Raw genomic sequence first — 60,948 nt, 5'->3', positions numbered from 1 at the left:
TTACAACCCCTAAAACGATGATCCAAACGTTTAGGTATACTTGATGTAATGAGCCGACGTTATTGTACGCAAAAAAATATATTAAGTTCTATATAAAATATTGATATTTCGGGGTTTTGAAACATGACTAATCTTTGCCCAAAGTATGAAAAAAACGTGATTTTGATATTAAAAAAAGAAAAAAGAAAAAAAAGAAAAAAAGAGGTACCCTCTTTCACGCATAGAGGCCAAACTTAAAAAGTTACAGTTTAGTCCTTTCACGCACAGATTTTGTGAGTGAAGCCTAGTTTGGTTCTTTTTTTTTAAAGGGTTAGTTTGGTTCAAAAAGTTATTTTTTGGGTTAAAAAAATTTCGGGCTCGCTGCAGACCCATTCTTTTTTAGGGTCCCCTTTTGATCACCTGCCCTCTGCTCAAGGGCAAGGCCAATAAAGCCACTGTGTCAGGCCCGATTCCCTCCGAAATGAGATAGACAAGGGAGCCATCACAAAAATGTTCTGAAAATTACTAAGGAAGCTTCGAGTTCATATTAATTATAGGTTGAGAAGGGACGTTCTCTGAAATTGAATCTTTTATTTTTCTTCAATGTATTAGTGATAGAGCAATCGACTCTTAAAGTCTCAATCGATAGGTCTTCCCAAAACGTACTTCTGTTATGTATGATATATGATTTATATATTATTCATTAATTAAAGGTTCAAATTTTGTGCCTTTCTCTAATTTAGTTGAGGTTGTGCATGAAAGTCCGTAAATTATGGTAATCTTTTTTTCTTGCATTGATTAATACATTTACTTCCCTTTTCAATTCTCATTTCAGTCTTTATTATATATATATATATATATATATTTAATGACTGTTTTAATTTTAACTTGTCTTTATTTGAATTGGGTATTATTTTGTCTCATTTGACTAGAAACAAGTTCCTTTGTGTCTCACTAGCATATGAACCTTATGAAATAAGTTAAAAGGGATTCATAAATATGATTTAGTTAAGCCACAACTTCTACTGAGTCGTCCTATATAGTTGGAATGAGCACTGATTTAAATATCTTTAATTACATAATAGTAAGGCCATAAATTGGGCCATAAATTATTTTGTCACATTAAAGCAATTAAACTTAACTAAAATTTAGTAATTTTACTTTTAAAATGGATAAAATTCAATAACCATACGCAGCCGTTGATTTGAGAAGTTTTTTAGGAACTTCATGTGATATTGGAATCAAAACTATCAAGATTAATCTAAATACGCTCAGTAGTTGATTTGTATAGTTTCTTTTATTGTCATCTAATATCCAAAACTTATTCACCCGACAAATTTAAATTCGCATGGAGAGGCCGAGCTAGGATTTTTTAATTTATGGGTTGAGATCACACTTTTTTTAATGAATTCTGGGTTAATTATTTATAACTAGGTAAGTTACCTGCTCTTCGCGCGTCATAAATAACCTCATTAAGCTTAAGGTAAATTTTGTAAAACTAAAGATATTAAGAACATCTCCAAAATTTAGATGATTTGGCATTGTTACATATCTTAAGAACCGTAAATAATGATTAAAAAGTCTTGATGTTCGATCAATTTTGTCTTTTACACATATTTTGCGATGCGTAATATTTGTTTATTGATATAATCGTCTTCTCGATATTGATTTATCTTTCATGAAATAATTAATCATCACTTTTTCTATCTTTTTGTACACGAAAAGTGTAGAATTGTTAATTTTGTGGGTACACTACTCATGTTCAAGAATTTCATGATGTGAAATTTATCTAAACTCATCACCGATTAAGATTAATGGTAAGTTTAAACAATTCAGTACCATTAATAAATGATACATACAAAAAGAATTTTGACTAAAATTAAGTCAATGATTTTCTTGATTGGAAATTGCTAGGCACAATCTTCTTCCAGTAATCTTCACCCTTCAAAGTCATTATTTGATTCGTGACATTATTCGATTATCTGCGCTAATAACAAAATGCAAAAAGGAAAAGATAATTAAAGAAAAATACAAGGTAGAGTACTAAGGAAAAAAAGACAAATAGATTGCATTATAGTAAACAACCGTGATTTACTCTGCCAAAATAAATCTCTATCATTAATTTAGAAAAAACAAGCTTCAACTTTATTATTATTCTATTAGAAAAGAGATAGGAGAACTGCGAGGACATGAGTAAAAACTACCATCTTAAGGATTTAGCGTTTAGGAATGGAGTTTATCATTCTGCAAGAGCTAAATTTTCAATACATAAATTTAGAAAAAAATGATTATTCTGAGGAATGAATGACATTACTAAAGCTCACATCTCTAATACACTTTCTGAGACATGAATATAGTCAACAAAAAGAACATGTGATTTTGAAACTGAAAATTCTTCGAAACTGTTTGAATATTGGAATAATATCAAGGAAAAAGGGAACTTCTACGCTCAAATTTATCTCTAATTATGTGGGGACCAACCAATCTTGCCAAAACCTTTCTGTAATCAAATAACTCCTCAGCAATAAGACAAACCAAGTAAGCATTTGCTCATTTGATTCGATATCTTCATATTTTTTTGTAGTAATTCATATTATTTGCATACCATTAATAATGTATATTTTATTATATATTACCAATAAGTATATTTAAGTTTTATTTATTAAGAAATTCCAAGAACTATTAATAATAAAAAAATCAAAATTGCTTATTACAAAGGAAAACTTTAAGTATTACCGGTTATAAATTTATTTTAAGCATGTTTGTATAAAAGCATGTGATTATAACGTTAGATAAAATAATAGAAGTTAACGAAAAATTTTTAGTAAGTATCCACATAAAATTTAAAAACTATATAAAATGTCAGTTAATAATAAACTTAAATTAGGCACATCAACAAAAAAAATATCAATTAAATTCTAAAAGTAAAAAATAATAATTATTGTCTGATGGTTGATCATCATGCTCTTCATTAATTGCAGAGATGGTAGAACTTTTCAAAATTAAGTGATGTTTTCTGCATTTTTAAAATCAAATTTAAGTTATACAATTATATAGTGTAAATAAAATTTGCTCTATACATATCATAGGCTATTGTAACATGTTATTTTCTTAGATTATCACATTACATGTCAACTTAGAAACATCTACAAATTGTCACTGCATATATAGATTAATGTCTCGTTAATTACCTTTTAAATAGCTAATTGAATGCTTGTATTTCTTGGCACAACTTTTAAGGTGCATGGACCTAGGTTGTAAAAGCCTCCGGCCTCTCCGGTGTCTACAGCCTTCACGAAATACTTTTCTGTTTGCAAGAGTAAGTTACTCGTTGATAAACTGATTTCTAGATAACCTTTTCGATAAAGCCTACAATATGAAAATGAACGTCAAAATCTTAAACTAAGACTAAAGTAGAAAGGATCTTTGTGCATTTACCTTAGTTACCCAAAATCTGAAGTTGAACGCTGTAAATTATTTCAAAATATTCAAAGACAAAAGTACTCAACTCTGTGAAAAAAAAAATTAAGTATCACATGAATAGTTTCAGAATCAAGTAATATACAAAAACAAAGAATGAAAATTGTACAACTAAAACTATAACTTTAGAGAGAATTTTACCGTTTCTGTTTGCAAGAGAAAGTTACTCGTTGATAAACATAATTCTAGATAATGTTTTTGATAAAGCCTACAACATAAAAATGAATGTCTAGCCATTGAACTCAGACTAAAAGTAGAAAGGATCTTTGTACATTAACCTCGGGTACCCAAAATCTGAATTTGAACACTTTAAATTATTTCAAAATGCTCAAAGATAAAAGTACTTAAATCTATGGGAAAAAATTCAGTATCTCGTGAATAATTTCAGAATAAAGTAATATACAAAAACAAAGAATGACAATTGTACAACTAAAACTTTGAATTTGGAGAGAATTTACGATGCACTTCAGATACAGCAAGTTAACAACCTTGGCAGGGAAGATTTCACGTGGTAACTAAGCTCCAGACGAAGAGGAGTAAAAAATGTACCATTTGGGATAATAAACAAAAGTCATCGTGACGGTGAGTGGAGGTTTTAAACTTTAAACATCACAATTATTTAAAAAGTGGTGACCCTTCCATTTTATAAGTTAGAGGCAACGCTCATTCTTTATGAAAGGATGAAAATTTAATATATTTTTTTTAATTGAGGGAAAAAGGCAAAAAAATGACAAAAGATAAATCTCTTTCTAAGCTTTTGAGGCATGCCATATGTCCTGCGATTATATGAGTCCGCAACTTAAATGACCCAAAAAGTGACTGTAGGGACCAAAATAACGCAATTAAATAAAAAAGTTACCAAAGTAACCTTTGCGCACTAAATTAGTGCGCAATAGGGGTATATTTTTTTTGTACAATTTTAAAGTTCTCAAATTCACGTTTTTTTCATACTTTGACCAAAGATTAGTCATGTTTCAAAATGTCGGAATATCAATATTTTATATAGAACCTGATATCTTTTTCTGCGAACATAGGCTGGCATGCATCAACTACTTTGGTCCGAGCGCAAAGTTATGACCGTTTAAAATTTCACCAATTTACAACTACTTTTTCTCCCTATACTCATTATTTGATAATTTTATCTTATCAATTTATATAACTACTTAAGTTTATTGAATTTTTTTTTTATCGGACTTGCATAACGCATTAATATACTGCGTTATTCACACAATTTTTTTTTAGTGACATCAATAAATTACTGCGCTATAAAATAAAACACTTAAACCTAAAGATAATAAGTTTTCAAACAAACAAAACTTACTTCGAGGCACTTTACAACCCTCTAAAACGATGATCCAAACGTTTACGTATACTTGATATATTGAGCCTATATTATTGTTCGCAGAAAAAGTTATCAGGTTCTATATAAAATATTGATATTCTGGCATTTTGAAACATAATTAATCTTTGGTCAAAGTAGAAAAAATGTGAATTTGAGAACTTTAAAATTGTACAAAAAAAATATAACCCCTATTGCGCAGACCTAACTGTAAATTTGTAGTTTAGTCGTATTGCGCACTAATTTAGTGCGCAAAGGTTATTTTGGTAACTTTTTTTTTAATTGCGTTATTTTAATCCCTACAACCACTTTGGTAACTTTATATATATATATATATATATATATATATATATATATATATATATATATATATATAGATTATTAAATGGATTTCTTAACACAAATATATATTTGAACCAAAGTTAATGATTCCGCCAAACTAGCTACGATTATAGCTCCGCCCTATTCGCATGTGTATGCTCATTAATGAAAAATCATCATTTAATCAGAAATTTCTTCATTTTCACGGATCAAACCCAAAAGTTTTAATTAAAATCTAATGAACCTTATTCGTCCTATCAATTACGGTGATTTGTATAGTTTTGTATTGTGTATTGGTACGTAGGTATAGGACTACTACATATCACATCAGTCCTGAAGTGAATTCGTCTCTTTTCGCTATAAAAACGCCCGCTCCCACTTCTTTCAATACCCAACGGGCACTTCCAAAATTTTGTCCTTTCTTTCACCTTTCATTGTTCTTCTTTTTCTAGCAACTTTGATACTAAACACACTCTGTTTCATCTCTCTCTCACATAGTAATACACTATTAATATGTACTCTTTTTTGTCATTCAATATATAAGAACTCTTCCCCACCCCAAAGGAAAAAAGCCACACACACTCTCTCTCTTTCTATTCATTGCATTAACCTACTTATTCAGTCATCACCGGAACACTGCAACTGTACATTAATGGCGAAAGTTGAAATACCCTGTTCAGAAACAGAGAGCTCTAATACTAATTCCTCAACAACTTCTTCTTCTTATTCATTGTCCACTGATTCCATGCACAAATCTGTTTTCAACTCGTCCAAATCATTACCGCAAGAGAAGAAACGGCCAGCAAAGCGAACAAAGAAACAGAGAACAAATACTGAGAGTAAACACCAACTTTACAGAGGAGTGAGGATGAGAAGTTGGGGTAAATTCGTATCTGAAATTCGCGAACCGAAGAAGAAATCACGTATTTGGCTTGGAACATACCCTACAGCAGAAATGGCAGCTAGAGCACATGACGTGGCAGCACTTACTATAAAAGGAAATTCCGCTATACTTAATTTTCCTCATCTTGTTAACTTGCTGCCACGTCCACTGTCAACTTCACCGAGAGATGTTCAAGCTGCTGCTGCTAAAGCAGCTTCAATGCGTGTCCCATCTTGTTCAGTTTCATCTTCATTTTCTTCGTCTTCGTCTTCACCAACAGTATCTGCAACTACAATAACATCATCAGCAGGATCTCCTGAACAGCTTTGCGAGATTATTGAGCTGCCTGATTTAGACAGCAGTGATGATCCAAAAACTGATTTGAGACTGAGTGACTCGGTTGAAGGGTTATTGTACTCGCCATGGTGGGCATCAAAATGTGATAGTAGTACAGATTTTTGTGGTTATTTTCTGGAGCAGAGTGTAGCTGGGGAGAGTTTAATTTCTTGCAGCTTTGAGACACTGAAATGGGCTTGTTAAAGCTGATCAGTGATAATGGAGCTTTTTGGAACTCAGAACTGTGGGCTTTTGCTGTGTTTCTTTTTGTCTTTTTCTTCTGGATCTTTTGTTGAATATCTACGGAATACTAGTTAGTTACTGTTTGAGTAAATATAGTAAAAGTATCGGTTTAGCTGTCCATAAACAGATTTTACCCTTTCCTTATACATTTTGATTTTTTAATATATACTCTCTCTGTTTCAATTTATGTGAACATATTTCCTTATTAATCCGTATAAAAAAGAATGACCTCTTTCTATATTTGAAAATACTTTACCTTTATGCAATGATTTATGGCCATACAAAATATATGTGACTCATTTAGGACCACAAGTTTAAAAGTCTTCTTTTCTTTCTTAAACTCCATGTCAGTCAAATGGATTCACATAAATTGAAATCGAAACAGACGGAGTATAATTTACTTGTACCTACTTGATTAAGCTTAATTACAAGTGTTCTGGACAAAAAAATTCCTTTTTCCAAGAGTAGTGTAGGTTTTGTGCTGTGTGCAACATATGAAGCTGCAAATTTCTGGCTTTTTGCTTTGATTTCGACGATTTGACATAAATTACCTAAATTTAGCAGTGGCAAAGTTACAAAAAGATAATTAGCTCACCATTAACCTAGGGCTGTGTAAATCAATATATGATGATTATGAGCTATGACTAGCAACCCATGAATGTATTGACAACAGCAAGCGTGAGTAAACACCTACAACTCCATATATTATGCTCTAATAATATATCTAGTTGAAAATTTGAATTTAGTACACATGTTTACAAAGTGCAAACCCTTTTTTTCTCCAACCAAAGTGCAGTTTGTGAATAGTTAAGGACTATGATATATTTAGCCTTCACTGATTTAAAATGGTTAATTCATTCATCATTTTTTCTTTCTTGTTTTGCCTAATCAGGCCTCCATTTCTAATGTATGTTTTGTTTAACATCCTAACTCGAATTCAACCTTTATCTTTGACAGCTATAATAATAAAACTAGAAACTACATCGGATAGGACAGCAAATTTCACCAAAAGACAAGATACTGTGTTATTTCTTCCTGGTCTAAGTTTTCTTGGGTAAAATTATCCGGACTAGCTCTTTTGAAAGGACTATTTATTCGATAAATAGATGATATGCATGCAAGCTAATATCACATGAAAAAAGTGGATAGGGCCTCCAAACAATAAGATCATGAAAGAAACAAGCAATTAAATCCTAGGACTTGCCTCAATTAATAGTTTGTTTGGCCAAGCTTCAAAAAATGCTTTTAGCTAAAAGCAGTTTGTGTTTGGTCAATTAATTTAAAAAGTACTTTTGAGCAGCAATTAGTGTTTGGTCAAACTTTTAAAAGGTGCTTCTATATGCATTTTTCTCATAAGTACTTTTCAAAAAGTACTTTTGAGCAAAAACTATTTTTTTTTTTTTCGAAAAAGCTATTTATACTTCCCAAAACTTATTTTCTCAAAAGTTTCGGGGCAAACACCTCACTTTTTTAAAAATAAGCATTTATTAAAAAAATAACTACTTTTGGAGGAAGAATAAGCTTGGCCAAATAAGCTATAAGTCAGAAATTTTGGGATCTTCCGAGGACAATTATATTTGAGGTAAAAGAACATAGGTCAAATTTCATTTTCGCAGTTCAAACTGCACGTCATTTTCCTGTTTTTATCCTTTGGGCAACATAGTCCACAGGTTAGACTAAAATGGATGACAACTTTTATTTTAATTTAGCCACTTATGGAGAACTTTTTAATAAAACTTATGCTTATGGGTTTTGTATTAAACAAAGAGTGATGTGTTCAAAATTTCAATAACTTGATGAGATAATGAAAAGGTCTTAAGTGGGCAATAATTATGCACCCTTGGCCTTTGCTATTTTTATCCACGTATTTGCTTACAGCTTTTGTTTTCTTGTAAATATCTATTTGATTGAAGTTGACATTCTCTAATTTAGTTATTAGGATTATACATGCTTCCTCCTAATTCGTGCATTTCCCCCCTTTTGTCCTGTCATTACTTTAATAAATTACATGCCAATAATGCTACCATTCATTAATATTCCAGTTTGTTCCACTTTGTAATTATGGTTTGAACGCGCTTCAAATTATTCAAATTATCCGATTAGTAGAGATAAGTACCTCTAAGTGAAAAAATATCATCACGGTCGTTTTCATGTTAGGGAAAAGAATCAAGTGTGTGTACAACTCGAAATGGAGTAACTTTGCCCTATGTTAATCTTTTGCTTTATTATCCAGCTGTGAGAAAAAAATCTTGTTTTTACTCATGGCCCCTGATGGATCTCCAATTTGAAGGCCATTTCAAACTATAGTTAAAATTTAAACTTTTTTTTTTTTTCCTGAAGAATTTGGACAAAATGAGTCCACTCAATTCGTACTGGAGCTAAATTAATGACAAGGGCAATTACAAGGCAATTTGTTAACGCCAAAGTGAATAGATCAAAAGTATAATAGAGGACAAATTTGAGCAAATTTGAATAATACATGAAAATTTTGGACTTTTTTGTTTTATACTGTTAGTTTTTAACTTGAAAAGGGAAATATTTAATGTCATTAAAAAAAAAAAAAAAAGGTAATAAAAATAATATTGACGTGCTAGTTTATCAAAAAGAAAAGGTCAAGGAGAAAAGGCCTACAGTATTGTAGCCGTTAATGATGTAGATTAGGAGAAGGAATTTAGGCAAAGGGACAAAGAGATGGTATAAGCATAGAAGAGCATATAATATCAGATTATTCTCTTAAGTTCAATCAATTTTCATTCAACTACTCATTCTCCAAACGAATTGCAGTCTGGCAAATTAAAAGATTAATTAAACATTTGAGGGAGAGGGACGACGAAGAATTATCAAAGTCCTTTTGAAAATGACAATCTATCTAATTCCTCACAAGAATTTATTTATTTTCCTTCGAATATTAAAAAAAAGAGAACTTGATGAAGATGCAGTAAGCGTGGTATTCATATCCCTGACCAATGAAATATCAAACACCGCTGTCAAACTTAAGCCATAATTAATCAATTTCCGTCCCGTATTTATTTACATTTGTACTTTTTAGTATCTGTCTATTTCTTTGTGCAAGGCCTGGTAAATTAATTAGTACATAATTGCACATATGTTTGATCCTCAATCTTGTTAAATTGGGTACTTGTATCTTCCTTTCAACACCACCCTCACCATAATCATTTATCAATCACTAGTTTTTAACTTTTGTCCACTTGGTTCGTGTCCTAAGACTCGTACATTATTTAACTACTCCCAGTTAATAATTATGCTTTAGTATTCTATTAAGTTTTTTTATCACACTTAATTAAATTGATCTTTAGGAGGGTATTATCTTGGTTAGAACCAGTTTTAATCTTCAAAAGAATACAATCCTCAGTCACTGCTAAAATTTGAACAGACCGAGCTAGACGAGTTACATACTTATGGACCAACGGCATCTAAACGTTGACATTGACTAATTAGGATTACTTGCGTGTTTTTGGTAGGGAGGAAAATATTATTCAATATTCTTATATTTAATTGATCCAAATGGTTTGTAAAATATTTTCTCTAAGAAAATAACTTCTTTAAAAACCAAAAAAAATACTTTTCTTTGAAAGCAGGGATAAAAGCGACATCCCGCCGTCTCTTCTCCACCCCAACACCCCCGCTTCCACTCCCCCACCCTGTAATATATATATATATATATATTTTATTTCTCATTTTAAAAAAATAGAAATTTCCGGTTGCTTCATTTTACTTCAATTAGCCGAAAAGTCACGTCATTTAGTAATGAAACGGCAAATTTTCAAGAAGTTCCTTTTTAAAGCTCCACCAACCATTTTGTTTTATTTTATTTTCTTCTTACTTTTCTACTCCGCACTTCTTCAGTATTAGACAAAGCACTTCAACTCACTTCATTTAGTCTCTGGCACGTACCAAGCTTTATATTATGTGCACCACAATATTTAAATTTTGAATCTGCTTCAAAACATGGCTTGCAGAATTGGGCAAATGAATCGTGCCTCTTGAAATAAGATTAACATGCCAGGATAACATATAATAGTATGATCTTTCTTTTCCAGTTTGAATTTTTTTACTTTTACTTAACAATTTGTTCGTGCTCTACTCCAGATTCACCAAAACTATACCTTTACAACTAATCAGAGGCTACTTGTAACTATTGATAATAATGAAACTATTCTCTCTAATTTAGCACATTAAAAGATACAATTCTGATCTTCTCAAATTAACATTCATAGTCCAGTCGCTGCAAAGACCTTTGGCATTTTAAATGTTAAAGTTTTTTTGATCAAATAGTAATTATTATACATATATTTATCAAAAAATTGAGGTTTTAAACTTGGGCGCTTATATTAAAGAATTTACTTACCACTAAAAATTAAAAGGTGCATTGAATAAAATATCCTTAATTAAGAGGGGCTTTGAACTGTGACAAATACTAGATTTGTTCATTGAATTAAGAATGTGTCAAGGGTAATTTTTTTTTTTTAAAAAAAAATACCTTCTTGATGGACTAAAACCTCAATTAATTTGGACCAACTTTTAGAGGCTAAATCCTCAAGTCACAGAAAATACAACTTTTTCAAATGGTAATTAAAACGATTACAACTACTTTAAAAAAATTACATAAATACAACTTGTTCAAAAAATTTACTTCTTAATTACAAAAATACAAATTTTTACATTCCTAAAATATTAATAATACTTAATTTTAGGAGTTACTACCATTAATGCATATCCACTTTTTATTTTCTCTTTCTTTCAAAATCATTAGAATGTAATTTTTCAAATAAACATAACAAAATCAACTTCAAATCTCATATTCCATCTACCGTTTTAAAAAGATTTTTTTTCTTTCGTTTCCTTATTTTTTTAATTTCACTTGATGATGATTCAATTATTTTTTTGTGACTAAAAGAAATTATTTGAATATATTAATATTAAGAAAAGTACATGAAAAGATATGGTATAAGAAATGTACATGAAAATATGCCTTAAAAAGTGTATGGTATATTCAAATTGGTATATTTAACTAAAAAGATGATAACAAAATATTTGTGAATATAATAGTAGAAATTAGTATATTTAAGTTTGTATATTATATATAGCATATAATATAATAATATTTTTTTTTATATAGTATATAATATTACGATATACTTAATATATGAATATATTACTCTATTGCCAACCAATTGTACTCTACAATAACATATAAAATATACAATATACAATATATAGAAAGAATAATATAATTACTTAGGGATTACCACTAAAATAGGATCTTAATTAATAATTGACACCCCATCCCATAAAACTTGCCTTTTTTTTTCTTTTTTTTTTCTGCCGTCACATATTAATTATTCAATTTTGTTCTCTCTCTTCCATGAAATAGAAAAATTAACTCAATTAAATTTATATTTATATATATTTAATATAATAAACAATGTATGTCTAATATATACAATAATGTATGTCGTCAAATATATATATATATATATATATATATATATATATATATATATAATATACTTTTTGTTTACTATACATAAGAAATTATTTTATATATAGTACATACCAATTAATATACATAAAAAATCATATTATATATAGTGTTTAATAGTGAAATATACGTAATATATAAGTACAAGAATACATGTACTTGTTCAAGGAATTGTATAATATATAGCATATAAACAGTAGTATACTATATTTATGGATTATAATGCTAGTTGAGTACATTCAGATGTTTAGAATTGTAACTAATGTTTTCCGAATATATATTTAATTTGGTTATTACTAATATATGAAACTCCTTATTATTAGTCTTTTATTCATAGCAATATTTTTCTATTTATGATATAAAATCATACATATACCCTAAATATAGAGTATATATTGTAGATTATGTAATTTAGTTAATAGTTGTAGATTATGAAATATTTTACTTATTTACTTGTATTTATGTAACTTACCCATTATTTTGACCTGAAGGAGTATAGATTTTGTGGGTCATTTTGCATTTTAATCCTTATGTTGTACTGGTCTTTTATTTTTGCCCCTCAAATGAAACTTATGCCTTCTGAGGCATAAGTTCTTTTAAGGATCCGACCTGAATTCCTTAAACAGCTTATACCCCGGAAGGCATAAGTTCCATTTGAAAGACAAAAATTAAAGACCAACCCATTTGAAGGGCAAATCGTGCAATTTTTTGAATTTTTGTCCATCACATAAATATGTTTGATATGGCACTATGATTTCTTGAAAATTTAAATTAGGTATATTTCGGCCTTTTAATATTGGATGCTATATTTCTTTTGAAGATCAATAACAAGATTATAAAGCTTAATTGAACGTAACGTCTAATCTGAGGGTGCTATTACAGGAATGAGAGATATTCACAAAGATCGAAAATTTATAGGGATATCCATTATATATTTCATTGTTCGCTGATGTTTTTTTCTTGATTATTTGTTATTGGTTATATTTTATATTCTAGAAATTAGGAATTTATTATAAAATATTAATTACGTTCATAGACAACTAAATTTTGTGATTAACTTTTGTTTTCAGAAGTTTCAAAAGTGATATTTTATTTAGTATTTTAGAAGTTATATTAATTTATCTCATTTTCCCATTTATCTTATCCCTTATTTTGGAGATTTAATTCTATAAATACAAAAAAAAAAAAAAAAAAAGACAGATAGACAAAGAAGGATGATACAAAGATTATAAAAGTTAAAACTAAACTTTGTGTTGATTTTTTTTTTAATTTTATTATTCATGAAACTAATATTATATCATAAGATGCAACAATATTTACTACAATAATACGTAAAAGAAATTATATATTGTTTTCGATTTGTAATTCAGTGTCTTATATGGAATATAATGTTTATTTTATAGTTCATTTTTTTTTAAAGAATTCAATGTTTAATCGTGAGTATCATTTCGTCGGTAAAATATATGATATCATCCGATTCTAGCAAAATCGAAGTCAATAGTTAAACGAGGTTGAAGAATATAAGAAAGAAGCATTCAACCTTGAGAATACTAATTATATCATAATACTATTATATCAAGGAACCCTGAATAATACTACTGTTGGGAAATGTAGATAAGATAAAATTGATTAAAATATAAAGATGAATATTTTTCTTATTAAAATTACATAATTTAATTTTTAAAACGATCGCGCGAAGCTGGGCATTTTCACTAGTTATATATAAATAATTTTAGGAGAATATTTTCTGTTTCCTTATTGAATAATGAAACATAAGTAAGAAATCAATTATTTTCTGAAAAAAATATTTTGCTTAGTAGTAACAAATACACCCTTTGTCTCCTCTCCAAGAGAAATGGTGGAAGTTGAAACTGTGTTCATTTTTCCATCATTACATTTGAGTTTTGACATTACTAGCTAGATGATTTTGTGGCTTGGCCATGATGCACTTCTCCTCTGAACTCTACCATTTCTTAGTTGAACAAAAACAAAAGAATAAAATAATCAAAAGTGAAATCTAACCACGTCTCTTTCTGCTACTATTTTTTTCTTATCATTCGATCAACTCACGAGGAGTATAATTGTTTCTTGGATTTTCCAGCACTCCGTATTGAGATTGCGTTATAGTATACTCTAGATTCGATTCTCTATGTATCATTTTTTAATACAAGATCTGTATTTCACAATAGCACTTTGGAGGAAACACAAAATGATATATGTATATGATTCATATTTTCTGGATATCGCCTAATTCTATTTTCTCAAATCAAATTTCTAAATAATCTGATTCCAGTACATGTTTTCAGCTAGCTTACTTTTCATCATATCAAAAAGGAGAATATATGACCAGTGTAGACTAGAGGATATGAAATATTTAATTCAAAGGCCAAAAAAATAGTCGTACTAATCACAAGATCGCCTCAGTTTTATCCAAAAACAGATTTAAACTAGCGACGACAACAAAACTTCTCCATAAAAGAACAGCCAAAAAAAGAAAGAAAAAAACAGCAATAGGAACAACAAAAAAGAAGAAGCAAGTTACAACAAATAAGCATTGTCTTCAATGTTCCATTATTTGGTTTTCTTCAATACTTCCAGCACTTGGATGTTAATGATCAAAATATAAATTAAGGCCTGTTCGGACATGATTTTTTTTTTATTTTTCTAAATATATTTTTAAAACAATATTTGGTTACACAAAAATGATTTTTAGGTTACTATTGAATACGGGTTTTAACCGTTTTTCAAGTGGATTTTTTTCCTCACAAAACATCTAACTTTTTCAAGTGAAATGCATATCTAAATATAACCTCAATTTCTAAATATCATTTTTCAACTTCAATTTTTTTTTTTTTTTTTTAAAAGAATATCACTCCATTCATGTCCAAAAGCCTTACTAAGTCATAAGAAGACAAACCCATAAAAGAAAAATCTTGCTCCTTATCAGAACAGGTGATGAGAACTCCCTATGTTTTGTCGTAACCTCATAGGAGTATAATAAAGCTCGAATTTTAAGAGAAATAATGACAGGGGACAAAACAGACCACAGCACGTACGGCAGAACATCCTTTTATTCAAAGTTCTATGTATCCCTATTTGATACTCCCTATTTACACCAAACAATTGGTGAGCTGTTATCATCAAACCAAGCTTGTAGATTTCTTTTCTTCTTTTGGTATTTATACTACTTACTAACATATTGCACAGCTGGCTTGCACAGACCCCGGACAATTTGCTTGTGAAACATGGATAAGATTTCTTGTCAACTGTTGTTACTTGAGGAAACTATAAGCCATCTACTATTTATTACGTACAATACAATGTTATCTTCATAAGTAATGTACATGCTGATTTATTGATCATGACCATCACCAGCGTAAAAGGGACAAATTTTGATATATTATCGAGCAATGTTTTCTCATCTTCTGAATAGGCAAGAGAATTAATCCTAAACTTTGGCCGCCGCAATACTTCCCATCCGAATCAAAGCATGAAAATTTGTAGCTTAGGAGACAAGTAGTCCAAAAATTAACAGTCACGAACTTCTTTATTCTTATTTACTAATTACTCTTACCTTTTTTTTTGCCTTACCCATCAAATACCTGAACATTCCTAAGTATCAATCGCGTCGTCTTCACACCAGTAGGATCGAAATCCCTATAGGCAGTATATAGCATCAAAAACAAAACTTCACTTGAATTTTACCATTTCTATCACTGCAAAAATTGCAAACTACAACTTTTGGACTCGCTCATGCCAAAGCCTATCCTCATACAATTTCACTTGGAACAAGAAGAAAACACTGGCTATTCGCAAATATAAACTCATCAACTAGTTACGTCTATGTTGCTAATTAATTCCTATTATTCGTAATTTACCAGCATACTGCTGGACTTCCGCGTACCAGTTCTCAGCATGTCCTCAATCCCTTGTTCAACAGTCTAGGGTCCATAACCTATTTAACATCAAAATAAAAGAAATTATTAGTTCAAAAAACTCACTCATCCGGATGCATCTAAGATATACATCTAACTGATGGTAAATACCTGAATTGTCCATTGGGTTCCCAGCAACTACAGGTTCAGGCACCTTGATCTCAGTGACCACAGCATCTGATGCTAGAAAGGTCCTTGCTACTGAAGCTGCATGCTCCAAGCAACATCTTACCACCTAATTTCCAAAAAACATGCAGCCCTTAGCTTTAATATTGAAAACACAATGAGAAGCAACACGAAATCAGCGAGGACCAAAACTTTTAGGATTGAAAATAAGGATTCCCTGGAAGTTATTTTACTGATGAATCAGAAAAACGAGGAGAAAAAAAGTAGATATTTAAATTCCCACAAAACAAGCGGCCTTTAGCTTTAAATTTTAATATTGAGAAAGGAGGCGAACTTGAGATTAGCGTGCACAAAACCTTTAGGATGAGAACAGGAATCTCCTAGAAGCTAATTACTGCTAAATACAAAACATCTGCCTTTTTTTTGAATTCCAAAAACAAAAAACGCATATATCTCTGCAAATCACTGGCCCTCCACCAAATCTCAGCACTTTTTTGAAGTCCAAAATGTGAATAAATAAAAAATGAAACGTCAAATCTTTTGGCTATATGTCTTAACTGAAACACTCAGTTAATACAAAACAGATTTGTCAGGTATGTGCCAAACAACAAGAAATCAGATATGTATAGTTTGCAAGTAACAAATATTGACTTTTGACAACGAGGGCCATCATTTAAGTTCATAAAGTAGACATCCATATCCAAAGAAGACTGGAAACAGATATTTTTTAGTTATATGATTACAAAGAACATGGATGAAATGTTTTACTGAGACGACTTGAGAATACATAGGCACACAAATACGGGTCTAAGTTTCTGTTTGATAAGTAATTCATGGCTACACTCCTTGTACATATAGTTTAAAATTATATACATGTCTCTTCGGCATAAAAAGACTTTGAGATACTCACTTTTGTAGGATCAATTATACCAGCAGCCATTAAATCTTCATACTTTCCGGTGGCCGCATTATAACCATAGTTTGGATTGTCATTGGACAACACCTGAAATGATAGTAAATCCAGTCAATATCTTTGACCTCTCATACAATATGACAAACAGTAAGCCCATTTCAATCTTATTATACCTTCTCAATCACAACACTTCCGTTGACACCAGCGTTCTTGGCTATTAACTTCATAGGGTAGCGCAAAGCTCTCTTGACAATATCAGCTCCAATCTGCAGTATTCACGAAAACTGATTTAGTGCCATCCGCCTACAGAAAACTAACATTAACGGATACAAATACTTATGGTACAAGGAATCTTCCTCAATGAAATAAATAAAAGTAATATAACCTTTTGTTCATCGTTATCAAGAGTTCCTTTGATGTCATCAACTTTGGCAGCAAGCCGCAATAAGGTGCATCCACCGCCAACTACAATGCCTTCGTCAACAGCTGCCTTTGGTTACCAAAGACCAATTTCATTACCACAGTAAAATTATAGTGGTTGACAATCTCAAATTAATAGACATGACCATAATCGCATAGTCATTTGAACAAACCTTCGTCGCATTGAGTGCATCCTCTACTCTCAATTTCTTTTCTTTGAGTTCTGTTTCAGTTTGTGCACCAACCTGATATTTCATAATCCCAGATTACAGCAAGAAGAGTATACTTCGCAAAGATATCATCCTAAAATAAGTGAATCATCAACTGACCTGAATTACGGCAACACCTCCAGAGAGTTTTGCAATTCTCTCATTCAGTTTTTCCTTCTCGTAGTCTTGTTCAGCTGCCTGCATGGACAACCCAACATTGTAGACTTGTGACTAGTCCAATTAATTGACTCACATGAGAAAATATATTAGACAAAGTTCTACCTCAAGAAGTCTTTTAATTTGTCCAATTCTTTTGCTTACTGCATCCTGTGTACTACCATCACCAACTATTGTTGTCGAATCCTTTGTCAAAACCACTTTCCCAGCATGCCCTAAGACCTCGCTTCCAGCCTTGTCCAGGTATAAACCAACCTCCTCTCGGATGACAGTACCTGAGTGCATATTGCAAAAATAAACTTACTTTACAAGTAAACATAACTTCCATTGAACACTGAGATCACTTCATCATGGACAGACCTCCAGTAAGGATAGCAATGTCGTCAAGATATTGGCTTTTACGGTCTCCAAAACCAGGAGCTTTGAGAGCAGCTATTTTCAATGCTCCTCTTAATTTGTTGACAACCAGAGTGGCTAGAGGTTCCTGCTCTATGTCTTCTGCGATTACCAATATTGGGTATCCACCCTTGATTGCTTCTTCCAAAACATTAACCAAATCCCTTGCATTTGTTATCTTCTTGTCTACCAGAAGCAGCTGAATTTTTGAAAAATAATTGTCCGCAACACATTCTTTAGCATATCCAGGAGATTTATTAACAGAAAGCATGCAAGACAAAATGTCATGGTATATCATACCTTGCAATTTTCATATTCAGCTACCATCTTCTCATTGTCTGTCACAAAGTACGGAGAGATATAGCCACGGTCAAATTGCATGCCTTCCACAACATATAGGTTGTTCTCAGAACCCCGCCCTTCCTCAAGAGTCACTACACCTTTCCTACCCACTTTACTCATGGCTTCTGCTATCATATTTCCTATTTCATAGTTGTTTCCTGCACTAACCGCAGCTACATCTGCAAGTTCACTGTCCTCGACCTAAAAAGTTATAAGCAGGGAATTTGAGCACAACTTCATAAAATGTCCAAACAAAGTGAAGTTTGAAAACTTGAAACAGTTGTACTCAATCATCAGTAAAAACTAACATAGAATAGTGTAACTTTCACCTCTTTTGACATTTTTTTTAGCTCAGAAACCAGGGCTTTAGCGGTCCTGTCGATGCCTCTGGCAATCTGAATAGGGTTTGCACCAGCTGCAACAACCTGAATAACCAGCATTAAGGAAGCTATATCAATCCCTAACACCATCAAAACCTTGAATTAGCTTGCAAAATTGAAACCAACTTCTTACAAACCTTAACACCCTCAGCTATGAGCCCCTGTGCCAAAACAACAGATGTAGTTGTTCCATCCCCAGCCAAGTCATTTGTCTTTGAAGCAGCTTGTCTCACCAAACTTGCACCAATATTCTCAACGGGGTCTTCTAGTTCAACCTATCGAGCAATTCAGAGTATACATTACAACATTCTTATTTCTGCATATTTCAACCATAACATCAGGGCGAAATACATCATTTTAAGTGTAACAATATCCACTAAAGGAGTACGGCATTTAAAATATTTATGACATATACAGAAGAAATCACAAAGACCAAATCCAATGCTGATCATCGTAAAGACATATTTCTCTTCGACAAGGCAGAACAAATGCATATCATTTGACAGTTGAGTGCCAGAAGAAAACCATATATGGAGTTTTTGGGAGGTTTACCTCTCTGGCAACAGTAACACCATCATTTACAATTTTCGGAGAGCCATATTTGCTCTCAAGAACTACATTTCTTCCTTTTGGACCAAGAGTAACACCTACTAGATCTGCAAGCTTGTTAACACCTGCCTGAATTTGGAAGGCCAAAGAATAATGAGAATTAACCGGGAACAAAAAGGATGACGTATCCAAACAGGAGAAATCAATTAAAAGTTTTATCAAGCTTACTTGCAGCTTCCTAATGGCATCACCATCCCGATTGAAGTGTAACTCCTTGGCCATAGCTTGGATCTTGGAACCATATCTCTTCTTTAAAACTGTATTCTTTCTCCTGCCCACAAATGAAGTCGAAGATATCGCGGAGAATGAAGACAAAGTTTCAGAAGAGTTTATGAATTTCTTATCCACTGCCTGGCTTGTGGAAGCAATCGAACACACTGAAGTAAAGGTAGCAGCCATGCTCCACGAAAGATCTGCAGCATAAGGCACCATTGACACAGAAAAGCGTATCAAATATAGTCCAATTACGTTGAAAAGAACACACACACACACAACGTGCATATAGTAAAATGTGAAGGCCTCAATGTTCAAACACAAACACATTCTTGAATTAGTATGCAGGTTCTATTGATACTGTGACTTCATGTATGATTGGTCATATTTGACATGCTAGAATATGGACACATAAAGAGGTGCAAGCAGACGGGCATCAACTCAAAAATCTAAGGCATGGCACATAGATGGTTGGGCTTATGTCCATCTAGATTCAACCTATACTCTTTTAGAATCCATTAGGATGTACTGCAGAAAGAGACTTTCAAAATTACAAAAACTTGGGCAGCAGACCTTTAAAGGAATACAGCACAACCTTTAATAAAATTGCAAAATGAAAAAAATTCAACAAAATGGCGTGCATATGCCTAATCATCAGAATGGTCAATCCAAGAACTTTTCTAGGTAACACATACAAATAACATTACATTTTCAGTTAATTGTTATACTTCAAGGAGTCCCCACATATATAAGGATAGCTAACAAACTAAAGTTACGGAACTTTTAAATGCTTGTTACTAATATTTATCAGACATTATTTCTGTTTCTCAAGTTTATTATTAATACAATTACAAACTTAATAAAACGATAGAAAAAGCATTGGTAATCAATATTTTTCAGTTATTAGCTCAAGAAGTGCTTTGAGATTGCGAGTTGCCTTGTCTTAAAGTCTAAATTATTTATTATTGGAAATGGAATAAGCCCAATAAAGGGAAATGGGTTCATATAGATGCCCAACTATTATTATTTCTGTTGTCTAGAAGTGCTCCACAGAATTACTAGTTAAGTAAAAAACGAATTAATTTGGAAAATGCAATGCGGCACAAAAAGATTTAAGTTAAAATAGAACCACAGTTTAGCTAAGAGTGGATAAAGCTATTCAGGTCCAACTAAAAGGCAATCACTGAACTAATAGATTCAAACAGAAATGAATAAATTTTTCAATGATGCATAATAGAATCACAAAATAGGAATACAAAGCAACAGTATGAAGAATGGGAAGAGTACCTGAACGAGTTTGTAAAGTGGGTGAATGTGGAAATGGTAGGAATATTAGGGATTTTAGAGCACAAGTGAAGAAGATAAGGCTTCCTTCTCTGGAAGCTCCACTAGATAAGGAATTTTCTAGAAGTTACAATAATTTTGGCTGAGGAAGAAGTTGCATTGTAGAGCCTTGTAGTTATCGGAATTTGTATATTGCTCCTTGCATTTCCTTAAATATTCGCATTCACCCGTTTATAATCAAACTTGATGAAGCATGGTATATTTGGTACGGGGGAAAATGATTGGAGAATGTTTTCCACAAGAAAATTATTTTCGTGTTTGGTGTATAAGTTGTTTGCAATGGAAAATAACTTCCGCATCATTAGCTAAACGTAGATAATCTTGTGATCCTTGTATTTCAAATAATTTTCATTTACCTAATTTAATGAAAGTATTTAACCAATTATCTAGAAAAGTTTATCTAAAAATAAGATAATTACTTTATGCTAGATGTTTCTCATTAATATTAATTAATGCCATAACAGGCGTGTGGAGTATAAATATTTATACAAAAACTTATATTAGAACTCTAATTGTAGAAAAAAATAATTAAAATGCTAATAAATATTTATACCAAAACTTACTAAAATATCAAGAAATATTATACTAGACCTCTTCAGTGTAAAAAAATATATTTAAAATCTTAATAAACATTTATACCAAAACTTACTAAAATATCAAGAATTATATTATAACTTGTAAAAGAAAATATTTATACCAAAACTTACTAAAATATCAAGAAATATTGTATTTGAACTCAACATTTAAAAAAAAAAAAAAAAAAAAAAAAAGGTTGTTAAAAATCTTAGAAAGTTAATGCACTAAATTTAAATTCTAAATTAATCTCTGGATACACGAGTGAAATGAACGTGCAATTTAGTGTAGAAAGAAAAACTAAGTAGATATATAAATCCCCATTAAAATGGAGGGATGTCCATACATAATAAATTCAAACAACCCATAATCCAATGTGAAAAATGGAAATCAAAAGAAGTCTCTAATTAAACCTACCAAACAGAATGCATGAAACAACGTAACCGAGATAATATTCTTAGTAGGAAAAAAAAGACAATAACAACAAGGCTCATGCTAAACCAGCAATCACTGCTACAACAACCGCAATCAACGACACCGAAATGAACGCCAAAGGAACTGATGAAGTAACCGCCGATGAGCTTGAAAGCGGCGATGGGGCAGGCGCCATTGACATTGGTTGTGGTGGAGAGTCTGATATGGGGTGTAGTGGGTAAACTTCAACGGCTAAACGCTGGCCATTTTTGCAATGCTCAGGATCACCACTCGTGAAGTAGAACGGGCCAGCCCTGTTGAGATTCACCGTTATGTTGCCGTCTTTAGCGCCCGAGGCAGGATGAGTTCTGTTGCAATGATAGAATTCCCATTTGTTTACTGTAATAACCGAGTCATTCTTGTACTCGAAACCTGGGATAAACCATGTTACACATTTTACTTTCCATTTATCTAAAGGAAGATATTTTGTGGGAAATTTTTTATCAGGAATTGGAGTCTATACTAATTCATGTTACTTTATCATGGTTAAGTAAAAATCTAAGGTTAGAATATCTATTAATCAACTACTGTTCAGCAGTAAGAGTGTAAGTTAAAACATGATTGCTGTAACGGTTAAACTTCTACCATATTTTGTGAAACCACTCAGGCTCATTGCAACTACCAAGGACTATGGTAGATAAAGGAATCCATGACCTTAACTAGAAATCTCTAATTTGAGTATTAAGAAAAAACTAGTGGTAGGAAGTTCTTTTAGTTATGGATACGACGTGAACCAAAACATAGTGAATGATCTAGTGAAAAAATATCTTGTGCAAGTTCTTCAAAATATGCTAAGTAAAATATTATAGAAGTACTGACACGGAACAAGTTCATGTAACCTTAAACACTTAATTTTGTGAAAATTCTTCTAAATATGCTAATGAACACACGTCGCACAAGTTTGCAAGGGTTAACAAAGTCATGTAACCTAACTTAAACACTTAAATTCATCAAATTGCTACACATATTAAAGTTATAGTATAGAACAAACGCAAATGGGAAATAAGCATGAATGTGAAATTAAGAATTAGTAATACGCATGCTACGTACATTGAAGAGGAAACGGAATAATAACAGAGTACGATAATATACTTGAATGATTATTGATGACTTACGGAGTGAATCGCCGACGTGAAACTTCTTCTTTGAAGCCCAGCGATTATACAGATCTGTTTCGTTCACCCTTGGCTGACGCCAACCCACAGCGTCACCAACTTTGAATTCCTCGCCAGATACAGCAACAACGAAAGATACAATAGTAACCGCAATGAAACAGAGAGTAGTGTAGAAGAAAGTTGAACCCATGTTTATCTTCTTCACGAGTGAACTGATATTGTTAACGTAGTGAAGCGATGTGGAAATTTGAGAGCTTAGGAAATTTCTCACTTTTACTATGTGGTTAAGGCTGTGCTATAATGAAGCCTATTTAACTAAAAAGAAAGGGTAAGCTAAGGATGCAGTAACGTGGTGAACGTGGAAGTTATTGGTTTAAGAGGAGAGGGGTCGTGGGAGGTCCACTATGATTTTCTCTTTGACTCAGTCATGCTTGTAACTGTTAATTGAAAAACGAAAAGAATAGGATAAAAATGCCCTGTTTAAATTGTTCCCTTTTTTCACCCTGTTTCAATTGTTCCTAATATCCTTTTCTTTTTTTGGCTTAATTAGTTTTCATCTGTTCAAACCATTTATTTAAAACAAGTGTTAGGCGCCATTTTGACCTTTCATATTTCAGTTTCATTTTATTGAAATTAAGGAGAAAACTTGATTTTTCTAGTTTTTTTTTTTTTTTTTTTTTTTGTGTAATTGGTAAGGAAAAAGCTGGGGAAACGGTTGAACATTCTATTTAGCGTCATGTGCAACGGTGCAAGGTACTAATCTCACAAAAGTCCTCTCTTCTAACAAACAAAAGTAACATTAATCGGACATAAACAATTTCATGTTTTCTTTAGGTATTCAAACATGCATCATAATGAGTAATGACACAATTTAACAAGAACGAAAAGGCATTATTAGTACACATTTTCAAAAGCTAATTTCATGTTCGGAACGGTTGCGCTGCCGTGAGCATCTAGTTAGAACTGGTTGGACCACATTTGCATTTTGATCAAGCTACCAATGGTCATTGCAATGTTCACGACATAATCAATTTGCATTAAAATTAAGAGAACCAATAATATTGTCTAGTGCTTAGACAGCCAAAGTACATCAAGAACCACTAAAATGGCAAGCAGAAAGCAGCTGAGAAAAGTGAAGGCTATTGAAGTGGCAACACGGTCACAAAAACGATGCAGGGGTTTGCAAAAATTTGGCAGAGCAGTATGTCGAATCCCTGTGTGATTCAGACTGGAAACACTTGATGCGGATGATCCAGCGCTCATCAGTGCCAATGCAAATAACTGTAGTAAAAAGACCAATCAGCAATTCTTGATAAAGCACTCTTACATGTTTTTAACTTATCGACATGGATTCAGCAGCTTATATATAACCAAGAAAAAGATCAATTTTGCCCCATTTGCATGGTTAATTTTTGAATGAAGAGGATTCAATTTCTTCGCTCCACATCTGCCACTTGGTCCAGCGACAAGATTTCAGATACGTTAACATCAATGAAGATCCAATAGACCATAGAGAAGCCTTCAAAACCAGGGAGTGCGCACAATGACATTGGACAAAGGATAAACTTCACATTAACTCGATAGTGTGTTGATGATTTTTTTTTCTATGGTAATTCTAATCTCCTGCTGCATATGCCAAACATGATTGTAATATGGTTATTCTATTTCGATAGCACTGCAATATTAAGCTGGCTGTACTACATAAAACATGATTCAAGGCTGAAAATCTGAGAGAAGTTACTGTTATAGCAGTGAATGGCAAGCCAGAAATTTGCTTATGAGGAGTAATTAATGGACACTGAACAACTTGAGAAGGGCTAATTATCCTCTAATGTGAACGCAAAAATATCTAATTAGCAAGGTATGACCGACGTTTTACCTGATCAGCAGCAAAAACAAGCCATCCGTGATTTCGAGAAGAAATAATAGACAATCCATGCAGAATTCTTGATCCACTAATAAGTAGCTGAATTAATAAATGAAGTGCAACAGCAGACGAGACGCCAACTAGGTACCTGAGATCAGTAGGTTTCAATTAACTCAGAACTTCTCTGATTATCCAAGGTGTGCACTTTATAGAAATTACTGAATCACATCCTCTCCCTGATTATATGAATTTTACGAGACATATAAGCATTATTAATCCCTTCTCTTCTTTGTCGCTATTCACAAATTTGACTATAATGGGAAATCATAAACTCTTGAGAGGAGAATGAACTAAGTAAGCCCAAGAAATAATTACAAGAACAAAAAGGAAGAAGATTCTCTGTACTAGTTTGCATTAGTACTGTCAGGTGTCAGCAAACAAAATGTCCAGAACAAAATTCTACTCACGGGCCTTTAGTTGCGATTTGTTCAACTACCTGCTATTGCAAGTACTATTTTTCAGGGCTGGCCAAGTGTCATTGGAAAATTGAAAACGAAAAAAGAACAAGGACAACGACATCAAAACAACAAATCACCTACTCAAAATGTTAGGAGAAATTGTCAACAATACAATCCCCTATAGTTCATGGGATTACCAGTCACTGCTTATAACATCCATCAACATCATCAATATCAACAACAACAACAATATAGACGTCCACAGAGGCACATTCAAGAAAAGTTTGTGGATTTCTAAAGCGGTGTCAAGTTAGTATACATTAATATAAGAAGGCTTATAGTAAAATATTTATAGATATTTCGTGAACTTTTAACTAGACAAAAGCTACGAAGTTCATGTGAACCCAAAGATTATACTGTAGATCTGCCTCTTGACGAACAACAGATTTGGTAACAGAAAATCAGGCAATAAACTATTAGTGAGAGAGCAGAGATATTTACTCGAAGGAGTGAGAGAAGGACCACTTGGAGTGCAAGGGGATATTAAAGCCAAAGACAGTGATGGTAGAAGTTTGTTCGGCAGTCACCATAAGCGATAGCGCTGTGACTGAAGTCATAACACACAATACTCGTAGGACTACTTGTATCACTTCAGCTTTCCCGTTAACACGTGGAGCGCTCTGGCTCACCGTCACAGTCTCAGTCCCCAGCTTCATCTCCGTTATCTGAATTCCGACATCTGGTGGATTCTTAACGCCGTTGATCATCTTCTCACTACACTAATGTTTTGTGTTTTGCTGTTCTTGTTCAATTTCTTTTCTATTTTGAAGAGTTAAAAGCAAGGAAAGGTTCTTTTTGAATTGTAAATAAGCGGGCAGTGGGGTCAGATGGCGCGAGAAAGTAACACGTGGAGAGTATAGGTAGGACCAAGCAGTCAACGAGACTGTCCGTGAGTGAATAGTGCAGTGTACAATGGAATTGACGCTTTTGTTGTTTTTACCCTTTTACACAGGCAACACTGCACCAAATTGTTTACTTCGTTGGGACTTGGGAGTAATGGCATTTACTAGAGCAATTAAAATGACATACCATTGAAAAATGAAGGCATTACTTTTATGTGATAACATTCGAGTAAGAACGCGATAGGATAATATAGTACTAGTATATGGTTCTTTTTTTAAAAGCAAACACCTCCATTTTCATTTTTTCTTATCGTCCATCATTACCTTTTAAATACTATTAGTAACAAATAGGTAACTAAAAACGAGTGAAGCACCAAATCACACGGCGCCGTGGTACTTCAAAGACCAAGACTAAATTAGATGCCAATCATTCGCGCTCCCAAGACTTATCACAAGAAAAGATCAGAATTGCCCATTATTCACACTTAAATAGAGATAAAGAGCAAAGGGGGTAAATTTCTATATCTGCATTACAACAACCTTTTTTCCCAGAAAAAAAAAAGAGACCAGTTTGTGCTCAAATCAATACAAATACACCGTGAACAAGAATTTGGAGGAGAAACAGAGAAGATAATAGAGGGATAGGGGCAGAAAGGGAGTGAGAATCAGACAATGACTCAACTGTAGTTTGGAGTCGATATGCATTCTGGATGGATCAATTTTTATATTTGCCATCATTGAGTAGAAATAACAGAAAAGCACATGGGAGGAAGAACAACAAGAACCATGGAAGATTAGACACCAAACATTAAGTCCACAATTTTAGACACAACGGATCTCGCTGGGGTGGCAACAGTTCCAGATGATTGCTTTGCACTGTTGTTGCCATTTTGGAGATAATAAGGTTGAGAGGAGGTTCGAAACGGAGTTGGATCGTTGCTTTTACTGGACGGAGCATGCGGCAAAGGTATAAATCCCTGCTTGTTGAGCCTATCATTCAGTGCCTGACGTTGTGTTGGATCCACTGGTTTAACTCCAATCATAAGAACTCCATTTATCAGCATACCGTTTTTGTTAAGAGCTTTCTGAGCATCAGCACGATTCTGCACCATAAAAGTAGAGAAATTAAGCCACAGCTTTATGGTCCTGAAAAGATTTTACCTTCCAGAAGACAAGTGTCAATGGTAGCAAGGAAAATACAGTGGATAGCTTTAACAACAACATACCCAGTGTAATCGCACAAGTTGGGTAGATAGCTTTTATAAAAAGTAAAAAAAATAAAAACACACATCCTGCAAAGAGGAAGTACAGAACAGTGGCATTGCAAGTAGCCGCACTATTTATTGGCTTCACAGCACATGTAGAAATCAATCCATAGAAAAAGAAAGACCCTTGGTAAGGTAAGGTCACACCAGCAGTCCCGGCTACCAAGACCAACACAAGGATAGCAGTCTTCTTAAAAGAGGTTAAGACTAAGCTCCTAGGCCAATTTCTTTCACAAATATAGTTGAGATAACAGCAAATCTGTAGTTGCAGAAGCAAAGGGTCAAAAGTAAAGAAGTTCACAGAAATTCACAGAAGACCTTGATGCTGACTTAACATTACAAATGAAACTTTATCTATTTTTTGGCGTTGCTTAAGACAGACAAAGTTCCCCAGCCAAATATGATGTCAATTTAGTATAAGCAGAATTACCTAAGGGAAAAATACAAAGGGTTGCTTGGTACAGGTTCAGAATGAAGCAAAAACATAAGGTCATAACACCTCTAGATTATAGCAAAGAGGTAATTTGATGAAGGATTTGTCATTATTTTCGTTCACTACAATAAAATGATGGAATCCAGATCAACTTTATCGAGGAGAATACTTTGGCCGAATGCATCGAAACAATCTATAACTTATATTTCAGAAATATTTTACAAACAAACAGTCAGCAATTAGCAGGAAAATCATACATATATCAGAATGAAAAAACTACAATGCACAATATACACATAGAATCAAACAAAAAAGATTAAAGCAAAAAAGAAAATAACATCAGTTTAAGGGGGAGGAAGTAAGTGTTTACTGACACTAGACATCGCGCTAACCTCACCACTAAACCAGAGCAATACAATACCAAACAGGCCCTTAAGACAGTATGAATATACAACAGAATCTGAACATGATGACCTGCTTATAGGTATATGAAATACCTGATAGAGAATGTGCATCCAGTTAGCATCTCTGGGGCCGAGAATGTGTTTCAAAATGACGCCACATTTCTCAAATTCCCGTAAAACTGAATTGGTGTCAATTGGGCAAAACCTGCATGTAATTTTACTTAAGGTTAGAAATAACAAATGGAACACCAAAAATAAAAGAAATATGGCCAGAAAATGATATCAAGTTTGCAAGGAATTGGTATGGTTAATTGTATTCAATTACGCACGAGAAATGCCCAGCAAATTGTGAAAAGTGCAGAATTTAGGGTCCCTATAAAACATCTCAAAGAGAGTGAAACAAACACATCGATCATAAAAGTTGTGAGTATCCACATATGTATCGCAAGCAATTAACTCAGCTTAGACAACTAAAATCGATCCTTGTCTCCTCCATTTCTTGATAATACTGTGAAGCAAAATGGTCCTCTTATTTTTCAAGCGTGCATGTCACATGAGCAGATGAAGAAAGCAAGTCACTGTAAAAAAAAAAAAAAAAAAAAAAAAATTCGTTTCGTTCTCCCTGCTCTTTCACATCAATGTTTAATCCTTTATGGCCTATTTGGAAGGAGCAATATGGTCATGTCTTCCAAATTCACATCATTTTCACTTGTTAGGATATACTTAAGAAAAAATGGATCTGAACTAGAAACCCCAGTCACATGTCATGTCAGTCTTTACTTAGATTCATATCAAATGCGTCAAAAACATTTGAGAACGCATATTGTTACTTCAAACCTTCAAATTTTAAGATTTCTAAGTCCGGGATCCCCTAAAATCTAAATTTCTCCATCCTGCGGAACCTTACATAATAATTTGGCTAACCTCAAAAGACGTCCTTACGACCTTGCCATGGAAAATGCCACTGATACATCTGATTCTAGTAGATATTAATGACAACTCTAGGGAAGGAGGAAACAAAAAGTAAACGAAAAGAAAAAATGAAACACAAAAACATAATAACAATGGGTGGTTTGGAACATACTTCAAAATACAACTACTTGAACCAGAAGTTAAATAGAAGAAGCTACCAGGCAAAATGAATATAGTGTGGCATCAAGGAGTTCTAAAGACACACCAAAGCATCATGATTCTACTAGATACTAGCCTAATCCTCCTACAACTATCAAGCCCATAAGAATATAAGTGAAAGAACAGACAATAAACTTAAAGTGTGAAAGATGTAGTCATACCCATAAACTGTGACCCATTCTTCGTCATCGAGGTTCCCCACAGGGAAAGAGTTTTTCCCGATCTCTGGCCTCGCAACTTCCCTCGGTGGAGGCAAGGTTATCAAAGTACCAGGATGAACGACGCCTTCTACAGGTGAACCTTTGCCCTTGTCATCTTGCTCAGGACTACCACTACCCTTCGTCGGGGACCACCAGGTCAAACTCGGCAACGGGCTTTGCTGGCTCTGTTGCTGCTGCCTACCCATCAATGCATATGAAGTACTTGCCTCAGACTTAGTCTTAGGTGTTGAAAATTCCATCCCTGAATTTTGGACCAGCGTTCTAGGGTCAGACTTAACTTCTGGTGAAGTAATATAGTCAGGAATCCCTGATTCCGGGGAGATGTCCGAGCGATCTTCGAGTGTAAATACAGGCGGCGGAGGCAGATCTGAAGTGGCAAAATTCTCACGCCATAAGGCGGATACAGCAGCAGCCTGACCTGGGGTATTGAATTTCGATCCCGTTTTCCGGGAAGAAATAGGTGTAGCTAAATCCTGGAAGAACAATGATTGTCTTCCAGTTTTTGGGGTTCGCACTGCTGTACTCATTCTCTTCTCAGTCCTTAAAAATTAATAAAATTTCTCAGAAATTGAGCATTAACTAACAAAACTTCAGGATATGCAGGTAAGCAAATAACCTGGTTAATGCCCTAGCTAAGAGAAAATGAAATACATTCAATTTGAACCATGGAATTAATAATTAATAATCCCTCTGTCCCAATTTATGTTATACTTTTTGCTTTTCAAGAGTCAATTTGACTAATATTTGAAGCTAAATTGGATTAGATTAACTCAACATTTTAAATTAAAATTTACATGTTTGAAACTATATGAGAAGTATTATAAGTTCTCATATCAATTTGGTGAAAAAAACATCTTAAAATGTTAGTCAAAGTTCATGCAGTTTAAATCTCGGGAAAGGGAAAATATCACATAAATTGGGACACAGGGTGTACAATATTGGAAAACTCGCATTCAAATTTTGTTTGTTTTTTCTTCAAGTTCGATTATTTAAACATAACTCAAAAATTCTAATAGCTTGATTACATAGAGAGAAAAGAGAGTACCTGAGAGTATTAGATGATGGGGAACTGAGATTTGAAAATGGGGGGGGTTTAGGTTGGCAGAGCGCGAGATTGAAAAACCCTAGAATATGATTACGGTGCGTATATTCAAATAAAGGCGTTAGCTCAACGCCTGCGGTGGGTTTCCACAAAATGACTCCCACTGTCCTTCTAGTTGAATTCCGAAAAATATTGTGTAGGGGCTTTTTGGTCTTTCAGTAAAGATTTTAATATTTTGAATAGAAGTTTCCCCATTTCTTCTAAATTAAGCTTCAAATGGCTTATCAGTGTGAATTCGAATTTATTCGGGCTCCAATATAAATATCGACTCTTAAAAAGAAAAACACACATAGGGACGTCTAAGCTAAGCATGATCCTATTGACCATCCAGACTACGTTGAATTTGTTCCAATTTGATACTTTGTGTCCGTGTAAAATTTCTCAAGTAGTTTTCTCAATTCTCAAACTTCAACACCAATAACGAGGAAAACTCTTTTCAATTTATTTCTACCCATCCAAAAGATATATTTATTGCATTTTTGTTTGCAAAATGAAAATTTTAATAGGGTCAAACAGTGGATGGAAAGAATAAAATCTTTCCACCCTTAACTAAAAGTCTTGATCATGCATTGGAAATAGAGAAACTCTTAATAGGAAATATTTATTCAATAATACTTATATGAACGCCATAAATATAAGTGAGAATACATGATAAATATGTGTAAGAAAGACCATGCTTGTCTTGCATCCCCGGGTTTGGTGCAAGTATCGAATATACAAAAAATTTTATGGTACTGTAATTCCTCCTTTATAGTCTAAACTTAGTCCATCTAGCGAGTTTCAATTAGCCAAAGAAAAGCAAAAATTACTCTTGAGATGATATATAATTGCATATTATAGGAAGTCATAACTCTCTAAGTATTCAAACTAGTGTACAATAAACTTGGGGCCCTGATATGTGAACTTGGCAAGACCACAATACAGCTGATACTTCTACCGCCAAAAATTATGAGGAGCCAAATCATTCTCTAATCTTTTAAAGTTGGTACATGAACAACTACTGGCTACTGCAACTGGGGCAATGGATTACAAATTTTATATTAATCATCTTATACATTGTCAGTAAACAAAGCTAAAACTACTAAAAATATTTAACTGAAAAGAAGAACTCGTTATTTGCTAGTATATGTCGAAATACTATGAACATTTGAATGCCGAGGAATCATAAAGCTAGCGTTACACTGGTCAATAAACAAGCAGAAGCTGATGCGTCAAACTAAAATGTTGCATCTTTATTTGGTAACAGTGAAGCGTTACGCTCAAAAGGGAGCTGAGAGTGGTTCCTTAAGCTTAGATTGATTAGGCGAGTCTATTATCGCCGATGGGCACGCGCATTGGCACGATGCCTCTATCACCGCGTTTGTTTTCACTACTTGCCCAATGCAATCTTCTTGCAGTGCTTCTGCTTCCTCAATTAGCATTAGCGCCTCCTTTATTTGAACAACTTGCTTTCCTCCCTATGGTACAATTGCATTTTCAGATCCCACATACAAAAAGAAGAAGAAAAAAACACTTGTTAAAAATGTGAAATATATCAGCAAAACGGATTTAGAATTTTATGGGGGAATGCGAAGTATATTTATAGCTCGAATAAAACTTCACATATTCTAAGGTAAAGTTCCACAGACAGTAGAATCTAAGCACAACTTTAGCATGGTTTTCTTATGTTCTCACTTCTCAGACAACAGATGTAATTCTCAACTTATGAGCTAGTTTATTTTAATTGAGTTAAGTTTGAGGTCCATAGTGGGCTCCATGTTATGTTATTCATGCTCCAATTTTCTAAGCTTGGGCGTTCTTGCTTGGTTGTAAATTGGTCGTTATCTCTTTAAATAGTTATGGGCAAATCTCAAGCTAGTTTAAGGGATAAAATTCACAATTCAGTTCCTATAATTGAAAAATAATCACTATCATAGAGTCTTAAATTCGATATCACGCTGGAGTTTCATTTGATATTGAAGCTCCATGACGACGACTATTTTTTAAGGGAAAAGGGTCAAATTTACCCTTCAAGTATGGTTTATAGTTTAAATTTGCCCTCCGTCAAAGTTTGGGATCAAATTTGCCCTCCAAGTATCGCTTACAGTTTAAATTTGCCCTCCGTCAAAGTTTGGGATCAAATTTGCCCTCTCAGTCGAAGTTTGGGATCAAATTTGCCCTCCCCATTAGGATACTTGATAAATTTGCCCTTATATGGATGGAAGTCTGACTTGGACTCCACAACACAAAAAAATTAGCCACGTCGGATCCACATAGGCTCCAAGTAGACTCCCAAACCCAATTCTCTTTTTAACCCGTTTCCCCGATCCCGATTCTCTTAACCCGCCTAGACTATTGCTGACACTAAGGCACATGTAGTAATGTGAAAAGCCGGAGTTTTAATTGCATCGAGGTACACACGTAATGCATAAAATAGGAGGCATGTAACAAAATTTTGCAGCAGCAAGAACAAATGTTTAATACGACCAAAGATTCGTTGTTCTCTCTAGAAACATAGAATTTATCTAACCAGCAAAAATTTCTTGAACATGACATCTATCTTAGGTGAACTTCGATGGAGCTAACTTAACTCATTGTTGTCGCCTCCTTGTCAGAAGCTCTCAAAAACTATTCAAGAGAACTGAAAATGAATTTTCAAAGCTGAACTGCACAAATTTATTTTGTTGCCTTGTTATCACTTTTGCAGGATCATAACTTTTCTGATGTTACTTTCGGTATACGTTTAGGAATGTATTCTGAGAAAAAATGTTTTCATCTGTTCAAAAATGCTCTGAAGAGTTCATGAAGAAACCTTCACTATGACAAAACAAATGTTGCTAGGGCACTTTTTTTCCCAAAAGAAAATTGGGATTGGGAGTCTACGTGGAGCCTATGTGGATCCAACGTGGCTAACTTTTTGTGTTGTGGAGTCCAAGTCAGACTTTCATCCATATAAGGGCAAATTTATCAAGTATCATAACGGAGAGGGCAAATTTGATCCCAAACTTCGACAGAGAGGGCAAATTTGATCCCAAACTTTGACGGAGGGCAAATTTAAACTATAAGTCATACTTGGAGGGTAAATTTGATCCCAAACTTTGACAAAGAGGGCAAATTTGATCCCAAATTTTGACGGAGGGCAAATTTAAACTATAAACCATACTTGGAGGGTAAATTTGACCATTTTCCCATTTTTTAAAGACATGACAGGTAGCATGTAAAGGTTATTTGTACTTGTTTAAGAGGTTGAATTAAGCCTGATGACACATCAAATTTAACAAAGCGGAGCATATGTGATGGTTGCAGATCATCACCTCTAGAAATAGATTTGATGCTTCGTCCGATTCTGTATTCTGCACTATGTCAACAGCAACTTCCTGCATCATTATCAAAAAATAAAGAAATCTCAACTTATATCTGAAGAAATTAAAAATTGATGGAAAGGACATAGAGTAGTAATGATAGTAAATTCAACAAATTAGAGAGTGAGGCAGAGGCATTACTCGGGCAAGGTTGAGTTGACCTTGGTTCAATGTCTTAGGCTCCATCTCAATGGGGCAGCAAAAGTTAGCCATGAATAAATGGATAAAAATTCAACAAAGGCATGCAAAAATACTAACAGTAGGCCACTGCCCATCACAAAATAATTACTACTTGAGATGAACATGTTGTTGTGACTTGTGACTCTTAAATACTGTAGACTATAGTGTATATTGCTTTGGGAGTTCACGGAGCTAGTCTTTTTTTGGCGAAATTGAGGTGGGGAATTGAGGAAAATTGAGAGACACCACGCAAAAAAGTCTTCTAATGGTTGCATAATGCATTTACATCTCGTGATGATGAACTGGATTATTGACTTCTTGAAAGTGAACAACAAGACCTTCACGAGTTCAATGCCTTCCCCCTTTAATTGGTTGGTTGAGGACCTAGGAGGTCGCAAAGTTTTAATTATAAAGGCAAAATAGATTCTCATATATGTATGTAAACACAAGGATAGATTTTAGTTAGGTTTTATGACCCGTTTATAGAATAGATATGCTAGTTGAATCCGAAATGACTCATCAAATTATTGGGTCAATACGGATTAATATAGTGTAACCCGACTGATCAAATACAACTCAGTTTTGTAAATGTAAAATCTAAGTTTTCAAACTTCTCCACAATGTGCTGGAGTTTTTTCATGATATCTAGGTGCATTTTTATCCGAATTGTATCTTCATATTAAGAAGTGAATATTATTTGATTACATTTAAAATGAGGCTAAAGTTTGAATTCCGGTCCAAAGAGTGGTTATTCCACACAATTTCTCCTAGTTTTGGTATCACGGTTTCTCGTGAATCAAGTTTAATGGGCTACGGAGAATATTGGGCCTCTTACATTTCAATCCCAAAACCGAACTCTGAGGTGATCATACTGGAAACTTACTCAAATAGCGGTCACCCCGTGGCCCCTACTATAATACTCTAATTTGCAAATCAATTTTGAGACTTTTCATTGAAGTGACAAACTTAGCCGGTTATGAGCGTTTAGTTGATGGAATAAGGGATATTAATTTTGGGATGAAATGCGGGATTATTTATGTCCGGTTTTTCCTTCAAATGGATTGATCTTTAATTTTTGCCTTCAAAACGGATGGTCTTCAATTTTTGTCCTTCAAAATCGAAGTTATGCGTATAGAGGCATAAGTTTTTTAAGTATGCGGGCATAACTTGTAGATATTATAATGCGTAAATTATGTCCCTATAGGCATAAATTCGACTTTGAAGGACAAAAACCAGCACAAAATAGGGACAAAGTGCAAATGACCCAAGTCCAAATAAAGATAAGTACTTTTGAAAAAAAAAATGTTGGCTGGATACATTCATAACTGAAAAAAAAAAAAAAAAAAAAAAAAGCAATCCGATGCATCCGCGTAAATAAATAAAAAGATCTCATTAGTTCAATTTAATTAAACTAGTTATCTAAGAGAATAAACAAAACAATGAAAATAATTTTAAGTTGGCCGGATTGAGTTGAAGCAAGAATAAAGATATCAAAGCAGAAGTGGTCAAGAACATATAATACAAGAGCTTTAAGTCGCCATGTGCCTACTTAACCCCATAAGTACTTAAATTGACCCTGCACTAACAACTCCTTAAATCATCAGGATTAAGCCATCAACTAAGCAACTTAATTACTTATATACTGGATTGAACTATATCACACTTTTAATTTTACATTAATGGGACCACTTTTACAGAATTAACAATTAATAATAGCTATATCAACTCTCTACTCCATGTAGTCTTTTCTGCACATGCAAGCAATGTCCAGAATCATGTGCCGTATGTTTTTAGTTTTAGCTGTAAAATTGGATTTTTCACCTAATTTATTTGGCTTTTTTTCATTTGCTAAGCCTGAAATTCAACTAATCTTCAACTTGGAGATCAACCAACTCACTCTTAAGCGTATTACTGATTTGATATGTACATACAAGTGATGGGAGTGTGACAGACTGGACCGGTCTATAATCCCAGTTTACGTACATAGGTTTTTTGTCCAAATTAATTTCAAAAATCTGGAAGTTAGTAGAATAATAATACTAAACTTGTTAAATAAATATTAGGATCACTAGATAAAATTGCCTTCAAACGTTCAAGAGATGCAGTTCACTCGGTTTATTTGCACCTGATGTTTACATCAAATGATGAATACAAAGATGTTTCTTTCGTACACATATTTATCACTTAATTACAGCTATTACTTCTAACTAATTAAGGCTTTGAATTAATATGCAAATCAAATTCTGTTACCTATCTATCTGGTCGATGGCTACGCTTTTAGTTATTAAATGAATAAGATTATGATTGTGCGCAAATAATCAAGTATCACATGATTAGTTCAGCTGATTTTAAGGGTGCAATGGTGCATGCCCGTTCTAATTTTGTTATCAATCATTAATTGGAAGGTTTCTATATATTGACGATGGACGGATGCAACTGAACTTATATTTTCTAAACGGAGCATGCATATGTTTATAGATACACTTTAATATATATTACTATAATTTCAAAAAAATAAAAAAAGTTTTGAACTCCAAATTATAAAAGTTGTATGAAGTTCGATAGGTACTTAGCCTTCAATAGCTAGCTAGCTATGATTGCATATATTTTTGTAAGTTCCTTCAGCGCGTCTTGTTCCATTAAGATTTTAGTTAATTGGAATATTATAAGAACTGATTCTGTATTTAATTTTTATAAACATAGGCTAAGGACAGTCCGACGGACTTGGATGTTATAATAATGTATAATTAAAGAAGTCATGTGACTCCCATCTTTCTTAATTATATTTCGTGCCGATCTTCTTCTATATATATAACCACTGATCATTATTCAATTGGAAGGATTTTTATTTATTTTTTCTTTTGATAAATCTTACATATCGACATTTTTAATTTGATCATGATGGTTTATTCACTGCTCCTTTTTAAATCGTTAGACTGGTTGGAGCAATATCATCATATCACTCATTACGTGAAAGAATATTTCGCACCAAACTTTTCCAATTAGAAAAGCACTGTCTATGTACACATCAGCTTTTATTTGGCATGAACACAGCTGATCGATCACCACTTATATTTCACCTTCTTAATGATGCGGTCTATTAAATTTTCACCAAATGCATAATTTTGATTTGACGCCCTTAGCTTGTACTCTTTATATATTAATCTACCAAAAATTCAGTAAGCAAAACGGATTGTTATCTATGACCTGTGAACTTAAAATCTTGACTCCACATCTAACTTAATATCATAAATATTGCACATTATCATATAGTTTAAGCTAAACTCTTATACGAAAACTTACCAAAAAAATGTGCAAAGAAATACTGTGATGTGTAATTTTGTAAAGAGTCAGTATCATAAAAGGGGGGTAATAGGTGGGGAAGGAGGAGACAAGAATAATACCAACGTATTACCAAATAACATGGAAAGATCCCTAGAGACGACATGAACACCTTTAATATGGCCCTTTGGATATATTATCCACACTGCAACCTGCACACAGAGTCATATATTTCACTTATTTGCATGTGCTTCTTCTTTCCTCTCCACATGCATGTCTACACCCCCAAAGAAAATAATTTCAATCTATATACATATTGACAGCTAAAGAATTTGTGATTGTCAGTATGTTTTGACCTGTTATAGCAAGTAATTTGTATAATGTTTTCCGGTCATCATGTAATTTTAATTTTTATAAATACTCATATGTAATTATTATCTTTCAATTGTGGCCTTATATTGATATTATCAGTGTATCTCTAAGTTTTAAAAACAGAAGGAAAAGATAAAAGGAAAGAGATATATTCAATAAGTGTAGAAACATATCTGTTACATTTAGATGACTCTATCCCTAAATACAGTATTTTTGCTGGACGTTTCTGTGCGTACATACATTGTACCTTCAAGTACTATTTATTTTTGTGGGTTCATATTAGTTAGAGACCCATGCAGGAACAGTTGGCTCCCATACTTGTCTCTTTAATTTCATTTTTCTTGTTTCTTCACACAATCTAGTATAAATTTGAGAGGAAGGGGTATAATATTATTTATTAAAGCACCGTACCATATGTAATAAAATGGAATTATAGAGGAAGATATATAGGAGAAATTATATACAATACACAATTAAATGACCTTATACAAATCACCTTTAAACCAAGAGTTATGAAGCAAAACTGAATAATAAGAGAATTCCAGGGAAATACTTATATATATATGACTCGTATATCCTTGTTTAAACTTTATGTTTTGTCAAATTGTTGCAATTTTTGTTATCGTTTTCACCTAAAATAAGTCAAAGCAAAGAAGAACTCAACTGTCATATACATGTATCTTCCAACCAACATTTTGCACCATGCATATTAAAGTTTTGTTCCATCCGTTTTATTTTATGTGTCTTAGTTTACCGGACACAAAATTTAAAGATATCAAAAAATGAAGATACTCATTGTCAATTATATCTTTTATGGAAATGGCAAATCGATTCGAGGAATTTCTAATTCAAGTATTCAATTAGTTCAGACTTGTTTAGTATTGAATTGGAACTAATTCACAAGAAGTTATTTGCCTTACATTAAAAGGGCGTAATATAACAAATAAAAAATATCCTTAAATTAATCTTATGACTGTAAATTTGACATTTCATTCCTACATGCAGAGGTCAACTCAGAATTTGAAGTTTATGTGTTTTGATTCTAGCCCTTTTAAGTTATTGAGTTTTAAATTGTTGATTTGTACATATTAAATAAACATTTAAGATAAATATAGAATGTGCACAAAAGAGTTGGATCTTGTTGAATCCGTATCGTATACTCTACATCCACCTTTGATTACTTATGGGAAATGTCATATATAATACTGCTTCTATCTATCTTAATTTATGTGACATACATTTTTTTCCCTTAAATTTCAAGTCGAGCCATGCATTAGTACATAAATTGAGAATGGGGAGTATGACTTAAAATAGTTGGACTAACGTTGGAGAAAATAATACTGTGGACCCCCCTTAGAAGTGCAAATGTCTAGGATCGGGTAGACAATTATATAGGGCCAAATATTAGAGTATAATTATTTTAATCCAATATCACGTCCTTTGACCTAGGGGCTAGGGTATCCCAATACATAATTGACGTACTATACCATTAATTTCATAGAATATCAATTTATTATTCCTTTGAAATTTTCCACTGGTTATAAACTCTTCTCGTTCTTTTCCCACATTGATTCTTACCGCAATTCCATGCAGCTACTTCGTACACTGCACGATATTGTTCTTTTTTTTTTCCCCCAACCCAATTTCGTAGCTAGGCTTATGGTCACTGAAATCTATGCTATATATTGTTTATTCAATTCAATTTATTTATTATTAGAGAAACTATGGGTCAATAATCTATAGATGTAGTTGTACCGCTGCCTAAAATCAATCAATGGCATGCGGTTTTTGATCAATTTAATCATTTATTTATTCATTTAAAATAATATGTAGATATCAATAATTATTTTTAAAAAATTATAAGATAAAAATTATTGAGAAATTAAGAGAAGCAACAGGTTTTTGTCAAATAGTATAAATTTAGTTGGTAATGTGTGACTAAAATATTGAAAATTGTTAAGTCCCTTATCAACTCTTTACGTTATGAGTCACTTTATATGATCTCAGCTTATTTTGAATACATGAGCTAGTTTTTTAGTTAATTAGGCCAAGACCATTCGATATCTGAGCCAAACTCATTTCAATTCATTGTTTACTCGATATAGAGACTCATCTTATATTATCATCCAGTCTTGACTCCTGAGAGTGTGGTGGTGTCAGAGTCCCACATCAACTCTTTAGTGATAGGATGTCTCTTTATATGATTTGGGTAATCCTCGATTCATGAGTTAACTTTTGAGATTGATTACACGAGTATCATTTCTTTATCAAAACTAGAAAATTGTGATTGGACTTTTCGCCTTTTTCTTTTTTCCTTAAGTAGTGTTTTTTTTTTTTTTTTTTTTTTTTTTGAATTGGGACCTCCAGTCCTTGGAATACCAATTATACTCATTTTCTAGCAACCTTTCAATGTCCAAGTCGGTGAAATATACAGGTTAGTGTATCAAGTTTATTTTAGAATTTAGAATGCACTACCCAATGAAAAGATACAATACCACAGTTCTAGTTTCCAAAATTGACAAGAAGAGGTGCTAACTTTTGAAATAGTAATGGAAGTTGAGACAGGAAAAGGACCCAGTTTTTAGTTGAGCCCGTGAGCCCTCCATGTGCATATATCCTCACCTTTCAAGTTTTCAAGTTATGGCACAATGGCCCATGGCATTGACAAAGGCAATATGCACAATTGCACCTACTTGCATCTATCATTCCTCCCACCCACTTTCCAGCCTATTACAGATATTTTTACTTGATTTGTCAACAAGTGAATAAAATCATATTCCTTTTACCCTTGTCCAAATAGTAGAAACTAGCTTATATGCACCGATAGAATAAGAAATTTTTAATATGCTGTCGCTGGCAACTATCTTAATTCTAGGATATATACTAATCACACTTTTTATAAATTACTAGTTGTAGTTATCTTTAGATGATTTAATGGTGTAAAATTCTTTTCATGTTGGTTGGTGTATAGAAGTTAAGGTAACATTGAGACAAATTTAAATTATGTTACTAGACTTATAGGTCATCAGTTTTAGTCGTGGAATCAACCACGAATACTTGCTTGAAGGTAAGCTATCTACCTGCATCATATTCGGTGAATGCGTTCTTTTCCAAGACCATGAGTTAACCGGGAATGCTTGGTGCATTGAATATTTGAATTCCTTTTGTTTTTATAGAAGTTAAACTCATAATGAGGTACTCTCCAAAAAGTTACTCTACTAAATATCAAGGAAAGAAGATAAATAACAACGTAAACTTTTTGGACGTAACAAGTCTTCAAAATGAATCTATAAATTAATACCAAAATTAGGAGAAACGTTACAGATATCTAATTTCTAGTTGCCGTTTAATCTCTTTTTTTTCCCCCCTTCTTTTGGGTTCCACTAGGGTTGCTAGGAACTTTTTTTTTTTTTTTCTCTCTTCATATCCTGATATTTAAATTTCTAAAACTAGATGGAATTAGGAAAATGGATGTTAATTCAAACTTTAAACGAGAAAGGTGCAAAGTAGTTATCCCCTACACTAGAGCTGACTGAGACTAGATGAGGTGCCTGTAATTAGGACCACAGTTTGGGTGATGATGAAGCAAGAAATCATCACCGCCGTTAGATACACCAAAAATTGAGGGTTGACTTAGCAACTGATGATGATGATGGTGTCTTTGAAGCTCCTTTTGCCTCCGGAGTTCCAGAACTTTCCGATGAGAATTCGAGTGCTTCGCTGAGATAAACGTAGGGCTAGACGCAGGCCGATACTCCGGCACCAACCTACCAGACTTGTACCTAACTCCGCATGCATTGCACAGGGTTTTCGGACCCATAGGTCCCGTGCGCCACTGCGGTGTCTTATCAGAAGCACAGTGCAGGCATTTCCGTCCAGGAGTCTCGACGCTCTCCCGCCTCTTAACAGCAGATGCTTTAGTGACCTTACCCGTGACAATGTTATTGGCGGAGGCATTGTTGCTCTCCGATGATGACGTGGCAGGTGATAAGAGCAGCTGGAGGCGTGATGACCAGTCGCATGGAGCGGCGCGTGAGCGCTTGCTGCGAGCTTTGCCCGGAACGGAAGTGTCGGCGGGAAAGGCAGGTGGCGAGTTAGTTCCGGTGGAATTTGTGGTGGCGGAGGAGGAACTGTCGGTGTTGTTGGTGGTAGAATTAATGTTTGTTACAGGTATGAGCTGAAGGTTTTGAACGTCGTCACTTGAGAATGATTCCTCCACGAAGTTTGATAGCCATTCAAGCTCAGCCAAGTCATCATACTGTTAAGAACAAAAAACAAAACAAAAAATGCCTCAGTTAATTCCACTAAATTTTCAGAATTTAAACCAAAAACAAAAAAAAAAAACCTCAGTTAATTCCACTAAATTTCAGAATTTCAACCAAAAGCAAAGTTAGGAACAGACTACAGAGCCTTGCTTAGAGGGATAACAATTGCATGAATTTGGACTACTCAATATATTGTAAATAGGAGTATAATGGTGCATGAATTTTTTGCATTTGACACGTGGTGTTTTTGTTGAATTCATTAAGCTATAAAACAAATTCTCAGACATTATTATGGTTCTATCCAAACGGAGAACCAAATTAATTACCACCAAGTAATAATTCAGTTGCAAAATTACCGGAAAAATTAGAAACAATTTCCTTTTTCAACAAATGTAAAAATGAGAGTAATTACCGGAACACAGAGTTCGCTGCTAGGAAACGGAGCGTCAGTGAAGCTCCGGCAGCTCAGGTTACCGTTAAATTGACCATCTCCACCGGAAACAGAAGAATTACAGCTATCAACAACGGTAACGGTAGAAGAATCAGCAGAATTGCCCGTAATACTTTCAAAAAATGCGTCGGTCATGACTTCATCTTCCTTAGGGAAATCCAAAAGGTCATCGACAGTAAAATTGTTACTATTATTGTTGTTGTTGTTATTCGGATTTTGTTCGTCTACGGCATGTGAGAAAAAGCCGCTGACGAAGAAATCCGGTGCTTCCATTGTATGGAAAATAAAGAGTTATGTGTGAGAGAGGTGTAGTGTAAGAATGGAGAGTGCGAAAACGCTTAAGAGAAGCAAAGTAACGGTTCCTTTGAGACTAATTCTTTATAAGAGAAAAAAAAGCTGAGAAAAAGGAAGAGTGAATGAAGGAATTGAGTGTGAAGAGGACAGACAAGTGCTCTAGAGCTGAAAGTAAGGGGTCCGGGTCAGAGGGGTTTTCATAAGTGTACTCAGGGTCTTTTTCGTAATTTACACATCATCAAATTTTATTTTTTATTTTCTTAAATTTAACCTACTATTGCTGTCACTTGCTACTACTGTAAGGTTGTTTCGTTTTACCTTAACATCCTTGTATTTAAATTTTGGGACCAATAATTGAGTTTATAGTGTATGATTTATAACTTATATTTTTCCGTCAATTTTTACTTGTTTAGTACTCGAATAATAAAAGAGATGCCCACTTTTTACTTATCCTGTTTGAAAAATCAAGAGATAATTTATCATTTCATACCTACTTATTACTATTAATTATTGGGTAGAACTTCAAAAAATTATTGGTGGCTGCACAAATTTTAAATTATGTTTGATTAATTTCAATTACTTAGATGATTTATAATATTTAAGGGTTATATAGTAAAAATGTTATTTTATTTATTACTCCCTCTGTTTCAATTTATATGAACCTATTTCCTTTTTAGTCCGTGCCAAAATGAATGACCTCTTTCCTAATTTGGAAACAACTTCACTTTATGAAATGATTTACAACACACAAATATTCAAGACTTATTTTGAACCACAAGTTTCAAAAGTTTTCTCTCTTTCTTAAATGTCGTGCTACCAATCAAATGGGTTATATAAATCAAACGGAGGAGTATTTTTTTAAGCGTGTGCCAAGTTAAACAATGACAAAAATAGATACGAGAGTATTAAGCAAATTTGAAAGTTTACAACTATATATTTTGATAATGGGGTGTTGATGTGGTAATGATTTCAAATTTTTACTTTTTCTTTGTGGTAAGTAAAGGATTACTTTAGACTTTAGAGTTTGAAACTTTGGTTTAAAGGTCAAAAATTGAATACTAAAGGTGCCAAAAATGGATGTCACGGCTGTCATGTGCTGTTGCGAATAATTTAAATGCAGAATCTGTGTGGATTTATTTATCCTGGTTCTTTTTTTTTCGTACAAGTAAAGTTAATTAGTACTTACTGTTATATATTAACAAATTAAAAGGGAAATTAATGAAGTGGATTAAGAAAGATAATTAAATAGTTGAAATGATACAACCCCTTTTCCCTTAAGAATCGATCCAGCAGGTTTTGTCGCCGTGACTCTACCATTAAAATCCAAGTTTACAGCCTGATTCCTCTGCTCTATTTATATTTCTAAGTATTAATATTATTACTAATTAAATTTACCTTAATTAATCGGGAATTGCGCTTTGCCCCCTGAAATTTTTTGAAATATTTTTAAAAGTTTTAGCTGTTTCCTGGGTACTGCTATTTTCACAATTTTTTAACTCCATTATTAGTACTACTTTGTTTACCTTCCTAACTCTCATGTTAATATATTCCTTAACCCACGTTTAAGCACGAACATTACAGCTCAACCCTCTTCAAATTGGTCAGTCATGATGATATCCACGTTTCCGTATAAGAAGTTTCATTTTTTATCTTCATTTACATTTTGGATAAAGACTCCCAATTTCACCTCTTAAATCCACATTGTTGATAAAAACTCGGTTCTCATTTTTCGCCTTCAAGTACTGGATAATTCCTTTCATACTGGATAATTCTTACAAGCACAAACTTTGCTTTTTACTGATTAAAAAATCTTTAACAGTATAATTGAAAAAGACTTATTCACATCTAGTATTTTTTTTAATAAATATACATCAGTTTATCATGGTTAGTGATAAAATTGAAAGTCTATGTAGGTGTACTCTTATCTATGATAAAGTAACAACAATTAAAAATGTGTATTACTCCTATGTATTAATTCATTGGACTGGCTTAGTACTTTGTTACCTTAGCTCTTCAAGTAAGCATTGATCCCCTTCATTGGCAAATAGAGGTGTTCAAATATTTAAAGTCTGTTCTTATAAAACATAACTGCATAGTTCTTTTTGTAACAATTGTTGTAATATCTTCTATCAAAACACATTAACATTTTCGATTAATATACATAAAATCGAGTCGAAAGTAGTGAAATCCTCAAAAGATGCATCAGTCACTTGGCCATTTCTGTAGCATAATCTTTTTGCCTTTTTTTTATATTTTTTTTATGAATTTAATTGTTATTGGGCGGGATAATAATACAAATCCCAAGGTGAAACGCAGTAAAAAACGGATAAAGTTAGTTTCATTAACAACCAATCATTCGCCCACCTTTTCTCCCAGCTTGCCTTTTTTACTTTGTTGTCTTTTTTATTTTTCCGAGTATATAAAAATAGTATCCTCTTTTTCTGCTCGCTATCCCAATTAGTTTACGTGATTTTTTATATGACGAAGGAAAAGGTCTTTTTTAATTTTGAGATTATGAGATTTTTTAACATAAAAAAACACTTTGTATTTTTTAAGATTACATTTTAAATTTAATTGTTAGTTTTTCATATATCTCTTAATTATTTTAGATTATCAATTATTGGGACTAATTACGCTTTACGTTTCTATTCTAAAAACTAAAAACTTTATATAATGCTAAATTCCTACTTAGCGGAAATAGCTAGAGTTTTAAAAAACATAAATTGTTTTTTTGAAATGATAATCAAATTTAAGAAGTATTTTTTTCCCATCCCAACTTTATTTATATTGGGTTCTCTAGTACTACTAGTTGGATTTGAAGTGGTACAATTGATGTTAGATTTTTTTACTCATTATTCTAGTTTGTGGGGCTTTAAGTGGGTTCGTGGGGTCCGACTAAGCACGTGACAAAGGATAGGGATATTGTCAGCTATCATGTGACTGACTTTTAAACTAAAGAGGCTACATGTTCAGTTTATTCATTCTAAAGGCCAAGGCACTCCTCTTTTTTATGGTTTAACTATATGAAAATTAACGAAATGGTTCAAAATTGGTGATTTTATTATTCTACTATTTTTGTAAACTCATGTATTATTTGCAAGTTAAAAAAATACAACTTGCAAATAAATGTTATCCAAGAATGAATAAAATATGGCTATACTTGTGTTCATATATTTTTACTTTTATTAAGGATACCTAAAATATACTAAGAATATATTTTATTAAGTTATATAGTATACTTAAACATATATAAATATATAGTATATACTTATTAAGTATATATATATATATATAAGTTATACATATATTTAGTATATATAGTATATATGTATATATAGTATATATATTAAGTTATACATATATTTAGTATATATATTATATATATATAGTTATACATATTTAGTATATATATTAAGTATATATAGTATATATAAATATATGTATATATATTAAGTATATATATATATAGTATATATATTATATATATTGGTTACACATATATTTAGTATATATAGATATATATTAATATATATAAGCTCACATATATATAAGTATATATGAAGTTATAATATATGTATAACTTATATATATAGTATATATATTAAGTTATCATATATTTAGTATATATATTAATATATAATATATGTATATATAATATATATTAAGTTAATATATATAAGTATATATAATATATATATATACATATATATAGTATATATATTAAGTTATCCACAATTTAGTATATATAGTATATATGTATATATATTAAGTTATATCATATATTTTATATATATTAAGTTACACATATATATAGTATATATATAATTTCACATATATATAAGTATATATAGTATATAAGTATATATACTATATATATTGATACATATATATAAGATATGTAAACATATATCAAGCAATCTTCTTTCATTTTATTATCCATGTATACTATTTGCACTTTTATTTATATATATATAATACAAAAATAAAAAAAAAAAACATATTTTAAACACTCAAACTAACAGGTTCCTGGTTTAGGGAGTTTAAAATCCAGAACTCTGCTTGTATGTTTAGCTGGATATTTGAGGCAAATCCATTGTTCATGGGCTTATTGCCTTGGTTTTCTCACTGACTCTTAACTAATTTCCTTTGATGCTTCCCACACGTGCATTGATCAACAAATATTTAAAGTCTGCTAACATAACTGGTTCTTTTTGTAACAATTGTAATATCTTCTATCAAAACACATTATCACGTGGGTTAATATACACAATGCACGTGCCTTCCCCCTTGATAATTGGCTTTAAGGTTGTCTTGGTGTTCAGTAATCTAATTACTACAGTGCTCCCTCAATTATTGCTTCTTCATTGCCTTTTTTACTTTGTTGTCTTTTTTATTTTTCCGAGTATATAAAAATAGCATCCTCTTCTTGTGAAAAAAACATTTAAATAAATATTTTTTTTACATTTAGTTTTTCATATATCAATAATATCAATTATTGGGGTAATTATTAAATTATTCTAAAAACTAAAAAATTTATATCTAAATTCACGATAAAAATTAAATTGTTTGATTCTCGAAGAACCAAGTACTCTACTACTACTAGTTGGATTTGAAGTGGTACAAAGTTAGATGGGTGGGGCTTTAAGTGGGTTCGTGGGGTCCGACTAAGCACGTGACAAAGGATAGGGATATTGTCAGCTATCATGTGACTGACTTTTAAACTAAAGAGGCTGCATGTTCAATCATTCTAAAGGCCAATCATCATTTTTTTATGTTATTTTAACTTGTCAATTAATTTTCGTCTATATTCTATAAAGGAAGAAATATTCTCCATTATAAATTTTCTTGTTTATGTTTTGGTTTTGTTAAGGAATCGACATACTTACAATAATAATTGCGGATAAATATTTTGGTTAAGATGCTCACTTTCCATTAAGCTCAACTTATGTTACGGAAGGAGTAATTAAAAGTCTATGTCAATAAATTTCTTTTTATAGTCTATTTAGAAATTAAAAATAATTATATTTTCTTAAAAGAAATATTTTTGACATTCCCATCACACGCTATTAAGAGAGCCCTTAAGTAAAATAATCATTTTCAAGTATCATAGACCTAGATTCCTGCTCAACTATACTTGTACATTATCGTGGGCTTAAGGTGAAATGTTCTGAATGTTTAAGAGTTTGCACGATTGCTCTTCAAAGGCACTAGTCTTTAATTTTTGACCCTCAAATTGGTGGTATTTAATTTTTATCCTAAAAATAAATTATTTTTCTTTTCCTCTCGATTGTCCCATGATTTTGGGTTCCAACAACATCATGTGTCAATCAAAAAATTAAAAAAAAAAAAAGGTAGAGTTTGGGTTCAAACGATAATATTTTGTTTGCAAAACTCTACCTCGGGACAAACTATCTATGCCCTTATGGAATTTTTATTTTTTTAAAAGAAATATTTGAAATTTTATAAACCTCTAAAATAATCATTTTTCAAGTATCATGTCCTAATTTTCAACTATACTTGTACATTATCGTGGGCCTGAATTTTCTGAAAAGTTTGCACGATTGCTTTCAAAGGCACTAGTCTTTAATTTTTGACCCTCAAATTGGTGGTATTTAATTTTGTCCCGAGTCCCATGATTTTTTTGGGTTGAATTCTCGCTAACTTTGCTACAAAAACTTACCTGGCTTGCGAAATTTTTATTTTTTACTTTTGAAATTTTAAAACCTCTACCTTAAGGTCTAACTTGGTTCAAAGGCCTAATTTTGGGTAAAAGTTTTCTTTAAGGCAAACCTACCTTGCCCCCAACTTTGCAGAATGTAGGCGAAAACTTAAAAATTTAAGAAAGCCTTTGAAGCCCAATCCGCACAAAAATGTAATCAGCCCAAGGAGGCGCAGCAAAATTCAAACATGAAGTAATTGTACGGTTTCCTTCAAATGGACTGATCTTTAATTTTTGTTCTTGAATGGACTGATCTTTAATTTTTCCCTTCAAAATCGAACTTATGTTTAAAGGGGCATAAATTCTTTAAGAGAGCTGACATAACTTGTGAATATTATTTTGAAGGCCAAAAATTAAAGACTAGCCGTTTGAAGGACTAAAATTAAAGAACAGCACAAAACAGAGACAAAAGTGCAAATGGCCCTTCAAACATCAATGTACTTGTAGTGGGCCTACTAGTCCCATTGAATTGGAAGGAAACTGATATGGTCTATCAGGAAAAACCGTGGGCCTGCCTTCCTGAATAATTGGACCGCTAATTCACATGTAATAACTGTTTTAAAGTTATTCAACATCTAGCCATATTTTAAGGGAACTTACAAAAATACTACTAAATATACAACTATTTACTATACCTACAACTATTTTTTAATTTACAGAATCTACAAAATATACCCTATAAATGATAAAAGGAAAAAAATCTTTAGATATGGTCAATTTATTATAAATATGTTAACAAATTTATACAGGTTATATGTTTTTCCTTAATTTGTCCCTACAACTTCTCCTTTCCTACCTATCATTAATAATAGAATTAATAATACGATGAAGGCAATAATATTAAGTATAAGTGACATAAATAATATACATAAATTTTTACATATGGTCAATTTAGTATAAATATGGTAACCAATTGATACAGGTTATATTTTTTTCTTTATCTGTCCCTATAAATTCTCCTTTCCTACCTATCATTAATAATAGAATTAATAATATGACGAAGGCAATAAAATTAAGCATAATTGACATAAATAATATACATAAATCTTTAGATATGATCAATTTAGTCTATATATGGTAACCAATTTATACAGGTTATATTTTTTTCCTTTATTTGTCCCTATAAATTCTCCTTTCCTACCTATCATTAATAATATAATTAATAATATGATGAAGGCAACAATGTTAAGTATACTTGACATAACAATATACATATACCATATATACTAAACATGTACCTATAAGTCGTCTTTTGAAGGTTTTTCCACTTTCCCCTTGAACTTAGCCTTCAATCATAGATAGTGTTAATATAACATATATTAAAAATAATATACTGCATACTATATTTATGCATATATGTGCATGAGTGCATCGATATACTATATACCATATCTCCATATACCATATACCATATCCAGGTATATTTTCATGTACTTTTCTTATACCATATACCATATACGATATCGGGTATATTTTCATATACCATATTAGGTATATTTTCATGTACTTTCTTATACCATATACCATATCTCCATATATCATTACCATATCTTTTCATGTACTTTTCTTAATGTTAATATATTTAAATAAATTTCTTTAAGTCACAAAAAGATAATTGCATTCATCAAGTGAAAATATATAAAAATAAAAATAAAAAAAAAGAATAAAGAGGAGGAAACGAAAGGAAAAAAATACTTGTAAAACGGTTTGAAAGAAAGAGAAAGTAAAAAGTGAATATATGCATTAATGGTAGTAACTCTTAAAATTGAGTATTATTGATATTTTAGGAATGGAAGAAGTTGTATTTTTGTAATTAAAAAGTTAAAATTTTGATAAATTGTATTTATGTAATTTTTATAAAGTAGTTGTAATCTTTTTAATTACCATTTTAAAAAGTTGTATTTGTGTGAGTTTTCCATATTTTAATGTGAAAATAAAATTTGAGCAAACGTATTCCTAGCTAAAACACAGTAGAACTCCAAGAATTTTTATAGAGTTTTGAACTGCCGCAATTCAAACTCGAACATTTTTCATGATTGAAAACTCCATGAAAACTCTAGGAAAAGTTCCTCAAGTTGCTTTTTCTTTTTGAAAGCAGACCTGAGGAATTTGAAACTGAGAAATGTTATGCGATACTGCAGGAGTAATATTTAGGGAAAACAACACAAAATACCCCTAAAACATAAAATATTTACCCATCCATGTCCCCTCCTCAACTAATTTCGCTTTAACCCAACCGGCCAAAAATATTTATCCGAGTACCCCCTCGCCCAAAACCCCTCCTTCATGATACCATCGCGGTATATTTATATATTATGATGGTGTCATGGAGGGCTAAGAGAAGGATTAAAGCAACCCTCTATGATATCATCTCAATATGTTTATGTACCACGATGATATCACGGAGGATTGAGGAGTGGCTCATTGAAGGAACAAGCAGTCCTCTATGATAGCATCACAATATATGTAACTTATAAGATGATGATATCATAGGGTTTTTTTTTTAGAAAAGTTTCATTTGAATAAATGAACATGATACCATCTCAATATATTTATACACAATGTTGGTATCATAATTTTGGGGGCATTTCGGATAAATAGTTTTAGGGACATGAAAGTAAAAGAGGCATGGGCGGGTAAGTATTTTATTTTCAAGGGGCAACGACATTCTTTCCCCTAATATTTATCAAGGAACTTAAAACTTGAAGCATAGGCAGAGCTCCAGTATCACTCTTATTTGCCAAAGCGCGTGATCTTCCCAAACTAAATCAGAATGCTTAACCAAATATGCACTTCTCTCAGACACCACATTGATACTAAGTTATATTACTATATATAGCACATTGATATGTTTAAGTAAAATCCGTTATTGAGACAATCAATAGTTCCTCAACAACTCCAAGTTTCCTTCTTCCTATATGCATTGAAAAATAGCTAGGGTTCTCTTAATATGATGTAACCCCCTAAATTAAGTGAATAACCAGCCCTAATATGGACTAAAGAGAGATATTGGAAGATGTTTTGAACTTTATGTATCTACTGTGGTCACTGGATGCCATTCGCCATCAACTGCTTCGTTCCACAATGTCACATTGTTATTCCCATCAGCCACAGCCAATATGTTTCCTGTTAGCGACCAGGATACTCTCCAAACGGGGGCACCAAAATCCTTCAACACTTTACCCTCCCATTGATCACCTTCCTTACCAACAGTCCATATAATTACTCTTCCATCTTCAGAAGCACTCGCGATAGTTGACTTTGGTAGCCCTAAGTTAGGGGCCCAAGCAATGTCCCTGACCCAATCGGTGTGCATTTGAAGAGCTGGGAAGCAATCCAATTTCCAAGTTCCGTCAAACAGCTTCCACACTTTAACTGTATTGTCACAGCCACCAGATGCTAGCTTCGGAACAGGATTAAGCAGTTCAGAGCTTACAAGACAGCCAGGAGCTGTTGATGGTGCCCACGAAACAGACGTAACGCCAACTGGATGAGCCTGATCGATCCGTGATGTTTCCCAAACATCTTCTGATCTTGCAGTGAAAATGGAAATGTTTCCATCAGAAGATCCACAAGCCAGACAGAGGCCGAATTCATGAGGAGCCCAAGCTATGGAATTGACTGAAGCTTTATGGTCATCGAAAACACGTGCTAAGGCCCACTCATTTTGAGTACCTTCCTTCCAGATAATTACCTTTCCATCAGAAGAACACGAAGCAAGGAGGGAACTGAACTTAGGGTGAGCCCAAGCTACTTGCCACACTGGTCCTTGGTGACCACTTAAAGTAGCCAGGAGCTGCGAGGACGAACTGCTGACCCCTGTTATCTTAATGGTGCAGTCTGAAGAAGCTGTTGCCAGACGCTTACCATAGTAATCCATTGCCACATCGTGGACCGTGTCAGTATGGCCACTTTCAATCTTCTGTGAAGGCATTTTCTTTTTCCAGTTAAACGTACCTTCAGATGCTGCCTAATTTCTTAGCTAGCGGATGTTTCAAACGTTTTTTCTGTTGCAAAAAATCCTGAACGACATCCAAATAGAACTAGTTGATAACGATTTCAGATAGATGATGGAAGTAAAATATTCTGAGAACCAAGTATGTTCAATTTCATCTTGCAAAACAAACCGCATCACAAGATGAAAACCTTCTTATGAAATAATTCAAGGCACGAAATAAGAAAGGAGGACAAATAGCAAAAAATAGAATCACATAAGTGGTATGCAATGAATGGGAGCATGGTAAAATCTTCCAAGCTTTAGTAAATACCAAATAGATCTAACAGTGACATCCATCAACACAAGAACATTTTAGAAGACCAAAAGACAAACAAAGACATATACAGAATAAGGATATATGAACTGTTAAAACTTGGTCATAGAGTTAACTGCAATGGATAGATTCACCTATTTCTGCTCAAGTCAGAATTGGCTAACCAATACTGAAGAATCAGAAACAACAACAACATCCCCACTTTGATCTCACAAGTGGGGTCTGGGGAGGGTGGGGTGTACGCAGACCTTACCCCTACCTTTGTGGGATAGGGAGGTTGTTTCCGATAGACCCTCGGCTCAAGAAAAACATTTTACAAAACAGGTTTGAAAAAAATAAATACAAGAATAAAGAAGTTATGATGAAAATATCAAAGAAAAGAAAAATAAAGACAGCGGAAGTAGTAAAGATAACCAAAGTAAAAGAAACATCAGTAGTTCTACAATTGACGAATAAGATAATGATAGAAATACTAAAGAATCAGAAAATTTTGCTAAAATAGTTTCACATTCATACTATTCTGCTCTTAGGTTTCCAGAAGCTCTTTTGATCCCATTTTGTGATGAAGATTCATATTTGCAGCATCTTTATATTAGACAAACCAACAAAGAATGATCTTGCACTGTTCAGCTTTTTAAGAATTCAAAAGGAACAAATCACTTGTTTGAGCTTTTGCTCTATGCTATCTATCCAAGGGAAAAAAAAATACTTGGAAACAGAATGGAGGTTACAGAATGCGCGATGTATCTGTCAAAAGAGATAAGGAGCTGAAGCCTCAATCACATTTCACTCCAGTAAAGATGACAAAAGTAGTGTTGCAGAATCAGGTAACTGCTTTACAACTTTTTTAGACAAGGAAAAATAAGACCAAATTATACAAACCCCTCATTGTTAATTCGAATATACAATTCTGAAAACATGAACAGAAATTTTATTAACATTACCAAAAGTTCCCCGTAACACTTGGAGAAACATTGATAGGTATAACTAATTTGTAGAGTCAAAAGAGCTATTGATCTTAGCATCTCACCAACTTAAAATTTCAAAATGTTCTTTTCTTTAAATAACGCGCACAATAATTCTGATTTAGTTGTTCCAAGAATAAGTTTGAAAACGAGAAGATTTTCATATGTTCTTATTTAGACATTTAGCATATGTCACTCACTTAAATTGAATTACAAACTTGAGTAATGCAATCATTGTGATCTTCACGGTTCAAATAATTCCCTTTTTAATTCTCGAAGGTCAATCTGACCTATTTTCTCTTTTATCGTTCAAAATTTACTGTCAGTTTTTGGACATAATGAACCAATGCATTTGTATAAGATGCAAATTTTTCTTTCAAAAATGGCGACAAAATATATTCAAAAATTTTAATCAAATTTTATTTTCTACGACTCTGGTGAAGCAAAAAGGAACTAAAATTGGGATTGAACCAGAGTAATTTCTATTTCTAAATTGGACAGCAAAAGACATTAAACCAAGTATCGTACCAAACTAACAAACACCTATCCAAGTGCTATTGTAAATTCTCAGATATACCTTTTAGTATTTTATTTAAGAACAATAGCAACTGCATCTCAAACAGGGCTTATTCTACTGTTCGCTTTTCAGTAACACAACTTTTTATCCATTCTCACGATAGAAACAAATAGTAACAATACATCAAAAAAAAAAAACTGTAAAAAACAGCAATGCAACAAAGCATCGATCAATTTTAACAAAAAAAAAAAAAAAAAGACTTACGATATGATTTCACCGGAAATTGCGACGAGCCGCCACAGAAAGGGAGGAACAAAATCAAAGTCAACTTGAGGGAACAAAAACACTGTACCCTTTGGACGTGGGTCCAAAATCCAAAATTTGGGTCTTCAAAAATATATTTATAATGAATGGGGCCTACTGGTGACGCAATATTAACCAATAAAAACGTGACGAATAATCATATGGCCCACATAATTTGTCCACGTTGTCATATGTGGCGAAACGACGCCAGGTCTCGCCTTTGACTTCCCTTGAATCCGTTTGCCCCGAAACGACAACTATCAATAGGCTTGATAAGATAAATTTTAAATGTGAATTTTAAAAATATACTGTGATGGCATAATTAAATCGCATTTTGCAATTAAAATGGTAACATAATTTTATAAGTTTCTAACGTCCAGTACATCCTCACAGAAATACTTATACTATAAGACTAAAATTTAAATTTTATAAGGAATTAAAATTTACAAAAGTTAAGAAAATGGGATTTTTACCTCTATGACAATTAGGGTAAAATAATTACCCGTTTTAGCCCATTTTTAGTTTATTAGCCACTTCTTACAGTAAGACACCAAACACTTACCAATTTCTCATTCTCTTTGATTATTTTTTTTGTTGAAGCAGTACCGTTCTCCGTGTTTGATGCTTGATGCTCTCTACCTTTATTTTACTCACTGATAATGAATTTTAGCAAATATGGAGAAAAGGGAGAGAGTTGGAGATGGATTTGTTGTAGAAGTTTTGTATAATGTATATCAGTGTAAAAGTGTATATAAATATCTCTTATACATTATTATACACTTTTATACAAGGCTGATACATTTGCTACAGTGGGTGTATACGTTATGGGATAATTTTAATAATATACAATCTCGCCTAAAAATATTACGTCCACGTAGTTATATTTTTAATTTACATACGCATAGTCAATTTTTTTTGTTTTTTTTTTTTGCAACAGTGTTTATACACACGATATACAACATCATACAGTTACTTGATGTATTAATCTTGTACAAAAGTGTATAATAATGTGTAAAAGGACCATTTCGGATAATATTATAAGTAAGAGCCATTTCAGATAAATATTTTCTCCAATAGACATAAAGTGTTATTTTCCCTTTTGTTACGTCATAGGTCAACTATAATGCTAGCACGGGCATATGCAGTTTCATAATGATACAAAGTGTTTGTTATTCAAAACAGGAGAATCACATATGTGCTTGTTACGATATATCGGACAGTTGATTGTATAACATGGTTAAAGTTTTAATATGCTCCAAATGGGACATTTGTTTCATCAAAATGGTCTGAATTTGGGGCGTTCATGAATTGGTTAAAAATCGATTCAAACAGATTAACTAAATAGATATATTTTTGAGTTTGATTTGGTTTTAAATTTTTAAAAACGGAAAAGGACCAAATATACCCCTGTACTATTGGAAAAGGGCCAAATATACCCTTCGTTATACTTCGGGTCCAAATATAACCCTACCGTTATACTATTGGTTCAAATATAACCCTACCGTTATACTATTGGTTCAAATATAACCCTACCGTTATACTATTGGTTCAAATATACCCTTCCTCCGTTGTCCAAGGTGGACATCTAATCCTACGTGGCACTAACATTTGATGAGGTGGAAGCCACGTGGCATGCCACCTCATCACCTCTAACCCTTTCTACCCTTCCCCTCTATTTGTTTTTACACCACTAGCGTATCCTTCCCATCCACCACCATTGCCATCATTACCGTCACCATGACCACTCTATATATAGCCGGGATATGTTGATGGTATATAGTGTGACCCGGTTGGCGTTGACACTTAACGGTCCACAGACATTTGGGGTGTGCTTATAGCGTATTGCTTCTGGTTCAAGTGTAATGCTTCCTAATTAGATCGATACAACACCCCTCTGTATTATTACTAAATTAATTTTGCACCATGGTATTCATGATGTTCTTCAGTGGTTTAACAGTAAATAACATAATAAGTCCTCGGTATTTACAGTGAATAATCCAATTAAAACTTTTTGACCTTTTTTAGTAGCCGAAAGAGTGGGTAGGGAGGAATGTCATGGATTGTATGAAGGAAAAATGTGCGAAGGCATTAGATAATATCATGTTTAGTAGTCGGAATTCTTCAATTTTATGAGTATATTAGTGAATGAATCTGCACTTCGCACGGTATAAATAAGACAAATCAAGCAAATAAAAAGAATGAACTTTATGGAATGTGATTATAAGGAATTAATACGCATTTTATTTGCACTCTTTTAATTAAATGGGGCTTTCTACTCCAGAGAATTTTAGCAGAAATATAATTGTGTTGCAATTTACATAATTAATTCTTCTTCGGAAAGATTACAATATCTGAAAATGAAGATAATATCTACAAATTAGTGAAGTGGGAGCTACAAATTTAACTTTATATAACATAAAATAAAAAAATCTTACACTGGCATTACATTTAATTGTAATATCTTAGAAGGTGAGAATAAAAGTACAAGAAGTAATAATTATCGTCTATATATCTGTGTCCAATCCCCAGCCGTCTTAATAATCATTGAATGATTATCACAGTTCAAATGCGCAACAAATATATAAAATCAGCAAAGTACATAAAAAAGAACTATAAATATATACTTATCAAAAGAAAATAGAACTATAAGTATAAAACGGTAGTACAGTCACAACAATAGAACAAAAAATAATGAACGTGCATTTGAATCAACTACATATGTTTTATACTTATTATATCACATAGAAAAAATCATCATAAAAGGATATGATGAGATGATTCTTCCACATTCAGTTAAATGTTTGGATTTAAACTTTGAGAATTAATGATTAATTCTTGATGGAAAGTGTTTACCTTCTCTTGGATATATACATATGAGACTCAGTCGAAGTTGAACGCCATCTTGGATTGTTAAAGTGATCCCACGTCGCTTAATTTTCATCACCGACCTCTTTACTATATAGTTTCTCTACTTAAGTACATAAAAAGATACGTGTATTAAAATTTTCAATCAGAGAAAATTCTTCAAGTGTTCAACAATTAAAAATAACCAAAAACATAAAATAGGAAGAAACATGAGAAATTTAAACTACCTTCTCATTATAATTCGATTAAATTAGAGTATGAAAAAAGAACCCAAACAATTAGAATCCCCCCCCAAAAAAAAAAAATACAAATGAATTAGAGAATAAATTCTTAGGAATATGAAAATACCTGGCCCATTGTTATAAATTTGGCAAATATTACAACTCATAAAGAAAATGATGAGCTCCAAAAGGATGTCGAGATCACATTTCTGGACTTGATCAAACATGGAATATAAATAAATAAAAAATTTATCAACATAGACGTTAGTCAGATCCAAATATCACAATAAATTACGATAAACGAAAACGAAAATGAAAAAGCAAAATCGGCATTTTAGTTAATTGACCTCTCATGTTCTGTAGTAAAGCAAGCTTATTCTTTGCATAATATGTTAGAACTCACATGAGAATCAACTATGAAATTGATCATATACATTATTTCATTGAAAAAAAATATGTGAACATTATAAGAAGAAGACAACCTGAAAATGATTAATGATGCCAACTGTTGTCACTGCACCCTTTTACACATTATTGTCAGCCAAAAAAAATTGGAGAAAGGCGGGTTTTATGAAATTAGATTTTCTTAAAAGCAGTCAAATTATAAGCAGACAACTTTGCTATTCTCAAAACATTTTGAACAAATCACATGGATAAATAATTTAATCACCGCTTTAGACCTCAAAAGGAAAAACAAAAATAATCTTCCCAGAAAATATGCAAAGCCTCAAATTGAGGCCCTCAATATTGTGCAAGTGAGAATTTAAATAACAAAGAAATGAATGGAATATTACCAGTTCAAAAGCATCTAGATGAAGAAAAAGGAGGGGCAAGAGGCAGAGCTTAGCGCATTTCTGTTGGAGAAACCCACATTCGTAGAGCCATATATGATTTTACATTTTACCTTGTTTTCATTGCATAAATTATCACTCAATTAATGACTGACTTTTGGCTTTCTCAACTGAAAATGAAATGAGTAATTAAGAAAATGTAATTAAGAAAGGACTTTTAGGCTTTCTAATATAGCATATAAATAGGAGGGGAAAAAAAAAGAAAAATGTCACAAAAAGAAGAAAAAAGATAAATAGGATTAGCCAAAGAAGAGGTGTACATCATCTTTTTTTTATTTATATTATATATAGATTTCCCTTTCTTTTATCTCTTTTTCCAGTAGATACGACTCTGGTCAATTGGTTGTTGTTCAATTGGTGGACATGGACACTAAATGAAAGTTGTGAAATTCCTATTTGAGTCGGAAAGTTGTGGCAATGGTGGTGGAGGGGAAGTATATGCTAGTGGTGGAAGAACAAATAGAGGGGAGGGGTAAAATGAGTTAGGGGTGCTGAGGTGGCATGTCACGTGGCTTTCACTTCATCAAATGCTAGAGCCACGTAGGATTGGATGTCCACCTTGGACAACTTTAACGAGGAAGGGTATATATTTGAACCAATAGTATAACGGTAGGGGTATATTTGGAGCCAAAGTATAACAAAGGGTATATTTGACCCTTTTCCAATAGACTAGGGGTATATTTGGCCCTTTTCCGTTTTAAAAATCAACAATATTTGGTTCGACTTTGGTTTTATTAAATTAAATTGAAGAAAGAACCGAACCGAACCGAACCGAACCAACAAATTGTTACATAATTTTTATAATTATGTATAAATAATATACTAAATTAGATCGAAATTACCATGAAATTCACGAAGTTTAATCACATATTTATCTTCGATAAGATTAGCCAATCTTTCTTGTGCCATAGAAAGATAAAGTTTCAAGAATCGTTAGTTTTTTAGTATTCTAACTTACATAAAATGTATATATATGACAAGGTATAGTTAAATATATTTGACTTGTCTTGTCTATATTTTAACAGAACGATGTTACATTTACCTACTAAAAAATTTGTCACTTTATTTGTTTGTTTAATGTAAAGAAATAATAGTAGTAAAAGAAGGATAGAGTATATATTTATGTATTGTTAAAAACCAAATAACTGAACCAATCGAACGAAAACCGATAACAACCAAATCGATAAATGCATATTATATTTTGTTTAGGCTTTGATAAAAATTCGATCCAAACTGAACCGTGAACACCCCTTGTCTCAACATTTAATTAGTTGTATCATGCCAACCCTATTATGTCTAGAGTTCAATTATTCAAGTTTTCCTTGTCAAACTTCGAGACGCATATGTAGAAGTTTGATTTTTTCCTAATTGTCTGAAGTTAGACTTTAGCGAACCAAACTTCAGATGTGTGAGTTAGAAGTTAGCTTGAAAACGGCTAAATTTATAAGAAATTAAGATATCTTAAATGAATCCTGAAATTGGACTATTTGTGTGCTTCCCCCATGAACTATTTAGACGTACATATGATTTTTCGTCACTTCCTAAATATCGCCCAAGTAATTCAATGTTACACCCTGTACCTTACAACAAAGGTTAGACTCATATCGTTAGAGTTTAAGTGGAAATTTGAAGGTTTGAACGTTTTACGAAAGTGGCCAAGGGGCCTACTTGGGGCAACCATAACCCCTTAATTAGTTGAGAATTTTGAAATGGTTCCTTCATGAAAGTTGTAGTACGTGGAAGTACCTTTCCAAGCCTATAAGGATCAGGCCAATCGGAGATCGGAGCAAAGAGGTATGATCGTCGCAAGGTGGCTAATAGTAAGGTGCTTATGATTCGATAGAATCGGCTAAGTTTACGGCAGGTCTGTCTTCCAGCCTAATTTCGTGAAAATCTGTTGAGAATTGGAGAAAACTCAAAACATGAAAGTTGTAGCCCATTGAAATACCTTTCCATCC

The 60,948-nt window shown here is 32.7% G+C and overlaps 8 protein-coding genes across 8 annotated transcripts; 1 reads left to right on the top strand and 7 right to left on the bottom strand.

Annotated features, from left to right (window-relative positions):
* The first annotated feature begins 5,685 nt into the window (after nt 1-5,685).
* LOC132058080 (ethylene-responsive transcription factor TINY-like) lies at nt 5,686-6,725 on the top strand. The gene has a single exon (XM_059450644.1). It carries the CDS (start codon nt 5,772-5,774, stop codon nt 6,540-6,542), a length of 771 nt encoding a protein of 256 aa, XP_059306627.1. The 5' UTR covers nt 5,686-5,771; the 3' UTR covers nt 6,543-6,725.
* A 9,030-nt stretch (nt 6,726-15,755) lies between these two features.
* On the bottom strand, nt 15,756-21,250 carry LOC132055405 (ruBisCO large subunit-binding protein subunit beta, chloroplastic-like). The gene is made up of 15 exons (XM_059447206.1): nt 21,092-21,250; nt 19,760-20,004; nt 19,535-19,660; nt 19,120-19,257; nt 18,932-19,027; nt 18,561-18,803; nt 18,225-18,459; nt 17,970-18,139; nt 17,808-17,885; nt 17,652-17,723; nt 17,444-17,548; nt 17,232-17,324; nt 17,056-17,148; nt 16,131-16,254; nt 15,756-16,039 (listed from the first exon to the last, which is right to left on the bottom strand). The coding sequence occupies exons 2-15, from the start codon at nt 19,988-19,990 to the stop codon at nt 16,026-16,028; spliced, it is 1,818 nt and encodes a 605-aa protein (XP_059303189.1). The 5' UTR covers nt 19,991-20,004; nt 21,092-21,250; the 3' UTR covers nt 15,756-16,025.
* Nucleotides 21,251-21,969: 719 nt separating this feature from the next.
* Nucleotides 21,970-23,795, bottom strand: LOC132058079 (early nodulin-like protein 7). The gene is made up of 2 exons (XM_059450643.1): nt 23,311-23,795; nt 21,970-22,567 (listed from the first exon to the last, which is right to left on the bottom strand). The coding sequence occupies exons 1-2, from the start codon at nt 23,498-23,500 to the stop codon at nt 22,212-22,214; spliced, it is 546 nt and encodes a 181-aa protein (XP_059306626.1). The 5' UTR covers nt 23,501-23,795; the 3' UTR covers nt 21,970-22,211.
* Nucleotides 23,796-23,838: 43 nt separating this feature from the next.
* On the bottom strand, nt 23,839-26,474 carry LOC132058077 (CASP-like protein 3A1). The gene is made up of 3 exons (XM_059450642.1): nt 26,137-26,474; nt 25,190-25,325; nt 23,839-24,591 (listed from the first exon to the last, which is right to left on the bottom strand). Exons 1-3 carry the CDS (start codon nt 26,400-26,402, stop codon nt 24,376-24,378), a joined length of 618 nt encoding a protein of 205 aa, XP_059306625.1. The 5' UTR covers nt 26,403-26,474; the 3' UTR covers nt 23,839-24,375.
* A 556-nt stretch (nt 26,475-27,030) lies between these two features.
* Nucleotides 27,031-31,184, bottom strand: LOC132055404 (nuclear pore complex protein NUP35). Its single transcript, XM_059447205.1, has 4 exons — nt 31,037-31,184; nt 29,932-30,531; nt 28,733-28,844; nt 27,031-27,640 (listed from the first exon to the last, which is right to left on the bottom strand). Exons 2-4 carry the CDS (start codon nt 30,516-30,518, stop codon nt 27,332-27,334), a joined length of 1,008 nt encoding a protein of 335 aa, XP_059303188.1. The 5' UTR covers nt 30,519-30,531; nt 31,037-31,184; the 3' UTR covers nt 27,031-27,331.
* A 1,036-nt stretch (nt 31,185-32,220) lies between these two features.
* Nucleotides 32,221-34,819, bottom strand: LOC132058076 (uncharacterized). The gene is made up of 3 exons (XM_059450641.1): nt 34,576-34,819; nt 34,387-34,449; nt 32,221-32,550 (listed from the first exon to the last, which is right to left on the bottom strand). Exons 1-3 carry the CDS (start codon nt 34,645-34,647, stop codon nt 32,353-32,355), a joined length of 333 nt encoding a protein of 110 aa, XP_059306624.1. The 5' UTR covers nt 34,648-34,819; the 3' UTR covers nt 32,221-32,352.
* Nucleotides 34,820-41,539: 6,720 nt separating this feature from the next.
* Nucleotides 41,540-43,457, bottom strand: LOC132055403 (GATA transcription factor 12-like). The gene is made up of 2 exons (XM_059447204.1): nt 42,946-43,457; nt 41,540-42,526 (listed from the first exon to the last, which is right to left on the bottom strand). Exons 1-2 carry the CDS (start codon nt 43,255-43,257, stop codon nt 41,807-41,809), a joined length of 1,032 nt encoding a protein of 343 aa, XP_059303187.1. The 5' UTR covers nt 43,258-43,457; the 3' UTR covers nt 41,540-41,806.
* An 8,350-nt stretch (nt 43,458-51,807) lies between these two features.
* LOC132055402 (protein transport protein SEC13 homolog B-like) lies at nt 51,808-55,123 on the bottom strand. The gene is made up of 2 exons (XM_059447203.1): nt 55,015-55,123; nt 51,808-53,019 (listed from the first exon to the last, which is right to left on the bottom strand). Exon 2 carries the CDS (start codon nt 52,929-52,931, stop codon nt 52,026-52,028), a length of 906 nt encoding a protein of 301 aa, XP_059303186.1. The 5' UTR covers nt 52,932-53,019; nt 55,015-55,123; the 3' UTR covers nt 51,808-52,025.
* Nucleotides 55,124-60,948: the final 5,825 nt, after the last annotated feature.

Source organism: Lycium ferocissimum, chromosome 5 (genome assembly GCF_029784015.1).
Source record: "Lycium ferocissimum isolate CSIRO_LF1 chromosome 5, AGI_CSIRO_Lferr_CH_V1, whole genome shotgun sequence".
Lineage (NCBI taxonomy): Eukaryota > Viridiplantae > Streptophyta > Magnoliopsida > Solanales > Solanaceae > Lycium > Lycium ferocissimum.
The sequence above is the reverse complement of the archived record's forward strand: the minus strand, read 5'-3'. Positions and strand labels throughout refer to the sequence as shown.

What these genes read in the sequence shown, in the direction of transcription:
- LOC132058079 (XM_059450643.1), bottom strand. Translation starts at nt 23,500, where the DNA reads ATGGGTTCAACTTTCTTCTACACTACTCTCTGTTTCATTGCGGTTACT. An exon ending in TCACGTCGGCGATTCACTCC is followed by an intron (nt 22,568 to 23,310) that starts GTAAGTCATCAA and finishes GGTTTATCCCAG; the next exon opens with GTTTCGAGTACAAGAATGAC.
- LOC132058076 (XM_059450641.1), bottom strand. Translation starts at nt 34,647, where the DNA reads ATGGCTAACTTTTGCTGCCCCATTGAGATGGAGCCTAAGACATTGAAC. An exon ending in GTCAACTCAACCTTGCCCGA is followed by an intron (nt 34,450 to 34,575) that starts GTAATGCCTCTG and finishes ATAATGATGCAG; the next exon opens with GAAGTTGCTGTTGACATAGT. An exon ending in CATCAAATCTATTTCTAGAG is followed by an intron (nt 32,551 to 34,386) that starts GTGATGATCTGC and finishes ATTGTACCATAG; the next exon opens with GGAGGAAAGCAAGTTGTTCA.
- LOC132055405 (XM_059447206.1), bottom strand. Translation starts at nt 19,990, where the DNA reads ATGGCTGCTACCTTTACTTCAGTGTGTTCGATTGCTTCCACAAGCCAG. An exon ending in ATGCCATTAGGAAGCTGCAA is followed by an intron (nt 19,661 to 19,759) that starts GTAAGCTTGATA and finishes TTCCAAATTCAG; the next exon opens with GCAGGTGTTAACAAGCTTGC. An exon ending in ATGCACTCAATGCGACGAAG is followed by an intron (nt 17,549 to 17,651) that starts GTTTGTTCAAAT and finishes TGGTAACCAAAG; the next exon opens with GCAGCTGTTGACGAAGGCAT.
- LOC132055404 (XM_059447205.1), bottom strand. Translation starts at nt 30,518, where the DNA reads ATGAGTACAGCAGTGCGAACCCCAAAAACTGGAAGACAATCATTGTTC. An exon ending in GAATGGGTCACAGTTTATGG is followed by an intron (nt 28,845 to 29,931) that starts GTATGACTACAT and finishes AATTACATGCAG; the next exon opens with GTTTTGCCCAATTGACACCA. An exon ending in GGATGCACATTCTCTATCAG is followed by an intron (nt 27,641 to 28,732) that starts GTATTTCATATA and finishes TTTATGGTGCAG; the next exon opens with AATCGTGCTGATGCTCAGAA.
- LOC132058077 (XM_059450642.1), bottom strand. Translation starts at nt 26,402, where the DNA reads ATGATCAACGGCGTTAAGAATCCACCAGATGTCGGAATTCAGATAACG. An exon ending in TCCTTCTCTCACTCCTTCGA is followed by an intron (nt 25,326 to 26,136) that starts GTAAATATCTCT and finishes TACTGATCTCAG; the next exon opens with GTACCTAGTTGGCGTCTCGT. An exon ending in TTGTTTTTGCTGCTGATCAG is followed by an intron (nt 24,592 to 25,189) that starts GTAAAACGTCGG and finishes TTTTTACTACAG; the next exon opens with TTATTTGCATTGGCACTGAT.
- LOC132058080 (XM_059450644.1), top strand. Translation starts at nt 5,772, where the DNA reads ATGGCGAAAGTTGAAATACCCTGTTCAGAAACAGAGAGCTCTAATACT.
- LOC132055403 (XM_059447204.1), bottom strand. Translation starts at nt 43,257, where the DNA reads ATGGAAGCACCGGATTTCTTCGTCAGCGGCTTTTTCTCACATGCCGTA. An exon ending in GCAGCGAACTCTGTGTTCCG is followed by an intron (nt 42,527 to 42,945) that starts GTAATTACTCTC and finishes TGTTCTTAACAG; the next exon opens with TATGATGACTTGGCTGAGCT.
- LOC132055402 (XM_059447203.1), bottom strand. Translation starts at nt 52,931, where the DNA reads ATGCCTTCACAGAAGATTGAAAGTGGCCATACTGACACGGTCCACGAT.